Below are 72,089 nucleotides of genomic sequence, written 5' to 3'. Positions count from 1 at the left end.
TGACCAATGCGATTCTTATCTCTAGATAAATGTTTATACCAAAAGCTAGAATTTTAGTATATATCCTAACAAAAATGTCTATAAGGTTTGACTTGGACTCAACATAGTCAAGTATAATATAACCCCTAGCTACATGATCCCTTACAAAGTGGTGCTTAACTTCTATATATTTAGTTCTTGAGTGATGTATTGAGTTTTTTGTTAAATTAATTGAGCTTATGTTATCAATTGAAATTTTTATATTTTAATTGATAATCTTTTTGTTGGATTGAGAAGTGTTAGAGGGGGTGAATAGCCCTCATGGTTTTCACTTTCGTTTTAAAACTTATCGAATAACGCAGCGGAATAATAAAGAAACAATGAATAGAAAGACACCAACAAATACAGAGATTTACTTGGTTCGGAGCCTTTGGCGACTCCTACTCCAAGGCCATGCTCGTTGAGCGTTTACTTTGGGCAACAACTATAATCACACAAAAGGTTACTAGAGATTATTACAAAATTGTATTGAAAAAGCTATACCGACAACAAGGAATTGAAACTTCGTAGCTTCGAGTCGTCGGGGTCTTGTTGTAGCTTAGCCGGATCATCTCGTTAGTAGTGCGCTGAAGAAGGATTGTCAAAACTGTGTTGTCTCAAACTGCTGGTCGAGACAGGCTTATATAAGCCGTTGAGGGCGCCTTCAAGCCCCTTGAGGGTGCCTCCATTACCGGCGGATTCGCAGCATGGATGAGCTTTGACTCCTTCACAGTCTATCCACCTGAGGGTGCCTTTGATGCCCTTGAAGGCGCCTCTAAGGTCGTCCAAGACACCTCAACACTCCATGAGGGTGCCTCCAACTCTGTTGCGCGCACTCCCTAGCTCCTATACCCGAGGTGCCTCCAAGCTCCATAGAGGGTGCCTCGGGTATTGTTCATCTGAGGCAAATCATGTTATTTTGTCCCTACAAGATATGTTAGTACCAAAATACCAAGCATTTCCTGCAACACAAAGTTAGCAAATAATAATAGCATAAATATGAATATCTGACAGTCACCGGACTATCCGGTTCTGACTTTAGATTTTCGACCAAAAATCCTAGGTCGAACCGACACCTACTGTTCTCTCTTCCGGGGAACACGTCCTCACCTACTCCTCTCAGGAGAAGTTATCTTTTGCCAGTTCAGTCCTCCAGACCGACTAAACTTTTGCTCAGCATCCGATACTTCCGATTTTCATGCTGGACATCCGCTCCACCACCCGTCTAGTCTTTCACCTGGTTCGGGACACCAGGATTTTAATCTATGGTTACCACCCCCTAGGATTTTTCCTGAAGCTCTCGACCCATCAAGACTTTCTACTATTGTGCTCGACTGCTACTGAGAAGTCGTCCAACACCGAACTTGATCCGTTAAAACTACAAGTGTTGGGTAATAAAGTTTCCTTGTGTACTTAATTACTGTTTAAAGAAAAGTGTAACTTGTTACACTTTTCCTATTCTTTTTATTATACAAGATCCCCTCTTCCAAGTGTTCTGAAAGAGGTCTTTAGTGAATTACCTATCGATAGGTCTGCATGACCTAGGTCTTGGAGTAGGAGTTGCCAAAGGCTCCGAACCAAGTAAAATCGACCGAGTTCGTGTACTTATGTTTTCGTTTTTTATTTTTGTGTTTAATTCCACTACGTACTTTTGATTTCAAAAGAAAAAGATAAGTTTTCTAAAACCACGTGATTCATCCCCCCCTCTCACGTGTATAACGATCTTACAATTACTACACATTGCAACAACTAACTATCTAAGTAGCTACTACACATTATAGCAGCTGGGGTTTGTATATTGTAGCATAAATTATAATAATATATTAGGATTAGAGAGAATTACAACTTAAATTAAAATGATTTACCATCGAATCAATTGTGCGAAATTAAAATGACTTAAATTGGCAAGTTTCCTGCAAATTATATAACTAAAAAAATAAATTTTATAAAAAAAGATTATTAATATTGTAAGATTGTACGCTATAGGCTTCAAAAAATTTTTTTGCCTCCTCTTTACTCTCAAAGGACTTGTGTATATTAAAGGATTGAAAAGAATTTAGATATCTTCACAATGATATGATATTATCCACTTTGGACCTAAGCCCTCATGGTTTAACTTTTTTCCTCTACCCCAAAGGTCTCATACCAATGGAGATATCTTTTTCTTATAAACCTATGATCTTTCTGATATGTTTTCAATGTGAGAGTATGTTTGTAACCTTGCAATCCCAACAATCTCCCCCCCCCCCAAAAAAGGGCTATAGGGTCCCTCTCAAACATTGGGTCACTTTTGACCTACTCAGGGTCTCCCCTTCACTCTTGATCTGCTCAGACCTCCCTTTAAGCATCAGGTCACTGGCTTGCTCAGAGCCTCCCCTACTTCATTCAAGATTTCATCCACATGGTTTGATCTTGGATCATGGCTCTAGCTCGGGCTTCTTCCGGCGATTAGTCTGGTGAAGAGCAATCTGGCTCTGATACCAATTGAATCAAAAAGAATTTATATGTCTCCATAATAGTATGGTATTAACCACTTTGAGCCCAAGCCCTTATGACTTTACTCTTGGGCTCTATCCAAAAGGCCTCATGTCAATGAAGATATCTTTTTCTTATAAGCCTTTGATCTTTTCCATATATTTTAATTGTGGGACTATGTTTGCATACTTGCAAACCCAACATATATCACCCTTAAAATAATTAACTTGTGTAGATGTTTCTATCCGATTATCATAAACACTCGGTTGACACCCAATAAAGATAACATATATTTTTTCCTATATTAAATAGATCAGTTAGAATCACGTATAAATAATATCTTAGGATGAGAGGGAATTACAACATAAAATGAAACGACTTACCATTGGTTATGAAATGTAAGAAATGATATTTAGCAAGTTTCCTGTAAATTTTATAACTAAAAAAAATTAAAATTTATCAAAAAAAGATTATACTTCATTGTAAGAAAAGATTTTTTGACTGTCCAAGTAGATGTTATAACGTGTAGTAGCTACTATGACAATTAGCTATTATATGTTGTGTCACCTAACTGTCCAAATAGCCATTATACGTTGTAATAGCCAACTGTCAAATAGTTGCCACACGTTATAGTAGCTAATTGTCCAAGAAGCTGCTACACATTATAACAGCTAATTATTCAAGTAGTTGCTGCACATTGTAGTAGTTAACTGTCAAAGTAGCTACTACAATATGTAGCATCTAACTTTCCACGTAACTACTATACGTTGTAGCAGCTAGGGCTTGTACATTGTAGCAGCTAATTGTCCAAGTAGCTACTACACAATTAACTCTCCAAATAGTTGCTACACATTGTAATAATTACTTGGACAGTTAGCTATTACATGTTGTGGCAGCTAAGTAGCTAACTGCCCAAAGAGCTGCTACAACGTATAGCAGCTAATTGTCCAAGTAGCTACTATAATGTGTAGTAGCTAGGGCTTGTATGTTGTAGCATAAATTTTAATAAAAAATATTGTACAATTCTGAAAAACAAACAGTGGAGTGGAAAGAATTATGATTGAGAATGGAGAGGGGTGCTAAGCAACATGTAATGTCGGCTTTGTTTGCAGTGGCAGTTTAGGGAGCTTCCAACCAGCTCGAGAATAAGCATACAGCTATAAGTTGTGCTTAGATTGCCTCTCCTTTGCTTTACTTGCCGGCAAGAGCGAGAGCAATGAAAGATGACTATGAAGGAAGGAGAAAAAGTGAGATTTCGGAAAGTCGAGAGATTAAAAATTGAGAATGGAGAGGGGTGCTAAGCAATGTGTAGTGTCGGCTTTGTTTGCAGTGGCAGTTTGGGGAGCTTCTAGCCAGCACGAGAACAAGCATGCAGCTGTAAGTTGTGCTTAGATTGCCTCTCCTTTGCTTTGCTTGCCGGTAGGAGTGAGAGCAATGGAAGACGGCGGCGTAAGAAGGAACCAGAGCGAGATTTGGGAAAGTCGAGAGATTAAAAACCGAGAATGGAGAGGGGTGCTAAGCAATGTGTAGCGTTGACTTTATTTGCGGTGGTAGTTTGGGGAGCTTTTATCCAGCTCAAGAACAAGCATGCCATCATAAGTTGTGCTTAGCTTGCTTCTCCTTTGCTTTGCTTGTTGGCAGGAGCGAGAGCGATGAAAGACTGTGTCAAAGGAAGGAGTGAGAGTGAGATCGAGAGCAAGAGAGAAGAAAATTTAGATTTGGTAAGGTCGGGAGATTAAAAGTCGGAAGAAAATTTAGATTTAGATTGGTATAGTTTTGAATAGAGAGCAGAAGGGGAGAGAGAACAAAAGGAATTTAATAATATAAAGAAATAGAGCAGACAACGCAACATAAGTGCATCGCTCACAATCGCACAAGAGGCGCCGAGTATGTATATATATATCATGGGCCCTCTCATAGCGTGCGAAACTTTACTTTTTTTGTTTATTTTTTTTATTCCCGATTATGTCAATAAGCTTTTGTTTCTAGAGTTTAGGGGTTAAATTATAGTATTAAGCATAACTAAATTTCAAATTGAAAAAAAAATTTAAGTGCTCACGGGGTGTACTGGATAAAATATACACAATATCAAAACATATACCTTATCCAGCACACCTCATACACACTCAAATTTTTTTCGATTTAAAATTTTTTTGTGTTATTATCACAACTGAAAACTTAAAAAAAAAATTGATCAAGACTCGAATTGATATCACTTGATAGCCAGCGGCCAACCACAACATCTTGATGATAACTAGTCGCAAATAGATTGCGTCATTGCTCGTCGTGCCTTGAGATCGCAAGCAAGGTGCAACGATGCCACTAGGTCATGGGCGAGGAGAGACCTCACTTATGATCTTAAGACGAGGAGGGCGAAACCATGTTGATGCCTACTTGGGCTCTAGCATGGGGCCCAATGACGTTGAGGAGTTGCTCGGATTTGTGATGGGAGAAAAAAAAATATGAGAAAAAGAGAAAGGCAGACCGAGATGACGACGTTGATGTTCATAACTCACAATCCAGACTTAATCCGGGTAGATCACCCGTTCTAACTCAGTTATTGCTCGCAACTTCACCATTGAGAGTCCAACAATGAAGAAGGTCGTTGCATCTTGTCAAGTGAAGAGGAGAAAAGTTCATTCCATCCAATTTTAACAAATAAAAAATATTTAAAAATTAATTTGCACATTGATTTTTAAATTAGTCTATCTATTATTTTATAATAAATAAACAACAAAAATATTTTTCCAAAAATTGAAAAGGTCTGCAGGTGGTGAAAACATTAATGTACAGATCTAAACTTCAGCTAAAGAATATTTGCCTTCCTTTGCTTAGGAAAATGGATATTAAATTTCTAAGCTTTTTTTTATTGGTTTTATTTTATAATTTTCAAATATAAATCAAAATTCTTTTAAAAAACGTGGTCGGCAAGATTCGAACCTGCGCGGGCAAAGCCCACATGATTTCTAGTCATGCCCGATAACCACTCCGGCACAACCACTATTGTTTTTAAACTTAAAATTTATTAATATTAAGTATTTTATATGATTCAGTCTCTCTCGTCCCACCTCATTTCTCATTCAATAGCCCATTTTTATTTATATCTTTTTAGCCAAAGATTCAGACTTTCTAGTTCTCTATTTCTGTTGATATTGTTTAGATGTTAATGCCCTAATCTCCATCAACAACTTCTTGACTGGTTCAGATCACCAGCATTTCAGTTTCAAATAGTATTATTAATGATTTCTATTTTATTGAATCCAATTCCATCAGGTGATATCCTATCTTTTAATGCAGTTTTGCTCAATATTACATGGAGACAGAGATTCAAGAACATAGATAGGTACTAAGGGCCAGAATGGTTCAAGGAGGCCTTTCTGAGTTATCTTCTTCTAACTTGATTACAAGTACATAATATATGGTTGCAAACTTGCAATAGAGTTTATCAACATTGTATGAAGCTTCTTATAAACAAGATTTAAAATCCATAGCTATGTCAAAATAAAAGTGAGATCACATCCTCACAATTTAACAATGTCATCATATTTGTGAAACAAGTGACTTGTACAATTAATGCAAAGTAATTGTGCAATAGAAGAAGTATAAAGTATATCTAGTGATCACCACAAACAGAGCAGACATTTCAGATAACAATGGCAAAGGCCTATGAATCAGCAAATTGGTGTATCTGTGCCTCCTGTGTCTTTTGGACCATCTTCAGCATACAATTCCCAGTGATTCAAATGTGCTTTCCTGAAAGGTTTGATAGTGAAACCATTCTGGGTTCATCACAAAGTTCCTTGGTAGATTGTCAAGCATTATTGTATTGGTTGAGCTATAATACTGCTGAGTTGCACCAAGAAAGTTATGATTAGTCGGCCACTATTAATGCTAGAATTAATGCTCATACGATAATGATTTTTTTATTATGACAACCCTCAATCTTTTTATCTAATTGAACATATTCTTTTTTACTAGTACAAATATTCAATAGAACTAAAAGAACAAAATGATAAAACAACTTGTTCTTATTACTTAGTTATGCATCAAAGAACCTCCAATACCGACACCAAACCTAGATGAAAAAGTTTGAGGGGGCTTTCATGGTTAAAAACATAAAGCTTAATCCTACGTGCATGATTTTCCAACACTTGAACAACTAGAGACCCGATTACAATGTCGTCGACACAAGCTATGTTTCAGTCATTTAGACTTACTTACATGTATCTTATGCCATTATCGGTGTAGAATCCATGCTTGTAGAATTATTATTATTATTTTTTAAATCAAACCTCAAATCTTTTTCATCTAGGCTTGGGCCGCTTGGCAATCATATTAGAGTTTTCATATTGCATTACCAAGTAATGAGAACTAATTGTTTAAAATAAAACTCAGATTAATAAAAATAGTCCATCAAAGACTAACATAAATGGACATATTGCATTTTCTAAAGTCCAAACTAGCTTACATTCAGGCGTGTTAAAGTTTCGATAATTATCGCCTTATTGGTCAAATGATTAATGCTAACTGATGTACAATTTTCTTATTCCTGTTGATGATTTTGAATACAAATAAAATATGAACTTTGTCATCCATCCAATAAAATGTAGCATCTATGACTGGTATCGCAGACATACATATATCTTCCAAAAAAACTAACACAATACATGAATCATGGTGTTACAAAACAGATGAAATTGTCGTCCGCAAAATTACCACATAATAAATGAGCAGTAAATAGGCACGTATACAGATGCAGATGGATATTACTAATAAAAAATTAAGATTCTTTGCAAATATAACAATGTAACTTGTATAATATTTAGAAGTTGACCAAAAAAAATATACAAAAATGATAATTTGAACCTAGAACTGATAACAAAATTCAAATAAGATGCGAGTTTCTACAAAGTACATGAGAGGCAAAAGATTCATTGCTTATATAAAAGTTTCAAATTTATAAAATTTCACTAGTCGAAAAATTAAGTCTTGGGAAGGATAATCACCATTGAATTTCATCTACTCATGACATTCCTCCTCATTCGTACTATGTTGTGGAGGGATGATGCTATTATTATCTGAGATAGCTCATATTTGAATATGTGTAACTAATAAAATAAAAAATCCTTTACCTTTGTAGCATGCTTTTCCAAGTCTACAATCTCTCTCTTTTTTTTTCTCTCTATATTCTTGATTCTTTATCTTTGCATCTAATTAAAGATACTAAGCTGGCTGGAACTAACAACTAGTTTGGTCTCAAAATATGTTGTGCATTTACATCATTTTTGTACCCTAATTTTTGGAGAAAAAAATTCAAGAAATTGCACCAAACACTACAAATTGCATTCAATGCAGCAAAGGAAGGAAAATAAAATAAAAATACATTTTCAAGAGAAAAGGTCTAACTTATCTAAAACTTATCTTAGAAAAGGAAAAGGTCTAAAAGTTATCTTTAGAAAAGGAAATAAAGTTAAAAGATTTATTTGAATAGATTCATTAAAGGATCCTATCATTCCATTGTCCTTCAAAACAACCTTGTCCTCAAGGTTGTTTAATAGTAAACTCTGAAAATTTTTCTTGAATTATATCATATAACTCCCATGTTGCATTATAGATAGATAAGTTGTCCAACTGAATTAATAGTTCAATCATCGCTTAATTATTCTTTTTTACAAGTCTCCTTTCTAAAATATCATAAGGTTGAAACTTAATTTCACCATCTGAATTTACTTCAGAAATGTGTTGTTGAGGAGTAATTTTGTCGCCTAATTTCTTTTTTAGACAAGACACATGAAATACAGGGTATTTTAGAATCTTGTGGAAACTCTAAGCGATAAGAAACCGGTCCAATACGCTCTATCACTTTATAAGGGTCATAAAATTTCAGTGACAACTTCATAGAGGTTGAAGGAAGAATTGAAACTTGTTTTTATGGTTGAAGTCTTAGAAAAATCCAATCTCCTATTGCAAATTCTCTTTTCGAACGATATTTGTCGGCCAATTGCTTCATTCTTGCTTGTGCATTGCATAAGTTATTTTTCAAAAGTTGTAATATTTGGTCCCTTATACGTAGGTTTTGGTTGACTTGATGCACATTGGTTGATCTACGTGTGTATGAGCTAACTAAGGGTGGTACACATCCATAAATGGTTTCAAATGGGGTAATCTTAGTAGCTGAGTGGTAGGTTGTATTGTACCACCATTCTTCCCATTAAAGCCAACGAACCCACTCCTTGGGTCTATCACTAGTTAAGCAACTTAAATAATTCTCTAAACATCGATTAACCATCTCTGTTTGTCCATCTGACTATGGGTTGTAGATTGTGCTAAAATTAAGTTTAGTGTCTTGCAATTGGAATAATTCTCTCCAAAATTTATACGTGAATACCAGTTCCCTATCAGTGACAAAAGATCTTGGTAGCCTATGTAGTTTGATTATTGTTAGTGTAATTTTTCTAGGTCAAGGTTGACCAGTTTGACTAATCTTGAGTTGTCTCAAGCTTGAATCTTGATATTTGAGTTTTGATGTTTGATAATATATGAAGATTACAGGTGCAATTGTCCATTATGGGAAGATTGGTCAAGGTTTGACCAGTTTGATGTCAAGAAGAGTCAAGTAGGTCAAGGTTTGCTGGATACTTGATTGGGAAGCCCTAACTGGAAGTTAGCAAGGGCAAGTCCAACAGGAAGGTTGGTAGAGGTTGAAAGTCCTGGTGAATGAAGCCAAGTGAAAAACCCTAGTGAGTGAGGCTAGGCAGATGAGAAGTCCTAATGAGTGAAGCTAGACAGTTGAAAAATTCTGGTGAATGAAGCTAGGTGAAAAGCCCTAGTGATTAAAGCTAGGAAGAAGGAAAATCCTGGTGAGTGAAGTCAGGTGAAAGTCCTAGTGAGTGAAACTAGACAGTGAGAAAGTCCTGGTGAGTGAAGTCAGGCATGTGGAAATCCAGGTGGATCAATGGTTGATCGGATACCTGGTGATTGGTAAGTCCAAGTGGGTCAAAACTGATAGTACACTTGACATGAGATCGTAAGTCCAAGTGGGTCAAGGTTGACCGGAGACTTGATGATTAGAAGTCCAATTAGGTCAAAGGATTGACTGGATACTTGGCATGAGGGAAAAAGTCCAAGTGAATCAAAGGATTAACAGGACACTTAGTGACAAAATCCCAACAGGTTAAGGTTGACTAGATGCTAGGCATTGAGGAGTTTCAACATGTCATGATTAACCAGATGTTGGATGTAAACCCTAGACTTGGATGGAAGAAGTTATGGTTGGTAATCGATTACCAAGACTACAATCAATTAAGGTGATCGCTTCAGAGTCGTTTGATGAGAGGAAACAGAAGCTAGCTGAATCGCTTAGCCTATGCAATTCTGCATGGCTTAATTGCTTAGGCTAAGTGATTAAGGTTTTTTGCGAGGAAACAATAGCTACGATAGGCAATTAAGCAAGGAAGCTTAATCGTCTATGGTTGATTCTCGCGCAAATAGAAAGGTTCTTAATTGACTTGGCTAATCGATTATGAACACTTAAGCAATTAGTGTAATCGCTTAAGGTTAAAAATATAGTTGTTGTGTGTCCGTTAAAATGGTTTCAGTGACACTGTTCAACATAACTCTCCTAATTCCTCTCAAGCTGACTACCAGTGATTCTTGAAAAAATGCTGCTACATTTTCCAAGTATCAAGAGGTGTCTCCAAATAAGATGAGAGCAAGCTAGGGTTTCATTATTGTAAATCTTGTAAGATTTTATTTATATTTTCTTGTCTTTTCTTCTTGTTGTATTGAGAGCTTGTACGAGGCTTCTCCACCTTCGGATTATTTCCAAGAAGGAGTGTTTACATAATGGAGAGTGTGCTCAAGTGTAGATCCTTGGATTAGTCACCTCTTCTTGAGGTGGATACCAAGTAAATCCTATTGTTAATATTGGAGGAGCTTGCTTTGAGTTTCTTCTGATGCACATCATCATCGAAGCGAAGTGATGAGCTATTCACCTCCCCTCTAGCTCCGAAGTGTCCCAACAAGTGGTATTAAAGTAAGGATGCTCTTTACCGGACTCATCGCCAAAGGGGAAACGAGCTAAAGGAAGAAGATGTTGAAGCCCAAATTTCATCAAGTCAAAAACTTCATCAAAGGATCAACTTTAAGATGGAATTCTGAGACAGACTTGGATTTGACACAAAGGTGCCTCCACCATTCATAATGACAAGCTTTGATTCTTGAAAATCATGGATCGAATACTTCTTCATGATGGTGGAAATAGAGCAATGGTTTTCTCTAATGGAAGGTTTTCAAGATCTAACAAATAACCAAGACAAAATTCTCAAGAAGAGTAAATGGAGCAAGGAGCAAATCCAAAGAAGCGAGGCCAACGATAAGGTAATCAAATTATTGGTCAACATATTGCCAAACAACATTTTGAGACAAATTGGAGACTATGAAGATGTCAAGGAGCTTTGGAGAAAATTGGCAAGAGTCCATGAAGAACCCTCCACTGCACTGAATCAAGAATAATCCAAAGAGGGCAACTCATTGGATTAAGGAGAAGAAGAAGAGGACTCAAAAGTTGAGAGATGCTCAACATACGAAGAAGAAGAAAGGCAAGAAGGTCCATCCTCAAGAGAGCACAAGGACAAAGGCAAAGGAGTGTACTCCTTATTTGAAGTGCATGAGGATTCGAAAGTTGAGAGATTCTCAACCTCCTAGGATGAAGATGAAGAGGCCTCCATCTCTAGGATTGAGGGGGAGCGTAGAGCATTAATGCCAGATCAAGAAGAAGCCTCTACATTTGAATCAAATAGAGAAGAAAGTGCCAACCCTACAAACAATGAAGGTATAACAATTTCAATTGTTAAAAATAAAAATCATATTATATGCTTTGAGTGTAGGAAAAGAGGGTACTACAAGAGTAAGTGTCCCACATTAACTAAGAAGAAGGGCCAAGTGACACCAAAAACTAAGGAGAAGCCTACGGAAGTTGGTCTAGTGGTACGTAAAGGCAAGGAGCACATTGTGTGCTTCTCTTGCAATCAAAGAATTGAAGCCAATGTCTCAAGGGGATGAATCCAACCAAAAGCAAAGGTGGAAGCTCAATTCGAGGGGGAGATCTTAAGAGCAAACCCAAGGTATCATTTGTTAAAGATATTCCTTTAAATCATGATAAAATGCATGCTAGTTCAAATTTATATCACTTTAATGCAATTTATCATGAACATAGGCAAAATATGTAGCATATCATGCTAAGACTACCTTACCTAAGATTAGGAAGGTAGATAACAATTTAGGTAAAAATTCTAAGGATCTCAAATATTTGCCTAAAAAGAAAAATGTCCAAGAATTTAAGGAAAAATCTAAATTTAAGGACTTAAGGAGGGAAAATAAAGTCTTGAGGTCAAGACTTGATAAATTAGAGAGGACTCTTAAAAAATTGGCAAATGAAGAGTCTAAAAATAAAAACCAAGGATAGATAGACAAGAGTCATTCAATGACTATAGAGGTTTGGAGTACAAATCAAAAGGCAAGAAGGATGTGAGCTCATACCATAGGGTTCCATATAGTTCTGGAACTAATCCTAGATATAGGGGTCAAACTAAGGTAACAAGGGAGGTCATCCCTAAAATTAACCTTGCAGAGACCAATGTGACTAAGGCTTCAAAGAAGGCTAAGAAAGTCACTAGGAAGGTCACAAGGAAAGCTATCCCTATAGTTAACCTAGAGGAGTCAAGTGTGACCAAGGCTTCTAAGAAGCCTAGGAAGGTCATTAGAAAAGTAACTAGGAAAGTTATCCCTAGTGAGTACCTAGAACATCCAAGGAGCACCAATCAATTTTGGATTCCTAGGAGTGGATTCTCTATACCCTAGATAGGTCTAGAGAGTGTAAACTCCAATTGGAAGGGTAGTTAACCCAACCTTAAAGAAGTTGACACTTAAAGGACATTTTCAAGGTAGTTGTACTCCTTAAAAATGAAAAGGATTGAATGTTCACTCCTTTTAAGAGTAAAATGTGCCTAAATTTAAGGAGTTGGACTTAATTAAAATTGGCAAAAATAGAAAAAGCAAAAGAAATGTGATGTGCGTAAATTATATACACTTTTATGTATGTTTGGACGCACATCTATTTATATTTCATAAGCATAATCTATGTTTATTGCATCCTATTTCATTATAATGTCATACTTCCATTATATTTTATTTAGAGATATGCTCTTTGCATATTTTGATTGACAAGACGCATATTAGAGCGAAAATAGAGCAAAAACACACACGAGAACAACTTTGGAAGAGATCAAGCCAAGGTTGTGTGACCCATACGGCTGTGCTCCCCCACTAGAGGAAAATCAAGCCACAGTCGTATGAGCCACACAACCGTGTCAATACCCTGTGCCAAGCAGCACACGGCCATGCCAACTTTCTAGAGGCGAAGAAAGCCATGGCCGTGTGAATCCACACGGCCGTGTGACTTTAGCAGAGAAGAAGAAGGCCACAGCCATGTGACCCACACGACCGTGTGACCCACATAGTCGTGTGACCCACACGATCGTGTGACCAGAGCCGAGACCAAGAAGAAGTCGACTGTGTGGATTCACATGGTCGTGCCATGCCAAAATAGAGCTATGCTAAATTTTGGGTAGATTACAGATCAATCGTAAAATGATCATAACTTTGCTCTCGATTAGAGTTTTGGGCTGTTCTTTATACTGAAGCACAGCTAACTTCAATGTCTACAACTTTGCTTCAGATCTAACAGAGAGATAGCATTGTCTACCCGTGCTAAATGGCACAGCCGTGCCTCCTAACCGCGAGTTCATCTGGACCTCCGCCTAGACTATAGACCAAACTTTGAACCGCCATAACTTTCGGCTCGGTTGGAGCCAAGGATCGATACAAGTATCAGATTGTAGATAATTTCAAAAGATAAAACTTTGGTTCAGGGTGAATCATGAGAAAACCTGGTTTAATAGGTAAAAAATCTGGTTTATCAAACCCCTGTAATCCTAGTTTTTCTGGGCAGTTTGGCGGTATAAAAGGGTCAAGAACCTCATTCTTTGACTCATCTTTAGTTTGGGACTTCATCCCTCTCCTCAGGGAAAGGTTCTCCCCTTAGGAGGAAACTTTAGAGCTTCATTCACCTCCATCCCTTGATGATCTGTCCATCTCCAGAGTAAGGAGGCATCCCCAAGACATCGGAAACATCGGCAAACATCTCTTCTTCCCCTTCTTCTCACATCTAGAGTTGTAAGTATGCTTTACTTTATGTTTTGGGGCCGTTCTTCCTTTGTAATGGAGTAGATCTCCTTTCTAGGATTAGGGAGTATATGTGATGTGATGGAGATGTAAAAACTATATGGATTTGCCAGGTTTCTATTCAATGACTTGTTAATGCCTTGTTCATGTTTGATGAAATGTGTGTGTGAAGCTTATATATATATATATTTTACATGTTTTATCAAATGGTTATTTAGAATTGTTAATCCCGTAGGGGAGATATCCTAGATCATATGACCGAGGGGCATCGGTGACAGGCTGCCTCGCTAACGGACGTTTATGGTATCACCTTGAAAGGAGAAGCAAATCTCCACAAGGAAGTAGGGGATCGAGCATAATCACTATTTCTATTTCTATGTTATTGTGTGTTAGTGTGTTTCTGTGTTGTATGACCGAGGGGCGTTAGTAACAGGCTACCCCGCTAATGGACTTTATAGGAATCACTTTCATTTAGTAGCATAGGACATGGAGTAAGAGATCATGCCAACTTATCCACTGCAGAGGAGAGTTAGCAATGCAACTAACTTCCTACAAGAGCATGAACATAGAGGATAGGAACTAAGCAATCTATGTAACATCGTCTAGCATCACAAGGAAACCAAAATCCTATAATTGCACCTCAAACCATCTCTCACATCCTCTTAGCTCAACCCCTCTCAAGATCCACCATCTCTTTTCTCTTCTCTTTCTCTTACTCTCGTTTCCAACCAACCTTACGTTTGTCTAGATAATTACCTGTGCAAAGTTAACTAGTGCTTAATCAATAGTCCCTGTGGATTCGATATCTTTTTATTATTGACAATGAAACCATGCACTTATGGTGACGTAACAAGTTTTTGGCGCCGTTGTCGGGGACTGTTTTCGATTAACATTAGTTGATTAGCATATGAGTTACTCTAAATATTTTTCTTTTTTATTTTTACATTTTCTTTCTAGTTTTTATTATGCATTTTCTTTCTTGTCTTTAATTCTACATTTTTTATTTTTCTTATAATTTTTTTAGATATCTTGAGCACTAACATGTCAAGCAGACCTTTAAGAGAATTTTTCACACCCATGAATGCAAGAGCAAGATCTCCTATCTATAAAAATCATGACTCAGAAGATGATGAATTTGAGTTCCTTTGTGGAGTGTGTGGTAGCACATCCTCATCCAGCTACTATTTGTCACTTCTTCCAAAAATCTGCTAATACTCTGGAACTTCAATATTTGGTTCAACCTCAACATCAAGATACATATGAGTAAGTTTCTAATACTTATGGCTATGACTGGAGAGATCATTAAATTTGGAACCTTTAACCCCAGCTAATTTCAAAGCAGAATGAGCAGTCATTATTCCAGCAGTAGATCTCTGACCCGCCTCAACATTACAATCTATTTAGGATGGACCATCAAAATTTGGACTACAATTACATGCAAAATGTTGAGCATATTTCTCAAGTAAATCAGAGTCAGTTAGAGTGTCAGGATGACTCATCATTAGATGGACCACATTATTCACTACAAGATGAGTCAACTGACTGGGAGGACTCCCAAGACCTAAATGTTAGGATCTCTTCGTACGGCTAGAGAGGGGGGTGTGAATAGCCGACCCCAATTGCTCGCGTTTCTTTCTACAAACTAGGGTTAGCGCAGCGGAAACTAAATGCAGAAAGAAAACAGGAGAAGAAATCAAACCTCAACGCAAGGATGTAACGAGGTTCGGAGATGATACTCCTACTCCTCGGCGTGTCCGAAAGGTGGACGAAGCCTATTAATCCGTCGGTGGATGAGTCCCCGGGAAAACCGGCTAAATCAAACTCCTTCTGGGTGGAGAAACCTCGCCACAATGTCTTGCAACAGCAAGATAAACAGGAGTACCAGAATACAGCAAGAAACTAAGTACAATACAAGAATGTAATAACCCTAGCTTGCCTTCTTGTCGGCTGGATGAAGTAGCAACTTCAAGCGACGCCTACAACAGCAGGAACCCAGCCGGAAGCTCACGCGAAGCTTTGGAGGAGCTCAACAAAGCTCAAGCACAGCAGCACTTAGGGACAGGAAGAAGGAGAAGAAGTAGTTGCACCAAAGCCTTGATCTCCTTTTATATCCTGCGAACCTGTACAGCGAAGACAGAAGCCAGCGGAGAAGACGGAGCGACCCGTTGTGACTCAACGGTCGAATCGTGGACCGATCAGGCTCCACCCTGATCGGTCCAGAACCCTTCTGATCGGTCTGGGGACCGATCAAGCCCTGGGCTGATCGGTCCCTAGACCGATCAGATTGCTCCACAGAAAGTGCCCAACTTTTTGTTCGTTTCCTGATCGGTCTGTGGACCGATCAGGCCAGAGCTGGATCGGTTCACAGACCGATCCCACCTCTCTCGGCTGCGTCTCGAGTTGCCCAACTCTCTGTGTGGAATCTGATCGGTCCCCAGACCGATCAGTAAGCCCACAGAACCATGATCACCTTCTGTTTGTCATCTGATCGGTCACCAGATCGATCAGATACACAAACGTATCGCTGGATCGGTCTGCAGACCGATCCAGAGCTTGGTTTTTGCCCAAACCAAGTCCCAAACCTTCCAAACCAATATCCGGTCAACCTTGACCTATTGATACATCATACTTAGCATCCGGTCACTCCCTTGACCTGCTAAGACTCTCCACCAAGTGTCCGGTCAATCCCTTTGACCCACTTGGACTTTCCTCTTCGTGCCAAGTATCCGGTCACTCCTATGACCTACTTGGACTTCCCATCACCAGATGTCCGATCACCCTTGATCCATCTGGATTTTCCCTTGCCAAGCTTTACTCACCAGGACTTTCACCTAGCTTCACTCACTAGGGTTTTCACACTGCCTAACATCCCAGTTAGGACTTTCTCACTGCCTGGCTTCACTCACCAGGACTTTCCAACTGCCTAACATCCCAGTTAGGACTTTCCCACTGCCTGGCTTCACTCACCAGGACTTTCCACACTGCCTAACATCCAGCTAGGACTTTCCCTGCCTGGCTTCACTCACCAGGACTTTCCAACTGCCTAACATCCCAGTTAGGACTTTCCCACTGCCTGGCTTCACTCACCAGGACTTTCCCACTGCCTAACATCCCAGTTAGGACTTTTTCGTGCCAAGTTCCATACTTGGACTTTTCCAGTGCCAAGTCTCCATACTTGGACTTTTCCCGTGCCAAGTCTCCATACTTGGACTTTTCGCGTCCCAAGCTCCCTGCTTGGACTTTTCCAGTGCCAAGTCTCCATACTTGGACTTTTCTAGTGCCAAGCTCCCTGCTTGGACTTTTCCGTTGCCAAGTCTCCATACTTGGACTTTTTCCCGAGTCAGGTCAACCAGGTCAACCTTGACCTACGGTTGCCCCAATAATCTCCCAAAGATCTATTCTTGTCCCATATCAAGAATACAACTCTTCCACGAGTGTCAAACATCAACATGCAACTCAACTAGGTCAACCTTGACCTAAGGTTGCACCGACAATCTTCCTAAGTCAAACATCAAAATACAACTCGAGTCAGGTCAACTCGAGTCAGGTCAACTAGGTCAACCTTGACCTACGGTTGCACCAACAATCTCCCCCTTTTTGATGTTTGACAAAACCCATAATCAAGTTAGGTTAACCTGATAACCTAACTTAGGTTTTCCAACCATCTTCCAATGTCCAATGTTCTTTCCTTGAACATTCTCTGGACATTCTCCCCTTAGGTTAACCCGATAACCTAACTTGGATTCTCCAATAATTCTCCCCCTTTTTGACACACATCAAAAAGAATTCCAATGTTCTTCCTCGAACATTCCTTGACATTCTTCCCCTAGCTTAGGTTAACCCGATAACCTAACTTGGGTTCTCCAATAACTCTCCAATGAACACTCTCCCCTTTTTGACACACATCAAAAAGAAAAAGGAGGGTATCAAGGTCAAAAGTTTCTTCCTAATGAAAGTCCCATACCTTTCATTGAAACTCTTAATTTTCCCCTTGATACTAAACTCAACAATCAACTTAGTGATAATCCCATATCACTAATCCTCAAAAGTCTTAAGGAGTAAAAACTCCCCCTAAAAGTCAACTCCCCCTTGACAATTAGGTAAAACTCCCCCTAAAGGTCAACTCCCCCTTTGACCATTGCACCAACAATGTCTTTGAGAGTTCCAAACCTTTAGAAATCCAAAAACACCACTTCCATAACTGAATTTCAGACAACTGCTGAAAAATCAGAAATTCGGCACGCCCTGATCGGTCACCGGACCGATCAGGACCCCTCTGGATCGGTCCCCAGACCGATCCAGCCTTCCCTGGATCGGTCCGGTGACCGATCCAGCCTCTGAAATCAGAGATTTCTGATTTTCTCTCCGGGAGAAGTTCAGAAACTCACAGAAAATTACAGAAAATTCCAAAAATTACGAAACTTTGAGGATACATTCCTCATATCATACACTATCATGGAAAAATAGTTTTCTATGAAAACAACTTCCATTTTTCAATCTTGATACAAAGTTCAAAAACTTTAAAATAGTTCAAGTTTAACTCAACTTTGTATCACAATGTTCAATGATGAATACTATCACTAGGAAAACTTCATCAAGGTTTTTCAAATCAATTTTAAAAAGCTTTTAAAATCATTTGAATTTAGGACCATAATCTTAGGGCTAGATGTACATGACTTGTACACACGCTTTCCCTATGATCCTTAATTTCTTGAATTAGGGTCATCTAGGTACAAGGACAATGCACCTTGATCCTAACTCATGATCCTAATATCTCATACACATCTAAGGTGTATCAAACCACATTCAAGTCAATTTTGATGTGAGATATGGGTTTAGGTATCTTAGACTAAGGTCTCATGCATTTTCTAAACACAAATTTGATCTCAATATCAAAATGTGTTTTTCATCCTTAAATCACTTCAATTGATTACTAATGCAAGAGATGATGACATGGCATAAAATGGTATCATAAATGAAAACATGTGCCAATGTCATGATGTCATGGCATAAAGTTTGAAACTTAAATAAACATGACATAAAAACTAGCCTAAACATTATCATGACATTTCAAATGATGATAAAACTAAACATGATGTCATGACATGTGAGGGCAAACAATCATGGCAAGATTTAGCATAAATAAATATACCTAGATTACCTATCTAAGTATCCTTAACCACTTGGCTAACTTCAAATTTAATCCTAGATTGCCCCAAGATGCCAAAATCCTAATTTTGACACTTCTTGAACTCTAGATTAATTCATGCCACTTAAAGATCAAATTTATCCTCAAAACTTGGCATGTTTCATTTTTCCTCGAGAGTTCTCTAGATTTTCCCAAATTGTGTCAATTGAGATTAAAAATGAAATTTCCAATCTTTAGGCACATTTAACTCTTCAAAGGAGTAAATGATAATTCCATTTCATTTTCAAAAGTTCTCAAAACCTTGAAAATGCTCCTTGAGTGTCAATTTCCTCAAAGTTGGGTTAACTACCTTTTTAATCGGAGTTGACACTCTCTAACCCATCTATGGGGTAGAGAAGATGCTCCTAGGAACCCAATACCTATTTGAGCTCATTGGGTTCACTAAATATTCACTAGGGATAACTTCCCTAGCAACCCTCTTAATGACCCTCTTAGGCTTTGAAGCCTTGGTCATTTGGGACTCATCAAGATCAACTCTAGGGGTGACTCCCCTTGTGACCTTGGTGGTGGTCTTCCTAGCCCTAGGTTTTGTTCCATAATCGAATGGAACATTGTGGTAAGTGGGCTTGACCACTTGGGACTTAGATTTGTGACCCAAACCTTTCTTGTCCTGGGACTTTTGACCCTTAGGCCCTAGAGTTGACTTCTCTAAATTTTTGAGGGCCTTTTCTAGGGTATCAAGCCTTGACCTCAAGACTTGATTCTCCTTTTCTATTACCTCAAGTTTTGATTTGTCATTCTTTCTTGAGGTGTTCCTAGGCATGTGTCTAGTTGATTTAGGGTTTCTACCTAGGTTTTCCTTAACCTTAGAAGTGTTAATCCTAGGGTTAGCATTCCTAGTAGTATCCCTATCTAGGTTGACATGTTTAGCACCTAAGCACATGTATTGATTTCTAGTGTTAACATGCTTATCATTATTGACTAATGCAATAAAATTACTAGCATGTATCCTACTAGAATTGCACGAATGAGCCTTAAAAGATACCTTAGGGTTTGCCTTAGCTCCCCCTATCGATGTGCATCCCTTGTCCTTGTGAGGTTTCCTCCCCTTCGGACATTGGCTCCTATAGTGTCCCCGTTGCTTGCATTGAAAGCACACCACGTGCTTCTTGCCTTTGCGTGTTGGGACGCCGGCTTCCTTGACCTTTGGTGCCGGTGGAATCTTTCTAACCCTCTTTGGACACTTGCTCTTGTAGTGCCCAAATTCCCTACACTCGAAGCACATTATGTGTAATTTGCTAGAAATTAAAATGCTTGAGTTACCTAGGGTTGAGGATGGATGAACGCTCTCATCTTCATCCCTTCCGGAGGTAGAAGCTTCTTCTTCTTGCTCCGATCTTGAAGAGGAACTCTCCTCCTCTTCTTCTTTAGATGTTGAGTGGCCCTCAACTTCTAAATCTTCTCCTCCATGATGTGAGCTACTTGGCTCACTTAGCTCCTCTTCATGGCTTGAATTTGAGCTTCCCTCATGGAACTTGGCCAAGTTATCCCATAATTCCTTGGCATTGTTGTAACCTATCTTACACAAGATGTTAGTAGGCAATGAAAATTCAATTATTCTCGTTACCTCTTCGTTGATTTCGGATGTGTGAATTTGTTCTCTTGTCCACTCCTTCTTCTCAAGTGGTTTTCCTTCCTTATCCACCGGAGGAGTAAAACCTTCTTGTACACAAAACCAATTCATTATGTTAGTCATAAGAAAGTACTTCATCCTTACCTTCCAATACGCGAAGTCGCCGCATTCGTAGAAGGGTGGAATGGTGATGTCTTCTCCATAGAGATCCATTCTCTAGCTTTGCTCCCACGGGTGTTGATCCGACGAAGAGCGGCCTTGCTTTGATACCACTTGTTAGGATCTCTTCGTACGGCTAGAGAGGGGGGTGTGAATAGCCGACCCCAATTGCTCGCGTTTCTTTCTACAAACTAGGGTTAGCGCAGCGGAAACTAAATGCAGAAAGAAAACAGGAGAAGAAATCAAACCTCAACGCAAGGATGTAACGAGGTTCGGAGATGATACTCCTACTCCTCGGCGTGTCCGTAAGGTGGACGAAGCCTATCAATTCGTCGGTGGATGAGTCCCCGGGAAAACCGGCTAAATCAAACTCCTTCTGGGTGGAGAAACCTCGCCACAATGTCTTGCAACAGCAAGATAAACAGGAGTACCAGAATACAGCAAGAAACTAAGTACAATACAAGAATGTAATAACCCTAGCTTGCCTTCTTGTCGGCTGGATGAAGCAGCAACTTCAAGCGACGCCTACAACAGCAGGAACCCAGCCGGAAGCTCACGCGAAGCTTTGGAGGAGCTCAACAAAGCTCAAGCACAGCAGCACTTAGGGACAGGAAGAAGGAGAAGAAGTAGTTGCACCAAAGCCTTGATCTCCTTTTATATCCTGCGAACCTGCACAGCGAAGACAGAAGCCAGCGGAGAAGACGGAGCGACCCGTTGTGACTCAACGGTCGAATCGTGGACCGATCAGGCTCCACCCTGATCGGTCCAGAACCCTTCTGATCGGTCTGGGGACCGATCAGGCCCTGGGCTGATCGGTCCCTAGACCGATCAGATTGCTCCACAGAAAGTGCCCAACTTTCTGTTCGTTTCCTGATCGGTCTGTGGACCGATCAGGCCACAGCTGGATCGGTCCACAGACCGATCCCACCTCTCTCGGCTGCGTCTCTGATCGGTCGTGGAGACCGATCAGGCTTCATGCTGATCGGTCCCCAGACCGATCAGTAAGCTCACAGAACTGCCTTTGCCTTCTGTTTGTTATCTGATCGGTCACCAGATCGATCAGATACACAAACGTATCGCTGGATCGGAGCTTGGTTTTTGCCCAAACCAAGTCCCAAACCTTCCAAACCAATATCCGGTCAACCTTGACCTATTGATACATCATACTTAGCATCCGGTCACTCCCTTGACCTGCTAAGACTCTCCACCAAGTGTCCGGTCAATCCCTTTGACCCACTTGGACTTTCCTCTTCGTGCCAAGTATCCGGTCACTCCTATGACCTACTTGGACTTCCCATCACCAGATGTCCGATCACCCTTGATCCATCTGGATTTTCCCTTGCCAGGCTTTACTCACCAGGACTTTCACCTAGCTTCACTCACTAGGGTTTTCACACTGCCTAACATCCCAGTTAGGACTTTCTCACTGCCTGGCTTCACTCACCAGGACTTTCCAACTGCCTAACATCCCAGTTAGGACTTTCCCACTGCCTGGCTTCACTCACCAGGACTTTCCACACTGCCTAACATCCCAGTTAGGACTTTCCCACTGCCTGGCTTCACTCACCAGGACTTTCCAACTGCCTAACATCCCAGTTAGGACTTTCCCACTGCCTGGCTTCACTCACCAGGACTTTCCCACTGCCTAACATCCCAGTTAGGACTTTTCCGTGCCAAGTCTCCATACTTGGACTTTTCCAGTGCCAAGTCTCCATACTTGGACTTTTCCCGTGCCAAGTCTCCATACTTGGACTTTTCGCGTCCCAAGCTCCCTGCTTGGACTTTTCCAGTGCCAAGTCTCCATACTTGGACTTTTCTAGTGCCAAGCTCCCTGCTTGGACTTTTCCGTTGCCAAGTCTCCATACTTGGACTTTTTCCCGAGTCAGGTCAACCAGGTCAACCTTGACCTACGGTTGCCCCAATAATCTCCCAAAGATCTATTCTTGTCCCATATCAAGAATACAACTCTTTCACGAGTGTCAAACATCAACATGCAACTCAACTAGGTCAACCTTGACCTAAGGTTGCACCGACAATCTTCCTAAGTCAAACATCAAAATACAACTCGAGTCAGGTCAACTCGAGTCAGGTCAACTAGGTCAACCTTGACCTAAGGTTGCACCAACACTAAATACTCTTTCTCCCAATCAGATGAAGAGCACAACATAAGGTTCTGAAGAGCTAATGGTACAATGGGGGATCCTAGCTTTATGACTATTACTACAAATTTCTAATAAAGTTGTTGATCCTTCTATTAATGATATTGTTGTTAGTCGACTCTTTACCACTTATGTTGATGATGTGGATAAAGGTGTAGGGATAATTACTATGGAGGAAATGTCCTAAGGATCACCTCCTTTGATCCCACAACCAATTGATACTATGGAATTTGTAAGAATGGAATTGGTTGAGAATAATTGTGTAGGGGCTTGTGCAATGGAAGCAAAGCCCCAAGAATCACCATTTTTAGAAGCACCACCAATTGAGTCAGAGCTAGAGCCACTACATAATTCTGAAGGGGTCACGTCCACTTGTTTAGAACTTTCAAGTATCTCTCAGCAAAGCATGGTTAGTATTTCTTATGATCTTTTGGAAACCTTTATAGAGGTACCTATAATTGACTTTGTTGGATGTGATTCAGTTTTTATTACTTATTCATCTTATCTTGATATGGTTCTAGTTCTATACTATATAGCATGCTTGTGGGAGATTTGTTTTTCTTTTAGGTGTGCAGATTTCACTTGGGCTAAAAATTTGAAGCTCAATCTGAACCGTCTTCGACCACCTGAAAAAACTTCCAAGAAGATGAAGATGGAGAGAGTTATACTTTACTCTGCAGCTCCTTTGATGAAAGCTCTCTCTATAATAAGAGCCCCTAGTAGGAGGGTTCTAAAATATCTTACCCCTCTAAGAGTAAAATTTAGATGAATCTAATGAGGTGGTCGAGCTAATGACCTTAAACAAGCGCTTCTTGGGAGACAACCCAAGTTCATTTTCTTTATTTTCATTTATGTCTTTAGTTCTTTCTAGTTTTATTTCTTTCTTTATAATAAACATATATCCTCTACTTAATTTTTGTTGTCAATCTTCTTTTATGGGACTCAAAGATTAGGAGGAGTGCAATTACATGATGGAGAAGTTCATGACATGGGTATTTAGCATGCACCATTTGGTAACTTCTCTTTAAATCTCCTCCACATTGTTTTTAGTTTTCATTGGGACAATGAAAAGTTTAAGTCTGTGGGGATGCATTAAATGCATTTGGTTTAGTTTAGTTTTTGCTTATTTCTTTTTGCATAATAAAATTTTTTTTGCTAGTTGCATCATTCATCACATTATGACTTCTTGTTCCTTAATGCAAAATACTAGCATGTTTATTCTAGATTTATGTGGTTTATGGGCTACTTATGATGCTAGTATGTTTAGTAATCTATCTTTTTCTATCTATGATAGCATGAAGTGAGCAATGTTTTTATTGTAAGAGTTTAAGTATTGACCTTGTTTTAGGATCTCTTACACCTTACTTAGTTTTGATGGTAGATAACTCTAAAAATAGTCATGATTCATAGAATTTGATTAGTTTTAATGTTTCTATGGTGACTTCTCAAACTACATTTTGGTTACTGGATGAGGCTCGAATCATGTCAACTCATTTGGAAAAATCAAAATATCCCAACATTTGTATTTATTTTCATTTATGTTCAAGTATTGCATCTTGCAATCACTTAGAAAAAAAACGATGATGAAAAAAATGAATAAGGGATATAAAAAAATAATTGTCGTGCTTTGAAACTAGCAAATTACCCCTTTGAGACCGAGTTAGGTTACTGGGGAAATAACTGATATGTTTCTCTTGATATCGAGCACGCCTTTGAGACCATGGGTAGATTGTGGAGGATGAACCAAGCGTGTGGCAGGTAAGTGCCTATCGCCAGAAGCATAAGGAACATAGTTTTATGACGACTTGACTAGGCTTAGGGATTGATACTTAATAAACATAGGTCACTATCGCACTGAGAATGGAGGACTACTACTTAGGTCATACTCAAACTACTTTTATATCTTGCTCACCAATGAAATCATTTGATAGGATTAGATTTACTTGCTAGAGATTATTATGCACTATTTAACCACATGAGTTTAGATGCAGTTTTGCTTGAGGATAAACACAAATCGATTTTGGGTTCCTAGGAATGGATTCTCTATACCCTAGATAGGTCTAGAGAGTGTCAACTCCAATTGGAAGGGAAGTTAACCTAACCTTAAAGAAATTGACACTTAAAGAATATTTTTAAGGTAGTTGTACTCCTTAAAAATGAAAAGGATTGAATGTTCACTCCTTTGAAGAGTAAAATCTGCCCAAATTTAAGGAGTTGGACTTAATTAAAATTGGCAAAAATATAAAAATCAAAAGAAATGCTAATTTGAGATTTTGGTATTTTTTTAGTGAGATGAGGCAATCTAGGATTAATTTTAATTTAGCAAATACTTATAGATGCCTAGATAGAAATGTAGAAATATTTATTTATGCTAAATTGTCATGAGTGTTTGCCAATCATATGCCATGACATCATATTTCACATTCATTTTTTAATGAAAAAATAAAAATATCATGTCATGTCATATATACATCATGTAGCTAAAAGAGTTTTTCTTTTGAAAAATATTTATTTTGATGTATGTCATGAATCATCATGCATTATTTTAAATTTCTTTTAATTAAGGACAATGATATTTATTAACAAGTGACATCCTAGGTAAATGATCAATTTTAAAATGCCTAGATAGGAATGCATGATCCCTTAGTTTAGGGAAAGACCAAAATCTATATCTCACAAAGATCATAAGATGACTTGTATGTGTTTTAGAGCACATTAGAGACAAGTGAGATATTAGGAGGATGAACAAAACTCATGATATTGATTTAGTGCATCTTTTTGAGTTTTAGTTTTATCAAAACACATAGTTATGTGTTAACCAATCATGGGGAAAGTAAATATACAAGTCATGTGCAATTAGCCCAAAGATCATGGTTAGAAATTTAGTTTTGAAAATGATTTCAAATATACTTTGGAAAACATTGGTAAAGGCTATCTTTTGATAGGAATCACCATTGTATAGTTAGACACAAACTTAGAAGAAACATTGAAGTTTTTAAGAGTTGCTAACTTTGTGTCAATCTTTGAAAATAAGATGTATTTTCTTATAAAACTATTTTTCCATGATAGTATATGCCTTAAATAATGTCTATAAAAATTTTCATGATTTTTAGAAATTTGAAGAATTTTTTGTGCATTTCTGAAATTCGGACAGGATTGATTTCAAAAATAAAAAATCGTAATCGATTACAGCAATCGATTACCAACTCTAATTGATTAGGCTAATCGATTAAGTGAATTCTCATGAGCACAGTGTTGGAACCCCAAGGTTGTTTTGGTGTGATCAACAAGTTAAGTTAGGTCATGTTTATATTTAACCTTGTGTCTAAGTGTGCAGGAGCTTAGGAGCACAGGTACTCGAGCGGAAGACGTAGCTAGCGAGAAGGACGGCACGCGGTGCGTTCGAGGGACGAGGTGTTGCGGAAGAGTACACCGGTAGACGAGAAGGAAGCGCGCGGTGGTTCCGAGGGACGAAAGCCGGAGCGGAAGATTGCTCGGGGAGCAAGAGACGCAGCTAGCGAGAAGGTCGATGACCGATGGACGAAGACTGCGTATGAGTATGTTGGCGGACGAGAAGGAAACACGTGGTGATTCCGAGGGACGAGAAGTCGGAGGGAAGCACGCTCGAGAAGACCGGAAGTTGGGTTCGGGTGAGTCCTATTCCGGATGTCAGAGATCACCCAAGCAAACGGAGCCGGAGCGGAAGACCCGGACCAGAAGAGAGCTGACCGGAGCAAAGAGCCTGGACCAAAAGTCAATTGGGTTGACTTTAATGGTCCGGGCGCTTGGATCCATTCCGGGCGCCCAGACCATCCGAGCGCCCGGAACCATTCCGAGCGGCCGAAAATGGCTTTTTGACTGGATCGAGGTTTAACTCGATCCGAACGTTGGGGGATAAAATTTATCCCCCCAGGGCGCCTGGAACCCTTCCAGGCACCCCGACCAAGGCTATAAATATAGCCTTGGTCCAGAAGCTTTTCAACGAACTCCAGTAATTCATTTCCAACGCTTGTGCGCTTTAGAGTTGTATTTAAGCTTCTGTTTTCTGCGCTTCAACGTTGTAAGAGACTTCTCCGCCTGAAGGAGTATTCTAGTGCGCTTAACCTTCCTTGGATTAACAACCACATCGGTTGTAACCAAGTAAATCTTGTGCCTCGTCTTTTTAATGTTTTATTTATCTGTATTGTTTATTTTACAAGTGTTAGCTTAAAGAGTTCGAGGAAGGATTGTTCATTTTTTATTTTGCAGGATATCCAACAACCCCCCTTCCAGTCGGCCGTAACGGTCCTATAAGTGGTATCAGAGCCAAGGTGCTTCAGGAGGACTAACCGTTGATCGAAGTAACAAGGTGATGGCCGGAGCTAGCATCTACCCACCCGCATTCGAGGGGGAGCTTGCTTTTTGAAAGCAACAAATGAAGGTATATCTTAACTCTGATGTTAGTATTTATTTAATAATGAAATCTGATTATGAAGCACCAAAGAAAGCAAACGGCGAAAAGCTCGAGATATACCTTTGGAACGAGAAGCAACGTGACGAGTCTATGGCAAACGCTCGGGCAGAGTTTCACATTCTAAGCGCAATACCGAATGAAGATTTTGACAGAGTCAGAGAATATAAAAGTGCGAAAGAACTGTTTCAAAAGTTCTTGATGTTAGGATCGATGGTCACGGCTAGAGAGGGGGGTGTGAATAGCCGATCTCAAATCTTCGTTTCCTTCTACAAGTTGACGTTAGCGCAGCGGAAAATAAAACAAAGAAACAAAGACAAGAAGATCAAACCTCAACACGCAGCGATGTAACGAGGTTCGGAGATAAACTCCTACTCCTCGGCGTGTCCGTAAGGTGGACGAAGCCTACCAATCCGTCGGTGGATGAGACCCCGGAGAACCGGCTAATGAACACTCCTTCTGGGTGGAGAAACCTCGCCACAAACTTTGCAACAGCAAGCAGAAGTACAAGTACAGCAAGAAGCTAAGAACATAAATGTAACAACACTAGCTTGCCTTCTTCTCTTCGACTGGATGAAGCAGCAGCTTCACAAGACGCCTACAACAGCAGGAACCAGCCGATGAAGCTCACACGAAGCTTCAAGCAGAAGCGAGCTCAGCAAAGCTCAAATCACAGCAGCGAAGAAGAAGAAGCAGAAGCTTCGAACCAGAAGAAAAGTATTCTGTAGCAGCCCTCGATCTCCTTTATATAGCCTGAACCTGCAACTGCACCTGCAAAGCAGACAGCGAAGAAGACGGAGATACCCGTTGAATCTCAACGGATATACCTGGACCGATCAGGACATATCCTGATTGGTCCAGGAAGACCCTGATCGGTCCAGGGACCGATCAGCATGCATGTCCCTTCCTTTTCTCCCGAACTTCTGTTCGCTTTCTGATCGGTCTGCAGACCGATCAGATAACATACAGTAGCATACTGTTTGGTTACTGATCGGTCACCAGACCGATCAGATAACCCAGTGTATCACTGGATCGATCCACTGATCGATCCAGCTCTTGGTTTTTGCCCAAACCAAGTCCCACGCCTTCACTACAACAAAATCGCTCATAGACATCGGTTTTCCACCGGTGTCTATTTGATTTTCGACCGATGTCTATGAAGCCGATGTTAAAAGTCTGCCATTTTAGACATCGGGTTAAAACCGGTGTAGTATCACTTAACGACACCGGTCTTCGAATCGGTTATTAACCGGTGTAGTATCACTTAACGACACCGTTTCATCAACGGTGTAAAACCGATGTAATATTGTATGTTAATAACACCAGTTTTGGCAGCGGTAAATGACCGATGTAATATTACTTTATAACACCGGTTTTACATCGGTGGAAAACCGATGTAATATGTATATTTTTTAACAGCACAGATTTGATTTTAAAACCGACAATAACAAAAAAAAATACACAAATATTCACAAATTATACAAATATTCTTCATTCAATAATATCCATAAAATACACAAATATTCACAAATTATATAAATAATCTTCTTACAACAATATCCATAAAATACCCAAACATTCTTTTTACATCAAAAGCTAGCTAATAGATATCAAAATCAAAGTATAACATTCTGTTAACACATCAAGTTACCTGCTCAAATGTAATCTAGCATGCATTCAGCCCACTCGAACCGCACTTCATCAATTTCAACTCTGAAGTACTTGAGATTTGTAAACTGTAAAAACACATTAATAATATATTAGTAAATCAAGACCAAAAATCATAGTTGAAAAAGTAGTAAGAGCACCAGGTAACAAGATGACTAATTTGAATGCTTAAAAAGAGACCTATTCATCATTTATCTCAATCACATCAATGCTTACTTCAATGCTTGCAATAAGGATCTTCAGTGATTCACAAGGTATCAAAAAGTTGAATTTGCAGTTACAAATGAAGTAAAAGAATCATATTCAGCTGTCAAAAGATAACTAGGTCCATGCTCTTAGAGAGAACCATACAAAACAAAATGAAAGGTTTTGAACATAAAAAAAAAAAATGTTAGTCATGCCAAGACTGAGATCACTCATCTATCTATCATTTCAACCTAATAAATTAGTTACTTTGGTTTTACAAAGTCTCCCAATTGTGTAGGAAGATCACAGAAGAATATTCCTGATAAAAGTTAACTTTCTTTAGTAGAAACAACCAATAGCGCTATAACAAATCCAGGAACAGCAACCAACCATTAGTCACTAATATATGAAGAGATTGCAAATGGAAGTGAACTTAAAGAAACAAAAAGAGCAAATAAAAATCAACTAGACAACAATGGATCCAACATAAAAAATTGTGCAAAAACTAATAAATAATAATAAGGGTTACAAATCACTCCTACACAATCAGCACTACACTTGCTTCCAACTAAGAGAGCCTATAATTAAACAATCAAAAGTGTACCAATAATTCTCCTTTCTGATAAATAGCTGTAATAATAAATCAAAAGCATAGCATGTTGTGCTCATATAGCTAACAATAAAAGTGAAACAAAAAATATAGCTCTTGGGAATTAACTGACACGTATGGTAAACATGACCACCAAATCAAAGATGAAGTGTGTGAAAAATACCTTTGGTTTCTCTTCCTCCTTTGGTTTCAGTAGCTCTTCCTTTGAAATAGCTTTCCCTGCAGAAAATAATTCAGTCACTCAGTAGTCAGAAACATGCAAATATAAAACTACAAAACCAGTAGAATCTGGGCTTCCAAATGTACATGAAAAAATTTCAAATTCAATGTTGTGTCAGAGAACTCAAACCTTTTGCATCACGATATACTGGTTCTGCACTTTTACCACTCAAACTAGGATCCAAGGATGCAAATCTGGGACAAAAAAACAAAGAATAGTGAACATATATATACCAGTCATGAAGGCATACTCAGCCGATGTCGTATCCTTTTCCCAATCCTTCCATCTGTGTATCCGCCCAAGAGAAGATTATCAATGCAAAGTGGATACTGCAACAGCTAAACTAAATCATCCTCAGGCAATGCTATGGAATTATTCAGAATGATACATAATGTAATCCACTACTCTGTCACTGCAGATTCACCTTTGCTCTTCCAAGGACCATTATAAGAGCACTATTTACCACATGAAACTCAGCCAAAAAGAAGATCAGAATGTGCAACTGGTGCAAGCCTGTGGCAGTAATCAGTTGCTCCTTTTCCTACAAGTGATCGCAACTGAACATTTTAGTGAAAGCTTCTTAGATTTTGTTTACAATAGATTATTTTCAACCAAACAATCAGAGAATTGGAAGTTGCTGTGCACTACTCACTGGGGGGCATTCAACCACTGAATCACCAGCAGCTAAAATCCTGCGCTTCAGGTGTGACTCCGTCAGCACCAGTGCGAGTAGCCGCCTTTTATTTCTGCCAGTTGACTCTGCATCAGGGCGACATGGCAGCATAGAATCTGCAACTGCCTTTGGCACGCAGATTTTCGCGATCTGGTGAAAATTTCTCACTTGCAGCCCCATACATTCCAAAGATATAAACTCCCCATACAATTTCTCACTTGCAGCCCCATACATTCCAGAAACTGAAAAATGATTAATCTTTAAGATATAAACTGAGAATTTATAAAACCATGCTTCCTCGTGAAACATGACTGATAACTCGTAAAGAAACCTCTTTCGCTTCATTTAATTTCTTGATGTTACTGATAACTCCCAAAGAAACAACAAAGCAAAATAACTTTTTGTATTCGCAAACCAAGTTCATCCTGATCAAGATAGTTTAGATTTTTTTTTCCCAATACATACATACATAGATCAAGATTGAGACAAACGCCTCATAATTTTCCTTTAAAAATTATAGTAAAAAAAATAAATTCCTGAGCAACTTTCCTGTCAAGAAAAATACCCAAACACATATCAGACAAAGCGAAGCTCTGACTCACCTCCCAGACATGATGAAGTCCCTTCTCCAGCAACAAGGAGATGATGATGATGGCCAACTCAAAAATCGAGCAATCGACCTGCCTATCCGTGAGCTACGCCATAGGACTCAAAAATCGGCCCGGCGTCGAAGATAGAACCCTCAAACGCCATGCCTTTCTTAGGGTTAAATCGGCCGCCCATGTTCCTCGAGAGTAACAAGAAATGGAAATTCAAGCTAACATCTTTGCTTTTGGAGTAGTTTTACTGGAAATAATCAGTGGAAGACCTCCATATTGCAAGGAAAGAGGGTGTCTGATAAATTGGGTAAGATGCATATTTGAAAATATTTGATACTCAAAAACAGCATCAGCTTCTTGTAACAGATACTGAGGGCATAAACCCAAATTTGTTCTTATTTCCTACAAACTTCCGATAATCATTTGTTCCATGTAGTTTAGAAGCTTAATTCTCAACAAGCCCTCTAATCAGTTCATACAATAGTCAGGGTAAGTTAAAGGTTGTATTACCTCTATTTAGCTACCTTATCACATCCCAACTGAGGAAACCATAGCCTCGCTGCAAATCACAAGTTTCTTTCAACATTATCTTCCCTTTGGAGATTCATTAGTTGGAAAAGACATAACATTGTTTGCCCTTTGGGTTCGCTAGTCTCAAGATATATCCTTCTTGATCCAACAGTTTGTGATTCATATTAGTAGATTCATGCTATATATCCACGGCTCATTGTTCTTCTATGTTATACAGGCCACAAAGTATCTTCAAAACCCAGAAGAGATAAGTAAACTAGTAGACCCTGAATTGAAAAACACAAAGTCAGAAGACCTCGCGGGTTACAGTTAGCCATGTGCATGAAGATGGGGATCTAAAAGTGTATATCTGGTTAAGTAGGGTGTTATAAGAAATTCCTCGAACCATGAGTATTAACAAACAGAGAAATGCCATAAGATATAATTTAATGATATTAAGAAGAAGATAAATTACAAAAATTAGAATATTTTTGCATTTATCCGGGTGTTATACTTGTATCAACAGCAGATGCTGATATACATGTTGGCAGTAAAAGATTTTCAACAGGCTCTGACGTATTCTTGTATGCATATAGTCAGATATAGACAAAGTGGAAGATTCTTGGATTTCACATAATCATTGTCTGGTTTAAAAATAACCAGTAGCAATGAGCCCCAAATTCATGAAATATTTGAGAATTTCCCTAACTTTCATTTGTAATAGTTTTCTGATAAATCTGATTAACCACTTTAAAGAGTGAGGAGTTAGTCCAATTATGTTCTTCAATGTATAATTGTTCTCTGTCTTGCAAATCTACATCTGGTGGTTCTGCAGTATCAACACTTTTCAAGAAATAAAAAATGCCTGCAAGACATCAGTAACTGTCAAGAATTCCTAAAAAAAATATAATTTAAATTCATATTTTTCATCTTCACTACATATAGTTTCTATTTTCTAGAGTACCTAGTATTCTGTGTTAAATTCAAATTCTGCAACTTGCCAAGACAGCATGAATTTTTAACTAATCCTTTCTTATTCTTGAAGTATTGCAATCTTGCTTACCAAGCAGAATAACAATAATTGAAGATTAAGTATTTATTGGTATCGTACCTTTATTGTAACATCTTCAATCCCATCAGCGACAATAATTCTAACAGGAGGGGCATTCTTATCAGAATTCATAAAACATTCTTGAACCGCACGCAGAGAGTTTTTTACCAACTCAAAGACCATAAGGTGCAAATGAGAAGGAACATACCTGGTCCACAGTAGCAAGTTGAAAGAAATAATCAGATAAGTCATAAATATACAATATCATCAAAAAATTATTTATACAGTAAGGATGTGAACCTCAAACAAAAAGAAAGTTATAATCATATTACTCTGAAACGAGAGGATTGGTTATACTAATTCCTCCTCCTCGCGCTCTCCCCTGCCTTGTGTCTCTTGGGGAAGCACGAGTTTGGGATGAGGATCATGGCCTTCGTGACCTTCTGCGGGCTGAGGACGGGGGACCTGAGGCTGATCGCTAGGACTGTGCTGCCGAAAATTTTCTTGGAGAACCTCCATCTGCATGCATGCGAGGTGCTGAAAGGGAGGCGAGCTGTTGTGCTCACCACCTTGCCGAGGCTCATGGTGGAGGGATTCTTGAAGGAGTACTTAGAGGTGGGGGAGGTGGTGGGGGCGGAGCTGCAGGTGGTGAAGGGCTGCTACTTCACGGGGGTCATCTCTTGGCCTGACAAACAGAGAGCTCTCAGGGACATGGTCAAGGCCGGTGTGGCCATACATAAAGAAAGCAACAGTTAAACAAGGCCGGTGTGGCCATACATAAAGAAAGCAACAGTTAAACAAAAAACAATTGACTAATCAACTTAACAACAATCAAATAAAACCTAACTATGCATAAAAGCTAAACATGTATCACATTGTCACCCTATGATACAAGATTAACAATCATACATAAATAAAACTAAACAAAGTAAAGCTAAATACTCCACATGTATCATAAGGAAATAACACATAGATTAAACACAAAAGTAAACTAACAACTAAACATGAAACATTCAATAGGAAAATAAACTAACTATCCAAACCACTATTCCGCGATCAACTCCAATCGACTACCTCCTTTGTCACAAGGGGGCCCGGAGATGGAACCAGCAACGCCGGTGGACAGCAATACAGATGACTAAACTGATCCCGGACAATGATACATAATGGCTGGTTCTTCCCGCAGTTAAACACTTCAGTGAAGAGCAACAGATTACACAAAAATTACTGTCCTCACCCTCTGATCTACTGATTCCACCAACACAAACTACGCGAAGTTGAATAGCAGAGAGATGAAATGAAGCTTGCTGCCACAATTGAAGATTGAAGTTGCTGGGATCATGCCAGCATTCGCAACCACGTTCGTGGAAGTCCACAACAGCCTCAGTGTTGGATTTCAGTAAGGCTTCACCAGAGAAGATGTTCAAGGCCAGCTCCGTCCTCCTTTGAGTTTCCCTGCTCTCGCTACCACGTCGGCAAGGGATTTCAGACTTGGTCAAATCAGAGATGAGGGAATCCTCCGGCGCAACCACGCCGGTGAAAACCCTAATTAAATCCGCCGCCTGTTGATGGATAATTCGGGGAAAATGGAGAAGAGGGATCCTCACCGGAGTAAATGCTGAAGGCCAGCTTCGTCCTCCTCTGAGTTGCCCTTCTCAAACGCCGTCGGAGTTGCTGTTGTCGCCGCTTGGAGCAGATCACGAGAAGGCGGATTTGGGGGTGTCGGTCATGCGAGAGAGGAAAAAAAAGAAAAAAAAATGAAGAGGAGAGACAAAGCCCGTGCCAATTTTTGCTCCGATTAAAGGCATTGTAGCTTCTCAATGCCGATTAGGGACATGGTCAAGGCCGGTGTGGCCATACATAGCCGGGTGTCGGAGGCGTTGGCGCCGATGCGGACTGTGCGGCTGACCCGGGACAGGGGACGAGACGCGGCGACGATGCAGCGGCTGCTAGCGGTGGAGGGGGGCCTGGCGGTGTGCCCGGAGGGGACGACGTGTCGGGAGTCGTACCTGCTACGGTTCAGCCCGCTGTTCGCGGAGGTGGCGGAGGAGGTGGTGCCGGTGGCTCTGGACGCCCGGGTGGGAATGATGTATGCTACCAAGGCCTCCTCTTCTCAACCAAATGGAGGAGTTGGAGGAGATGCAGTGTGGTTGGACGGAGAAGCAAGTTCGTCGTGTCTTGATCCTGATCGGGAGAGGATCTAGGAAGGGGGGAAGAGGGAGATGAGGTTGAGAGAGATGGTCGGAGGTTTAGGTTTAGGCTGAGAGAGATGGTCGGATGGTTGGATGGTCGGAGGTTTAGGTTATCGCGAGAGAGATGTCGCGCGGAGGAAGGGCGGGATAAAGATTTAGGTTTGGAGGGAATTCACAGTGTGCATATTTTGGCTTGTGGGGAAAAATTAAAATATTATTTGGGTTCATTAACATCGGATTTTAAAAACTGATGTTAAAATCGGTGTCTATTAACCAAAAAAAGGGCGCTCATAGACATCGCCTAAAAAACCGATGTCTATGAGCTAAAATCTGCGCTCATAGACACCGGTTTTTAAAAAAACCGGTGTAAAATACTCAAAGACATCGGTTTTAGCCTAAAACCGTTGTTGTTCCACTGATGTCTATGAGCGATTTTGTTGTAGTGCTTCCAAACCAATATCCGGTCAACCTTGACCTATTGGTATCTCATGCTTAGCATCTGGTCACTCCCTTGACCTGCTAAGACTCCCTACCAAGTGTCTAGTCAATCCCTTTGACCCACTTAGACTTTTCTCTTCGTGCCAAGTATCCGGTCACTCCCTTGACCTACTTGACCTTCACAACACCAGATGTCTGATCAGCCTTGATCCATCTGGATTTTTCCTTACCCGGCTTTACTCACCAGGACTTCCCAACTGCCTAGCTTCACTCACCAGGACTTTCCCTTGCCTGACTTCACTCACCAGGACTTTCACCAACTGCCTGGCTTCACTCACCAGGACTTTCACTTTCACCTAGCTTCACTCACTAGGGTTTTCACCTAGCTTTACTCACCAGGATTTCCCAACTGCCTGGCTTCACTCACTAGGACTTTCCATCTGCCTGGCTTCACTCACCAGGACTTTCACCTGGCTTCACTCACCAGGATTTTCACTTCCGGTCCAGAGAATGAGCTACCGAGCCCTCTCTGACCTAGTCCGGAGAACGAGCTACCGAGCCCTCTCCGACTTCCACTTGCCAAGTTCCCATACTTGGACTTCTCCGTGTCAAGTCTCCATACTTGGACTTTCTCCCGTGCCAAGCTCCCTGCTTGGACTTTTCCCGTGCCAAGCTCACTGCTTGGACTTTTCCGTGCCAAGTCAACTCACCTCGGGTCAACCAGGTCAACCTTGACCAAGGGTTGCACCCACAACCTCCCAAGTTTCTGTTCTTGTCAAACATCAAGATACAACTTGAGTCAGGTCAACTCAAGTCAGGTCAACCAGGTCAACCTTGACCTAAGGTTGTACCAATAATCTCCCATCAAAATACAACTCTTCTGTTCTCGTCAAACATCAAAATACAACTCGAGTCAGGTCAACTCGAGTTGGGTCAACCAGGTCAACCTTGACCAAGGTTGCACCAACAATCTCCCCCTTTTTGATGTTTGACAAAACCATAACCTAACTTAGGTTTTCTAATGTTCTTCCTTGAACATTCTCCCCAAACCTACACTCTCCCCCTTTTTGACACACATCAAAAAGAGTGAATCAAGGTCAAGAGTTTCTTTCTAATGAAGGTCCCATACCTTTCATTGAAACCCTTAATTTCCCCCTTGATACTAAGGTCAACAATTAACTTAGTGATAATCCCATATCACTCAAGTCTTTAGGAGTAAAAACTCCCCCTAAAAGTCAACTCCCCCTTGACTAATAGGTAAAACTCCCCCTAAAGGTCAACTCCCCCTTGACCATTGTACCAACAATGTCTTGGAGAGTTTCAAGCCTTTAGAAATCTAAAACACCAACTCCCAGCTGAAATTTCAGACAAAACAGTCGAAAATCAGCAAGTTGGCACGCGCTGATCGGTCACCTGACCGATCAGACCTTCCCTGGATCGGTCACTAGACCGATCCACACTTCCCTAGATCGGTCCAGTGACCGATCCAGAGTGCCCTGGACCGATCAGAATCCCCTCTGATCGGTCCCCAACTCTGATATCAGAAGTTTCTGATTTTTCTACTTCCGAAATTCAGAAACCTCTCAAAAATCACATAAAATTTTAAAAATTGTAAAATTTTGAGGATACATTCCTCATAACATATATTATCACGGAAAAATAATTTTCGATGAAAATAACTTCCATTTTCAAAACTTGATACAAAGTTCGAAAAACTTTGAAATAGTTCAAGTTTAACTCAACTTTGTTTCAACTTGCTCAATGATGAATGCTATCACTATAAAAGTTTCATCAAGGTTTTTCAAATCAATTTTAAAATGATTTTAAACCCTTTAATTTAGGACCATAATCTCAGGACTATATGTACATGACTTGTACACAAGTTTTCCCTATGATCCTCCAATTTCGAATTAGGCTCATCTAGGTACAAGAACTATGCACCTTGATCCTAACTCATCATCCTAATATCTCACACATATCTAAGGTGTATCAAACACATCCAAGTCAATTTTGATGTGAGATATGGATTTAGGTCATCTTAACTAGGTTCTCATGCATTTTCTAAACAACAATTTGATCTCCATATCAAATTGTGTTTTAGTCCTTAAATCAATTTCATTGATTATAAATGCAAGAGATGATGACATGGCATAAAATAGTATCATAAATGGAACATGTGCCAATGTCATGATGTCATGGCATAAAGTGTGAAACTCTAACTAAGGCATGACATATAAATAACCTAAGCATTATCATGACATTTCAAATGATACTAAATTAAATATGATGTCATGACATGACATATGACAAACAATATATGGCAAATAACATGTAAAGGTATAGGAAATACCTAATTCTAGCCTTAGTTGCCATTTTTGATAATTTTGATCATTTTACCATAGGTTCTATATTCCTAAGAGTAATAGACCTAAAATCATATACCAAGGATGTTTAGATCACTATGTGCCAATTAAACTGACATAAGAGAACTCCTCAAATGTAGTTGGCACATTCTAATCACCTTAGGAATAATTCTTAATTTCATTTTCAAGGCTTGATCACACCTTGAAAATTCCTAAAGTGCCACCTTTTGCCATGATTAGGTTAACTACCTATTCAAGTAAGGTTGGCACACCCTAACTCATCTAGCATGATGAAATCACGCTCCTAGGAACCCAATACCTATTTGAGCTCATTGGGTTCACTAAATATTCACTAGGAATGACTTCCCTAGCAACCCTCCTAATGACCCTCCTAGGCTTTGAAGCCTTGGTCATTTGGAACTCATCAAGATCAACTCTAGGGGTGACTCTCCTTGTGACCTTGGTGATGGTCTTCCTAGTCCTAGATTTTGTTCCATAATCGAATGGAACATTGTGATAAGTGGGCTTGACCACTTGGGACTTAGGTTTGTGACCCAAACCTTTCATGTCCTTGGACTTGGGTTTTTGACCCTTAGACCCTAGAGTTGACTTCTCTAAATTTTTAAGGGTCTTTTCTAAAGTGTCAAGTCTTGACCTCAAGACTTGATTCTCCTTTTCTAATACCTCAAGTTTTAATTTGTCATTGTTCTTTGAGGTACTCCTAGGCATATGTCTAGTAGTTTTGGGATTCCTATCTAGGTTTCCCTTAACCTTAGATGAGTTAATCCTAGGGTTGACATTTCTAGAGTTGTCCTTATTCAAGCTAACATGTTTAGCACCTAAGCACATATATTGATTCATATAATTAACATGCTTATCATTATTAGCAATTGCAATAAAACTACTAGCATGTGTCTTATTAGAATTGTAATAATGTGCCTTAAAAGGTACCTTAGGGTTTGCCTTAGCTCCCCCTATCAATGTGCTCGGTCTCTTGTCCTTGTGAGGTTGCCTCCCCCTCGGACATTGACTCCTATAGTGTCCCCTTTGCTTGCATTGGAAGCACACCACGTGCTCCTTGCCCTTGCGTATCGGGACTCCGGCTTCCTTGACCTTTGGCGCCGGTGGAGTCTTCCTTATCCTCTTTGGACATTTACTCTTGTAATGTCCATATTCCCTACACTCAAAGCACATTATGTGTAATTTATTCGAAATTAAAATGCTTGAATTACCTAGGGTTGAGGATGGATATAAGCTCTCTCCTTCATCCCTTCCAGAGGTAGAGGCTTCTTCTTCTTGCTCCAATCTTGAAGAAGAACTCTCCTCCTCTTCTTCCTTAGATGTTGAGTAGCCCTCAACTTCTAATTCCATACCTCCATGATGTGAGCTACTTGGCTCACTTGACTCCTCTTCATGACTTGAATTGGAGCTCTCCTCATGGAACTTAGCCAAGTTGTTCCACAACTCCTTGGCATTATTGTATCCACCTATCTTACACAAGATATCATTAGGTAATGAAAATTCAAAGAGTTTCGTTACCTCGTCGTTGATTATGAATTGGTGGATTTGTTCCTTCGTCCACTTCTTCTTCTCAAGAGGTTCTCCTTCTTTATCCACCAGAGGATTAAAACCTACTTGTACACAATTCCAATTTACTAGGTTAGTCATAAGAAAATACTTCATTCTTACCTTCCAATACGCGAAGTCGTCGCGATCGTAGAAGGGTGGAATCGTGATATCTTCTCCAAGTTGATCTATTCTCTAGCTCGTGCTCCCCCGGGTATTAATCCGACGAAGAGCGGCCTCGCTCTGATACCACTTGTTAGGATCGATGGTCGCGACTAGAGAGGGGGGTGTGAATAACCGACCCCAAATCTTCGTTTCTTTCTACAAGTTGACGTTAGCGCAGCGGAAAATAAAACAAAGAAACAAAGACAAGAAGATCAAACCTCAACACGCAGCGATGTAACGAGGTTCGGAGATAAACTCCTACTCCTCGGCGTGTCCGTAAGGTGGACGAAGCCTACCAATCCGTCGGTGGATGAGACCCCGGAGAACCGGCTAATGAACACTCCTTCTGGGTGGAGAAATCTCGCCACAAACTTTGCAACAGCAAGCAGAAGTACAAGTACAGCAAGAAGCTAAGAACATAAATGTAACAATACTAGCTTGTCTTCTTCTGTTCGACTGGATGAAGCAGCAGCTTCACAAGACGCCTACAACAGCAGGAACCAGCCGATGAAGCTCACACGAAGCTTCAAGCAGAAGCGAGCTCAGCAAAGCTCAAATCACAGCAGCGAAGAAGAAGAAGCAGAAGCTTCAAACCAGAAGAAAAGTAAATATATCATAGCAGCCCTCGATCTCCTTTATATAGCCTGAACCTGCAACTGCACCTGCAAAGCAGACAGCGAAGAAGACAGAGATACCCGTTGAATCTCAACGGATATACCTGGACCAATTAGGACATATCCTGATCGGTCCAGGAAGACCCTGATCGGTCCTGGGGACCGATCAGAGCTTCCTCTAATCGGTCCAGGGACCGATCAGCATGCATGTCCCTTCCTTTTCTCCCGAACTTCTGTTCGCTTTCTGATCGGTCTGCAGACCGATTAGATAACATACAGTACCATACTGTTTGGTTACTGATCGGTCACCAGACTGATCAGATAACCCAGTGTATCACTGGATCGATCCATTGATCGATCCAGCTCTTGGTTTTTGCCCAAACCAAGTCCCACGCCTTCCAAACCAAGATCCGGTCAACCTTGACCTATTGGTATCTCATGCTTAGTATCTGGTCACTCCCTTGACCTGCTAAGACTCCCTATCAAGTGTCCGGTCAATCCCTTTGACCCACTTAGACTTTTCTCTTCGTGCCAAGTATCCGGTCACTCCCTTGACCTACTTGACCTTCACAACACCAGATGTCCGATCAGCCTTGATCCATCTGGATTTTCCCTCGTGCCTAGCTTCACTCACCAGGACTTTCCCTTGCCTGACTTCACTCACCAGGACTTTCACCAACTGCCTGGCTTCACTCACCAGGACTTTCACTTTCACCTAGCTTCACTCACTAGGGTTTTCACCTGGCTTCACTCACCAGGATTTTCCAATTGCCTGGCTTCACTCACCAGGACTTTCCATCTGCCTGGCTTCACTCACCAGGACTTTCACCTGGCTTCACTCACCAGGATTTTCACTTCCGGTCCAGAGAACGAGCTATCGAGCCCTCTCTGACCTAGTCCGGAGAACGAGCTACCGAGCCCTCTCCGACTTCCACTTGCCAAGTTCCCATACTTGGACTTCTCCGTGTCAAGTCTCCATACTTGGACTTTCTCCCGTACCAAGCTCCCTGCTTGGACTTTTCCCGTGCCAAGCTCCCTGCTTGGACTTTTCCGTGCCAAGTCAACTCACCTCGGGTCAACCAGGTCAACCTTGACCAAGGGTTGCACCCACAACCTCCCAAGTTTCTGTTCTTGTCAAACATCAAGATACAACTTGAGTCAGGTCAACTCGAGTCAGGTCAACCAGGTCAACCTTGACCTAAGGTTGTACCAACAATCTCCCATCAAAATACAACTCTTCTGTTCTCGTTAAACATCAAAATACAACTCGAGTCAGGTCAACTCGAGTCGGGTCAACCAGGTCAACCTTGACCAAGGTTGCACCAACACTTGAAACTCTACAAAGAACAAGTCGAGGCTGAATCCAACGCTGATCCATCATCTGAAGAGTCCGAAATCGAGATAAGTGCCGCAATAGCCCCAACAAACTCAATGGTCGAATTCCATCCCGAAGCCACAGAAAGCCCATTCCAGATTAGCAACGATGAAGGGGGAGAGACTTCGGAAGAAAGCAACTCGATAGGGAGAGAATCAACTATCGAAAAGGTAAGTCAGGTATGGACTCGAACTTCTGATCAATTGGTTCAATCAATCAAAAAATTGCCTGAAAATTTTTTCGAATCAGAAATTGCGGAAGAAAGCAACTCAACAGGGGGAGAATCAACTATCGAAAAGGTAAGTCAGGTATGGACTCGAACTTCTGATCAATTGGTTCAATCAATCGAAAAATTGCCTGAAAATTTTTTCGAATCAGAAATTGAATCTTCGGAAAAGTTTTATAGATTAAGAAATCTATTATTAATAGACACCTGCAAATTAGAATTTTTGTCGTTAAAAAATTCCTACAAACTACAAAATATTTTTTCGAACGAATCTTGCACATTGTCGAAAGAATTTTTTATATTATCGAAAAATTTTATCAAGTTAGAATTTATGCTATTGAAATTTTTTTGTGAAGTTGAAATTAAAAAAATAATAGAAATTAACATGATACAAATTTTTGCATGCTTAATATTTGTGACTTTAAATCTGAAAAAGTGTGATTTAAGAAGTTATGAAAAATCAAAATGGGAATTTAAAACTTTTTGATAAAAGCATTAGAACTAAAAAATAAATAAATAAAATGCATAGAAATTTTTTTTAAAATTTTCTTGCATAAAGTTTTGGGCTTAGAAAGTTTTTTCTTGATGATGAAAACTTGAAAATTTTTCAAAAATTATTTTTAACTTAGAAATTTTCTTTGACTTGGAAAATTTTTTTAGAAAATCATTGAAATAAATTTTCATAATTTTTCTAAGTGTCTACCCTTAGATTTTTTTCTTAGAACCCCATGTTTTTTATGTGATCAAAGGGGGAGAAGAAAAAGTATAAGTCTAGGGGGAGGTAGAAATTGAAAATTTAAATTTTTTGTTAAAATTTAATTTTTTTGTTAAAATTTATTTTTTTTTCTCTCTTGTTGCACGTGATTGCAATATAAATTGTTTATTTTTATATCTATTTTAACCCTACCTTAACTTGGGTTGATCACATCAAAAAGGAGGAGATTGTTGGAACCCCAAGGTTGTTTTGGTGTGATCAACAAGTTAGGTTAGGTCCTGTTTGTATTTAACCTTGTGTCTAAGTGTGCAGGAGCTTAGGAGCACAGGTACTCGAACAGAAGATGTAGCTAGTGAGAAGGACGACACACAGTGCGTCCGAGGGACGAGGCACTGCGGAAGAGTACATCGGCGGACGAGAAGGAAGCATGCGGTGGTTCCGAGGGATGAAAGCCGGAGCGGAAGATTGCTTGGGGAGCAAGAGACGCAGCTAGCGAGAAGGTCGACGACCGAGGGACGAAGACTACGGATGAGTACGCTGGCGGATGAGAAGGAAACACGCGGCGATTCCGAGGGACGAGAAGCCGGAGGGAAGCAAGCTCGAGAAGACCGGAAGTTGGGTTCGGGTGAGCCCTATTTCGGATGTCAGAGATCACCCAAACAAACGGAGCCGGCGTGGAAGACCCGGACCAGAAGCGAGCTGAACCGGAGCAAAGAGCCCGAACCAAAAGTCAACTAGGTTGACTTTAATGGTCCGGGTGCTCGGACTATCCGAGCGCCCGGAACCATTCCGGGCGCCCGAAAATGGCTTTTTGACTGGATCGAAATTTGACACGAGCCGAACGTTGGGAGATAAAATTTATCCCCCTAGGGCACCCGGAACCCTTCCAGGCGCCCCGACCAAGGCTATACATATAGCCTTGGTCCAGAAGCTTTTCAACGAACTCCAGTAATTCATTTCCAACGCTTGTGTGCTTTAGAGTTGCATTTAAGCTTCTGTTTTCAGCGCTTCAACGTTGTAAGAGGCTTCTCCGCCTGAAGGAGTATTCTAGTGCGCTTAACCTTCCTTGGATTAACAACCACATCGGTTGTAACCAAGTAAATCTTGTGCCTCGTCTTTTTAATGTTTTATTTATCTACTTTATTTATTTTACAAGTGTTAGCTTAAAGAGTTCGAGGAAGGGTTGTTCGTTTTTGATTTTGTAGGATATCCAACAACCCTCTTCCAACCGACCACAACGGTCCTACACACAGTAGCTCACAGAATCGATTATAACAATCGATTAAAGGTCTTAATCGATTACAACAATCGATTAACACTCATGAATCGATTGAATCCCAACTTCAATTGATTATGGCTGGTCTTAAGTGATTAAGAGTTTTGTTTAAGCGCTTAAGATCTAGATTTCAGCTTAAATAAATTTATTTAAGTTGAATAAGCCATGTTTAATCATGTTAACCACCTTAACCCTAAGAAATTCATTTGTGAACATTTAAGGGTAGTTTTCATGATGAAAACAAGATTGGAATGGTTAAGAGAGACTAAGTTGAAGTTTAGGATAGGGTTTGCATTCAATTTGATTATTGAACCTTGACACTTCAAAATTTTGGATTTCCTAAAGGTTTAGGAACTCCAAGTCATTGTTGGTGCAATGACAGAAGTTTGGAGTATGTTTTGAGGGGGAGCTACTCCTTAAAGACATGATTTTTTTTAACAACAAAATGGAAGGTTTTTAAACCTTCGTTGTTATGTATGCTCTAGGATGAGCTTTTGGGCACAATGAAGGGTATGAGACATTTATTGTGATGTTGTAAATAACAAGTGAGCTTGTGAACAACATATAGGTAATTCTTTAGGGGGAGAGATTTTGATGTATACCAAAGGGGGAGAATGTAAGGTTTAAGTTAAGAAACCTTCATTATCTAAAGGGGGAGGCTACCCTCTTTGAAAAGGGGAGAATGAAGGAAACCCTCATTCATGCTTTGACATGATGAAGCAATTGAAGCTACGAGATTATCCTAACTTAAATGTATTGTCAAACATCAAAAATGAAGAGATTGTTGGTGTAATTTTCCTAGGTTAAGTTTAACTAATTTGACTAAACTTGAGTTGGCTCAAGCTTTAGTCTTGATGTTTGAGTTTTGATGTTTGATAATATATGGAGATTACAGGTATAATTATCCATTATGGGAAGATTGGTCAAGGTTTGACCAGTTTGATATGAAGAAGAGTCAAGTAAGTCAAGATTGACCGAATACATGATTGGAAAGTCCTAACAAAAAGTTAGGCAAGGGCAAGTCCAACGGGATGGTTGGCAGAAGTTGAAAATCCTAGTAAACCAGATGAAAAATCCTATTGAGTGAAACTAGGCAGATGAGAAGTCCTGATGAGTGAAGCCAGACAATTGAAAAATCCTGATGAGTGAAAGCAGGTGAAAAGTCCTAGTGAGTGAAGCTAGACAAAAGGAAAATCCTGATAAGTGAAGTTAGGTGAAAGTCCTAGTTAGTGAAGCTAGGCAGTGAGAAAGTCCTGGACAGTGAAGCCAGACATGTGGAAATCTAGGTGGGTCAATGGTTGACCAGACACCTGGTGATTGGTAAGTTCAAGTGGGTCAAGACTGACCATACACTTGGCATGAGATAGTAAGTCCAAGTGGGTCAAGGTTGACCGGATACTTGGTGATTGGAAGTCCAAGTAGATCAAAGGATTGACTAGATACTTGACATCAGGAGAAAAGTCTAAGCGAGTCAAAGGATTGACCAGACACTTGGTGATGAAATCCCAACAGGTTAAGGTTGACCAGATACTAGGCATTGAGGAGTTTCAATAGGTCATGGTTGAACGGATGTTGGACGTGAACCCTAGACTTGGATGGAAGAAGTTAGGGTTGATAATCAATTAGGGTAATAGATTACCAAGACTACAATTGATTAAGGTGATCGCTTAAGAGCCATTTGACGCGAGGAAACAGAAGCTAGCTGAATTGCTTAGCCTAAGCGATTTAGTATGACTTAATCGCTTAGGCTGAGCGATTAAGGTTTTTTGTGAGGAAACAGTAGCTACGATAGGCAATTAAGCAGGGAAACTTAATCACCTATGGTTAATTCTTGAGTAAATAGAAAGTCCTTAATCGACTCGGCTAATCGATTAAGAACACTTAAGCAATTAGAATAATCACTTAAAGTTGAAAATATAGTTGTTATGCGTCCGTTAAAAGAGTTTCAGTGACACTATTCAACATAACTCTCTCGATTCCTCTCAAGCTGATTGTCGGCGATTCTTGAAGGCTCTTGGAGCAAAAGAGCTACTGCATTTTCCAAGTATCAAGAGGTATCTCCAAATAAGAAGAGAGCAAGTTAGGGTTTCATTATTGTAAATCTTGTAAGATTTTATTTGTATTTGCTTTTTATTTCTTCTTGTTGTATTGAGAGCTAGTAAAGGCTTTTCCACCTCCGAATTATTTCCGAAAAGGAGTGTTTACATAGTGGAGATTGTGCTCAAGTGTGGATCCTTGGATTAGTCATCTGTTCTTAAGGTGGACACCAAGTAAATCTTATTGTTAGCATTAGAGAAGCTTGCTTCGAGTTTATTCCGTTGCACATCATCATCGAAGTGAAGCGACGAGCTATCACCCCCCCTCTAGCTCTGAAGTGTCTCAATAATTATATGGTCAACAAATGCTTAAGCAACAAGGGCAGTTGTATAAGGATGTGATAATGAACAAAAATGAGCATATTTTGTTAAATGATTAATGACCACCATGATAGTAGTTTGTCTTTGTGAAGTGGGTAACTCATCTATGAAATCCATGGAAATGTCAGTCCATATTAATTTAGGTATGGGAAGGGGTTGAAGAAGACATGTTCTTACTACATTTTATCCTTTGTTTCTTTTACATTCATCACATTCAGCAACAAAGTTTTGGAGTCTTTCTTCATTCCTTTCCAATAGAATGCTTTTGGAGTCCGTTTATACATGCGTAGGAAGCCAGAATGCTCTGCAGTCAACATAGATAAACAGAGTTCCTCCAATTCCTCCAATTCCTCTAATAGACCGAAAAGATTGTTTGGTCTTCCATAGTCAACATAGATAAACAGAGTTCTAAAATAATTTACAATGTCTCAATCCAAGAAAGGTTTCATACCTATAAGACATGGAATTCACCTTTCAAAGTCTATATACCCATGCATAAAAGTTGAGAGGATTTGAATGGATAAGGTACCTTATGCATCATATATGCTATGTTATGTTATGAGAGGATATATCATGTATGTTATGTTATGTTCAAGGCCTGATATATCATATGCTCTAAGTGTTATGAGAAGATACCAGTCAGATTTAGGAATGGATCATTGGACAGCTGTCAAGACAATCCTTAAGTACTTAAGAAAACTAAGGATATGTTCTTGATATATGGAGATATTGATATGATCATACGCAGTATACTGATGTTAGTTTCCAGATGGACAATGATGAATCCAATTTTTAGTTTGGATTTATATTCATATTAAATGGAGGCACAATTAGTTGGAAGAGTTCCAAGCAAGACACTGTTGCAGATTCTATCTGTGAGGCGGAATACATTGTAGTTTCAGAAGCAACAAAGAAAATAGTTTGGATCAAGAATTTTGTTACCAAACTTGTGATGTTCCTAGTTTTTTTTTTGAATAATGCGGGTGCCACGACTCATATTTACACTTACAACCATTTCATATTCTCAAATTAAATAAGTACTAAATCCATAAACAAATAACTACTAGTGACTTTTAGTATTGGTCATATAGTCCCAGAACTTATTCTAGAAAAAGAACATGTGGTTAATGCGGAAATTAAACTGGAGGGTCTTCGAGTTGTACTACCATTTTCCCGAGCTGGCTCACTAGTTGTTGCCTCCTGCCTCATTCATCTCACTACTTGTAATAGTTAAAATCTGTGAGTCGAGAGACTCAGCATATTCCAAACCTTGTTGTGCAATAGTTATTGTCTATAACCTAATGTTCTAAGGGATACCCAGGTTAGGTAACTTAGGACTTACCTATTGGCATATTACGGACATGAGCATAGGCATACGAGCATAAACATACACATAAACATGTAAATAAATTAATCATGGAATAGATATAATTATGAGCATGTACATAATCATAGGAATGAGCACACTTGCATGATATAAACGTACACACTATGGATGAGTAGAAACATAAGTATAAGCATGTAAATAAACTAAGCATGAATTGATATAATCATGAGCATGTACATAAGCATAGGCATAAGCGTGTAAATATGCTAAACATGGAAAAAATCATAATCACATAGAGTTAGTGAGCTCTGGAGCTAAGGTCACCGGTCACACTCAAATACATAGTTTGGTGAGCTCCCGGGCTAAGGACACTGGTCACACTCAACCACTTAGAATTTTGGTGAGCTCCCAAGCTAAGGACACCGGCCACACTCTACTACATAGAGTTTTGGTGAGCTCCTGGACTAAGAACACCAGTTACACTCTACCACATAGAGTTTTGGCGAGCTCCCGGGCTAAGGACACCGGTCACACTCGACTACGTAGATTTGGTGAGCTCCCGGACTGAGGAAACTGGTTACACTCAATCACGTAGATTTGGTGAGCTCCCGGGTGGAGGATACCGATCACACTCAACCACGTTCATTACATAAACACGGACAAATCATGGATCTTAACATAAACATGCAAATTCATATCATAAACTTAAACATAAACTTGTGAATTAACATAGTATGAGTATACATAGCAACTTAGATATGACATAATCATAATCCTAAATATAAACATGCAAATCATGTCATACATATCAGAAAAACAAGTATAAAAACAGAAAGCATTCCTAGATACATGCAACATTACAAGATGTTTAAGATTACCATAAAACCAAGAAGGCTATGGGAGTTTGTCGAAGCTACGGTGCTGGATGACACTAGTTGAACGTGGATAACCTAGGGCATATGGTGTGCTTGCATTGTGGTGATATGTTCCCACACGAGTGACTATTATTTATGATGGATCAGACTCCATTTATGTCTTCAAGAGGGTATTAGAGACAAAGAGTGACATATGTATTTTAAGTGAGTATGAGGGCAATAGTTGAAGTGGCAAGCTCCACGTCGATGGTCTCAAACGGATAAGCATGGTGGTTTATAATGTGAGTCAAGCATATATGTATGAATCATGACGAACACGTAAGTGATTGAAATGGTGAAGAATCTTTGCGTAACATTATAATGTACAAACTCCTAAAACAATGCTATCAACTAATCATGTTGAATCCGAAACTTAATTGTTCTAAAATCAATGGGAGCACAACAAATACTTTGACATCTAAAGGAAGACAAATGGAACCGTACAGCCATTGTAACTGACTTCAAAATTCATCATGGTCGCAACTAAAACAGAACATGCAACTAGGACGCTTATTAAGAAATCCGGATCTAAACCATGATGATTGCACTCATCGACGTAGCCTTAAAATTATGATACTCGTACAAAATAAAAAAAAAAACTGAATTAATACTCGTGGATCATGATCGACATAAAAGTACTTACATCCCATGTTTCCACACATAAACATTATTATACGAATTGACTAATGCCCAAAAAGTATAGAACGTGCATATAAGTATACAAAATCATGTTTCCACACATAAACATTATTATACGAATTGACTAATGCCCAAAAGTATAGAACGTGCATATAGATTTCCAACAATTTTGTATAAGTGTCACCCTTGGCATGCAACCATATTGCTTCATGGAAATCAAAAGTTACTGCATGACACCTTTGCATGAACACGGAAACAATAACAATAATTGTCATATCATTACTTGCTTAATTAATTTTGGTTAATAAAATTCTCTAACTTCTTAGGATAAATAAATAGTAAATCATGAAACAAAATATGGAGCAACCTTAATATGAATAACTCTAAACCAGCAATTAAAAACCTAACCCAGAATCCAATTCCACCCAATTATAAAATCAACTAATGTATGTATAAAATAGAGAACATGCTTTTGATTTCTTACTTTTTTTTAATTTTCCCTTGGAGCTCTAAAATTGATGAAGAATGATGGAGAAAATGGAGCTTATTAGGACCGGCCAATCCAAAAAAAAAAAATCCTTTAGAATTTTTAAAGATAAAATTTTAAAAAGATAGAAGCTTATGACTTTCTAAATTATATCATTATGTTATATAAATTTTATTATACTATATATTTAGAAAAATCCATATCCATATATATCATATATAATTCATATGTTATAATTTCTTAATTATTATCCATACGTTACCTTGAGCTATATAAATTATATTATATGTAATATATTATCTATATTTTATCCTACACGTTATCTTCTTCCTATTTTTTTGTTTTCTTATTTTTATTTAACTATATAAATTATATTATATGTAATATATTATTTATATTTTATCCCACACGTTATCTTGTTCCTATTTTTTTTCTTATATTAATTTAACGAATAGCCAATATAACAATACTAAGCCCTTATAAATTTTATTTATATTCTACTATTTTCTTAATTAAATTAAATGAACCCCTTCGAATTAAATCATTAGGTTTTGAATACTACAAAATTTGGTGTGATTCCATCCACTATTGAAGCACTACTTATTTACTATGACAATATTATAGAGTCATTGCACAAGTAAAGGAACCTAGGTCTCATCAGCGATCCAAACATATACTTCGTCACTATCATCTGATCAGGAAGATCATTAGTATGAAAGAAATACAACTCAAAAAAATTTCCACTAAAAGGAATTTAACGGATCCTTTGACAAAGGTTCTACTACAAAGTAAATTTGAGAGTCACGTCCATACGTATGCTTTAGAACACCGTGGCGATTAGTATTAGGCTAAGTGGGAAAGTTAGATTTTGAGAGATATTCTAAGACAATCTTCTTATGATTTTACTATTTATTTGATAAATATATATTTACTATTTGAGTACATATTATATGTTTGAATAGTCTTAAGCTCATTTACTGAATGTCCGCAACACAATTTATAGCATGAGAGAATTTTTGATTTGATCACAACTTGTGATTATCTCTACATGTCCAATTATAAACAGATTAGAATTTTCTTAGTCGTCGAATTAGTGCATTTGGACATCATTAATCCTGTAAGACTAGCACGGGTTATACTCCTTGGTTCAGTCAAGCAGTTGTTTTTCACTAGTTAGAGACATTGGGATGTCGAGAGTTAAACGTGAATACTAGTTATGGTAACTTGTTCATTGGAGTGACTTGCTATAAGACTTCATATGATTCTCTACATATATGGATATGTCTATGAAGTTCTTACTATAACTCGAGTGCAAGTTTCCTTTCATTAGAGATATACAAGTTATCTTAGTCATGGAGACTTATACTTTGAAATCTTAAGCAAACATCTCTTAGAGGTGTGAAACCGAGATGATTGGGTATAAGTCGATATACCTGAAAGTGTTTGGATAGGCCACAGAGGATTCATCGCTCCTTGTGAGGAGACGTATACCCTATAGCCACTCGCTAGGATTATTACTCGAAGTTTTGGCCAAAACATTACATATTAAGAGTATGAGACTATTGTACATGAAACAACCCTAAGTTTTTTTTTCCATCCTACTCACCATATAACATTCCAATGAAATAAAGTCAAGTCGATTGCAAATAATAAACAACACCTCTACATTCAACCCATCACTGATACCAAAGAGAAAGGAAAGTTTAAACTAGTCAAATATCCCGAAAGTCTGAATATAATACTATTTTATTCTCTCTAAATCATAAATGCTATTTATTTGCATAATTGTAAGGTCTTCGGCAGTGTACTCTCTAGCCCAGTCTGGTCAAGGATCTAAGTCTCCAACGTCATCAGTTCCTTCACCTGCCACAGACCTAACCTAGTGAGTCTAACTTGGCACCTCTGAACCACCATAGCAAAAATTACATAAATAGTCACATGCATAGTTAAATCTACCTCTACATGAAATTTATTATCAAAGAACAAATAAACAAGAGGGTAAGCATTTATAAAACATTATAGCTTGAGCATCACATGACATTTCATGTGTTCTTTAAATCCATCATATTATTTAGTAATATCCTTTTGCATTTATCCTATTTCATTCATGGGTGGAGGTACATCATATATCTTTTATCCTTTATTCTATTGATCAATCTATATAACCATGGTAATAGGTAGTGGGGCATCAACAACTCTCGTTACTGAGCCATAGTCAAATATAAAAATCTAGTATTGGGGTCCCTCTAGGGCTTTGTCCCGTAAACGGGGTTCCTTTGGGGCCTTGACCCTCACATAATTTCCACTAATCCTCATCATTCAGTACAAGAAAAACCCTCATAGACATTGGTTTTCCACCGCTGTCTATTACATTTTCGACCGATGTCTATGAAGACGATATAAAAGGTCTGTCATTTTAGACATTGGGTTATAACTGGTGTAGTATCACTTAACGACATCAGTTTTTGAACAGGTTATTAACCGGCGTAGTATCACTTAACGACACTGTTTCATCAATCGTGTAAAACCAATATAATATTATATGTTAATAACACTAGTTTTGGCAGTGGTATATGACCGATGTAATATTAGTTAATGACACCGATTTTGCAGCGATGGAAAACCGATGTAATATCAGTATTGTTTAACGACACAAATTCGATTTCCGAAACAGTGAAAAATCGATAATATACAAACAAATCAATATTCAGGTAACCAACACATAAATATTATTCTTACAACAGTATCCATAAAATACACAAATATTCGCAAATTACACAAATATTCTTCTTCCAATAGTATCCATAAAATGCACAAATATTCATAAATTACATAAATATTCTTCTTACAACAATATCCATAAAATACACAAATATTATTTTTACAACATCAAAAGGTAATAGATATTGTACACATCAAGATAATATCCACAATTTACATTCCATGCAAATGCATGCATCATCCAAAGTTATCAGAAATCAAATATCTTTCCTACTCAAATGTAATCTAGCATGCATTCAACCCACTTGAACCACACTTCATCAATTTCAACTCTGGAGTACTTGAAATTTGTAAACTGTAAAAACACATAAATAATATATTAGTAAACCAAGACCAAAAATCCTAGTTGAAAAAGTAGTAAGAGCACCAGGTAACAAGATGACTAATTTGAGTACTTAAAAAGAGACACATTCATCATTTATTTCAACCACATCATATAATGATAGATCTATCATTCTTGGGAACTTAATATATTCCAAACCAGAAATTATTTCAACAAAGTTTTCTGATAGTTGCAATTTAATTAATCAGTACTTGATGGAGGTTCAATCTTTTCATATTCAGAATATCATTCAAACGTCCTGGTGTAGCAACAATGATATCAGCTCCACGATCCAACTCTCTTAATTGGGGTCCTTTCTGAGCACCTCCATACAAGCATTAGACAAACATAATAACATAAGAAACATAACTAGACATCAAGATATATCACATTGATAAACTACATATTTCTCCTCTTATTCTTGAAAATATAATTAAATTCTGCTTGTTATCTTGAATTTCCCATGACGGGTACTCAGCATAACCATCTCATTCCACTGTAAAACAATGACATTTTCTAAAGCATAATGGCTGCACATGGTTAGTCCCAAGACATCTTTCCATGGTCTCATGGCATAAAATGCTAACTAGTCAACACGAATTTCAAACTTTATCCTCTTCAAGCTAAGCTTATGAAATCATTTCTAAGAACAAACTCGACAAATTCAAGATTGTTCTTTCAACTAGATATAAACTTTATAGAACTAGAGGAAATCTAATGAAATATCAGATCATAAACCCCAAGCGCAACAACTGGAGCAACGAATATCTAAAAGGGATTTATCTACTTGTTCATCTCACATAAGAGAAGTTCAAAGACTACATAAAACACATCAAGCACCACGGGAAAAGCACAGCAGCTGTAAGATCTGATATAATGAGGGAAAAGCTAAGAGAAGTTCATAATCAATCAAATCAAATATGAGTTTGTATTATTACCATTGCTAGAAGTGAATCCTTGTGGTTAACTCTAAAATTTTCAATTATATCTTTCATATATCGCATGATATAAAAACCACATTGCTCCGCATCCGATTATTGAGGAGCCTATGTTAGAAAAGAAATATTGGAATAACTTCTTCAAGGATAGTGAAACAGTTGCTAATTAAAAGGGCATACCTTGACAACTACCCATGTTGGTTGTTTTTTCTCTTTCCTTCCCGCCTCTGCATTATACATTTTCAAGGCCCTTCATGCATATAACCTGTGGGAATTGTATTGCCATATCAAAATACATACATGTTTCAACAAAGGTAAGAAAAGAAGCCAAACAACTTACATGTTGACAACATATTTTCAATCTTGATCACGAATGCGGTGACTAAGAGGATCCAACAAAAAAAATAATCTCCTTCTCAACATTGATGATAGTCAAAATCCAGTGAAAACTACACAAAGAAATATAATTAGTGTATATATGCATCTTGCAAGTTCTCAAAATATGCAAGTGAGAGTGATATATAATGTTATTTTACTCACCCACAATCTCTTTTACACGACGTGCAAGTTCTCAAAATAAACACAATCATAGGATTTAAAAGATGACTGTTTATCACAGTCCACACTACTATAAAGTCAAATGAAACAAAATGACAAAGTCGAGAGATGACTCAACCACAAAGAAATCACATATATTGATATGTACATATAAATCTACATGCATACTAAGTAGGAATAACCATGTACGACAAGATATTAAACTCATCTGATAAAGTTATAATATTAATTAACAGAAATTTGAGTCTTAGAACAAAACATGATGAGAAATAACCAACATTATTATTTGTGGTGGTTTAATGTCAGAGCAAAAAACTAGTACTTAAAACAATAAATAAAAATATATCATCAGATTTTTTTTAGTTTTTCTTTCTAGAATCTTTTATGATATTTCTCTTATTTCTAGGTAAACCTCAACTCATTACATGACTATTGACACAACTTGAATAGTACCCACAATAAACACTCATTTTCAGGTCAAAAAGAAGGTCATTACCATCGAGAAGCAATGTTATTAAGAAATGGAGAATTAAAAGTATCATCAAGAAAATGGTTTCATTAATTTATAGCATCTCAAATGTAGAAATGTCAATGATACCTTTCTAATTAAGAGGATGATCATTGGGTAGGAAGCTTCCTATCATTTTCCCATACACTTATATGTTGAGAAGTGAATGACGCGCTTGTTGTTTTCTGAGCAATGCCTAACTTGCACATACCACAATAAACTAAATCAATACCAAAGAAGAGTACAAAAAAAAATCCAACTGGAAATGAACAAGCCCAGGGGTCTCAAAACTAACAACTGGGAGAGCATCAATGAAATTACTGAAGATGGTGTCTAGTGGGCGGGTGTGATAATCAGCAGGAGTACAGATTGCCACCAGATTATTTGTCTACAAAGAAAACAAAAAGTTGTATTGCATATACATTAGGATCCCTTGCGATGATGACGAAAAAAAGATTCGCTCAAATGATCACAGCCAAGGAAAAGTTGCTAAGAAGTAAAGCGACAGTAAAAAAATGTAGAACCGCACAGATCATACTGAAAAAAAAATACAAGAAGAGATCCAGGGTTAGATCTGTTCTACAAGACAAGGGAACTAACCAAATCTGACATCTTGATGAGGCCCTCGAGCCTGGAGTCATGCTTGATATTGAGGCGGTGGAACTAGATTTGGCCACCCCAAGGGCGGCGCGCGACTTCTTACCCCTCCGCCGTATCGAATAGGTGCTTGATCTTGTCACTGTAGACGTCCACTGCCAACACCGTGTGTAGACTAACATAATGGATAATATTAATTTGAGATTTTGAGAGAAAGCCCACATTTAGTATAAATCACAAAGGTATTTATACGGATCAATTTGAACGCTCGATGGTTTATAGAATGCAGGTAGTTTCTCCACCTCATAACCATATAAAGTATAAACCTTTGCAGCCAAAAGAAAGCATAACATAAGGATTGAAGGTAAACAAGTGAAGAAGAAGAATGAGAAGGGAACAAAGGGATGAGAAGTTTTTTCTTCCCATTTTTTGTTTGTCTCTGAAAGGAGTTATTACTTTTGAACTAATGATGTCGATCCACATGTTAAAACTTCTGCTACAATGGCTCTGAAAAGAGCAATAAAAAAATACAATGTTTTTTAATAACGAAGTAGTTTCATAGATAATTAAGAAGAAAGCATAAACGAGCTGTTTGCAAATTGTGACTAACTAGACATTTCTTCAAAATGTTGGGCGTTACACTTGGCAGACGAAAGGGTTCGCCCCTTTCGCTGCTGCAAACGCCAGGGAGACGAAGGGGCGTCCTTTCCCCTTCGTCTTCCTCAGCCTTCTTATAAGAGGCGTCCAAGGCAATCAGAGGGGAGAGAGGATAGCTTCTGGCGATCAGAGGTGCGCAGAAGAGCAGTGGAGGTGATCGTGTGAGCAAAGGGAGAACATCCGTAGGGACGGGATTTGGTTTGTGGAAGAGTTTGAGAAGGTTCTGTGTGGTGATCTTCTCGGCGACAGCAGCAGCGACTTCTCCGGCGGTTCATCGGCGACTTCATCGACCGGCGTCTTCGGTTGCGGTTCTTCGGGAGATCAATGTGAGTGTTTATGGTTTCCGCATTATTATTTTAATTACTTCGTTTTAGTTTTTCATGCTCTCAAAACTACCAACAATGGTATCAGAGCATGCATAGTTTTGAAAGCATGGAAATCGACGCGAAAAAGCTCGCGTTTTTCTTCTTCTGTCGCTAAGAAGACGATACTGTTCATCAATTGAATCGATTGATCAATCAATTCAATTGGGATGAATCGATTGAAATTGTATTCCAATCGATTCAAAATCGCAACAGAGAAAAAAAATTCGCAGAATCGATTCAACACTATGGATGAATCGATTAAAAGATACTGTGCATGTGCTGAATCGATTCATTAATCGATTGAAAATTTCAATCGATTGAAGAGAAATTAAAATCATGTACAGTGCTGTTTGACGAAGAAAAAAAATGAACTCAATCGATTCATGAATCGATTAAATGCATGAATAGTTTTTTTTTTCTCGAAGCATAGTATATCATGCACATGAATCGATTCAAGAGAAGGTATGAATCGATTCCAGAGTGAAAATAAAAAAAAAAGGCATGAACAGTATGTTTAATGAAGCACTGTGAAAAAAAAACAAAATCGTGTAAGAAAGAAAAAAAAATGTATGCATGTTGATTTTAATTTTCCTTCTTCATGACATGAACAGTAGCTAAATTTAATTAAATATTTTTATTAATTAAATACATATAGATATGTATTATTAATTAATAAATATATTTAATTAATTTATGGTTCAATTTATCAAAAATAGAACCCTACCAACTTGATCGATCAAACCCCGGTCTGGTTTAAATTATTAGTTAATTTAAGCAGACCAATTTGATTCAATAATATCTAAAGCTGGTTCAAATTATTTGTTGGTTTAACCAGCTCAGTTTATTATTGAATTAATAAGGATGATCTTAACTAAAGAAGTTGGGTATTCTTGATTCCATAAGTTGGGCTGATCGAATATGACTGGATTAGTTCCGTTGTGTCAAAATTTGATCAGAAACATTGGATTTGTTCTAATGAGTCAGACTTAATCCAATGGGCAATTGGACGAGTCAAACGAACCTAAGTTTGATTAATAAGTCTGTGATTGACTCAAATGGGCTTAAATAAGAACAGAACATAGGTCCAATTAGATTAGTTCTAATGAGGACAATAGACTAAGTTTAACATCCAAACTCCTGATTGACCGGTCTAATGGGTCAGTCGACTTAAACTCCTGAAAATCGAGAAGATTTGTTTTTCTTGATTTATAATGATGGTATGCCTGTATAAATTGAATTAAACTGGTTTTGTACTGGTTAGTCGGTTTTGTACTGACTTATTTAAATTCAATTTTTTAGATGGCACGGACGATTACCACATTGACTCGTCGCGAAGTGCGGCCCAACCAGCTCCGAGAGGAGATTCAGGAGATAGAGTATAAGTCTGCTTATGGAGTTGACGGACATGTTAGACGGCTGGATAGACTATTTTGGAAACTTGAGCAAGAAGAGTTTCCAGTCCTGGACAGTTATAGGATCTGGGCATTGATGCATTCATTGCCAGAGTATCCCAGGATAATAGCAGACTATGTATGGGGGCGTCATCAAGGGCGTGTCACATATTCAGTACTGTGTGAGGAACTACTTCACCATATGGGTGAAGAAGAGCCTGAAGAGTCTGAAGAGGACCAGGAGATGCTCGAGGAAGATCCAGAAATGGATCTAATGGAGAATCCTGAAGCTACCCCATATGAGATTATCCCAAATGAGTCCAGGTTAATAGGGATAGTGTTGGCTGCTATACTAGTGTTTGTCCTAGTGGGAGCAATGCTGGCCTATCTAGTTTATTAGTGTTCTGTTTGCTGTCATTATGTACGAGCAGTGTTAGCTCATCTAGTTTTTGAGTCATGTAATAATTTCTGTTGTTTTGTACAAACAGAATTATATAATAAAAGTTATGTTATATGTTAACTAACTTGGAAATGATTAGTTCATTTCATGATATGATTAGTTCATATAAATATGATTCGTTCATATAAAATGATTTGTTCATTAGTTGGGATATGTGTAATATAATTGATCAGTATTGATTAGATTAGAACATACAAATGATGAGTGGAAACAATGTTATCACTTGATTTTGTAAACGAATTCTAATTTACACTGAGTCAATAAATAGTTGCACATATATGAATTACACTGAAATAATAAATAATTTGTTTATTTATGTAGATTATGGCAACTAAAAACATCATAGCTGAACTCAATAAGGGTGAGAAATTATATGGGGATAACTACAAAATCTGGCACCTCAAGATACAATATGTTCTTGGGGAACAAGAAGTTCTGGAGGCTGTAAACCAAATCATGGAGGAACCGGTTGATGGTTCCACAGCACAGCACAGACGTGACCTTGATGCCTATAAGGCATGGAAAAGGAAGGACTCCATTACTAAGGGTATATTGATTAGTTCAATGGTGGATGACCTGGTATTTGAGTATGAGCCATTACCATCGGCTCATGCTGTCTGGGTAGCCCTTAGAGAGAAGTACAGTCTGAGTAAGCTCCGTCAGCTAACTATCAAGTTTGATAGTTGTAAGAAGCGCTCGAATGTTACCATGGCCCAACATCTCAGGGAGATGGGTAACATGATTCGAGAGCTGAAGACTGCAGGTTATACGTTGACCGATGAACAACAGGTTCATGCAGTTATCCGTTCCCTTCCTGATTCTTGGGAAACGATGAAACAGAACCTGACCCATAGTGAGAGTATCAAGACTTTCACTGATGTCTCACGCCATGTGGAACTTGAGGCAGAGAGGATTGAATCCGCAAGGATTTCGGGTCAAGCTTTTGTAGCTGAAGGTTCTGGTTCCAAGAATAAGAACAAGTGGTTCAAGAAAGGAAAGGGGAAAGGAAAGGAGGCTAATGCTGTTACTGCGAAAAACCAAATCAAGAAGAAAGGAAAGAAATGTGGACAAAAACCTAAGAGCAGGTTGACTTGCTTCAACTGTGGCAAGAAGGGCCATTTTGCTCGGGATTGTTCTGAGCCTAAAAAGGTAAATCTATTTTTGTCTTCTTTCCATGAGCAATATGTGGCAAGTACAGTGTTGTTAGCTGATTCATATCCTTTGTGGATTGTAGATTCAGGAGCAACGAACCACGTAGCTCGTGATCAAGCTACATATGTGGAGTACCGTCGGGTACCAGCTGGCAACAAATGGATATATGTAGGAAACAATGCAAGAATTGAAGTCAAAGGAATTGGCACTTGCAAGCTCAACCTACGTGGTGGAGGCACCTTATTTCTACATGATGTCATTCGACGGAATCTGGTTTCCGTTATTTGTCTTCTTGATTTAGGTTACAATGTAAATTTTTATAGCCGTTGTGTGGAACTTCGAATTAACGTTAATTGGATATGGTTATGTAACAAATGGTTTTATGGTTCTTGATGTAGAACCATATAATAATAGTTGTTTTTCAAACATTGCTCTTACTAGTAATGCTGATGTTAATGATGAAATTTGGCATGCTAGATTGGGACATATAGGACAAGAACGAATGAATAGATTAGCTAAGGAGGGCCTCTTAGGCACTTATGCTAAGATTAACTTGTCTATATGTGAGCATTGTCTTGCTGGAAAGATGATTAGGAAACCATTTGGTAAGGCTATTAGGGCTGAATCACCATTGCAATTAATTCATTCGGATATTTGTGGTCCAATGAATGTGAAGGCTAGAAATGGGAGTTCTTATTTCATTACATTTATCGATGACTTCACACGTTTTGGTCATGTGTATTTGATTTCTCATAAATCTGAAGCATTGGATTGCTTTATTCGTTACTTGAACGAAGTTAAGAATCAATTGGAACGTAAGGTTAAAACCTTGCGCACTGACCGTGGAGGAGAATATTTGTCTGATCAGTTCAAGACAATGTGTAATGAGAAAGGGATTATTAGACAGCTAACTATCCCTGGAACTCCACAGCAAAATGGGGTTGCTGAAAGAAGAAATAGGACTCTTCTTGAAATGGTTAGGTCTATGATGGCGCAGGCTAATTTGCCAATCTCCTATTGGGGAGATGCATTATTAGTTGCGGCCTATATACTTAACAAAGTGCCTTCAAAGTCAGTTCCATCTACCCCACATGAACGTTGGACAGGCAGAAAGCCGGATTTGAGTAATCTGAGACCTTGGGGGTCAGCTGCCTATGTTCATGATAAGACTCACGAATATGGAAAATTAGGACCCAGAGGTAAGAAGTGTATCTTTATAAGGTACTCTGAGACTTCTAAAGGTTATGTTTTTATTGGTGAGCGACAAGATGGAACCATCTCTGAGATAGAGTCAAGAGATGCTACTTTTCTAGAAACTGAGTTCCCAACACGAGGTGAAGTTGATAAGACAATTCCTCTATATGAGATAGAGGAGGAGGATAATGTTCCTTTATCAACAAATCAGGAGATGCCTGAATCTAGTCAACCGAGTGGGAGTAATTTGCCACTGAATGAGTCAGTTTCTCAACAGTCTAACCTTCGAAGAAGTAGTCGTCAGATTATTCCTCGGAGAAGGTTTGATATTGAGAATGAGGCATTAATGGTTCTCCCAGTTGACGATGAGGAACCTCGAACAGTTGAGGAAGCTTTGAGCAGCTCAGTTAGAAAAGAATGGAAAGTTGCAATGGATGAAGAAATGGAGTCAATGAGAAAGAATCAAGTTTGGGATTTAGTCAATCTTCCTCCGGACCGAAGGGCTATTGGGAATAAGTGGATTCTCAAAATAAAGAGGAAAGCAGATGGATCGATTAATCGATACAAAGCTCGATTAGTTGTAAAAGGATATACCTAAATGAAGGGTATTGACTTTGAAGAGACATTCTCCCCAGTTGTAAAGTTTGTATCAATACGTGTCATCCTAGCTATAGTAGCACACTATGACATGAAATTACATCAGATGGATGTAAAAATAGCTTTCCTTAATGATAATCTTGACGAAGAAATCTATATGGTACAACCAGAAGGTTATGTTGCTGAAGGCCAAGAGAAAAGAGTATGTAGACTTCGGAAGTCTATATATGGGCTAAAGCAAGCGTCAAGACAATGGAACATAAGATTTAATGAAGTAATATTATCTTATGGTTTCGAAATGATCAATGAGGATCATTGTGTTTACCTAAGAAAGGAAAAAGGAAAGCTTGTCATTTTATCATTATATGTTGATGATATGCTAATAGCTGGAAGTGACATAAAGAGTGTGATAGAAGTCAAAAGTTTGCTTTCATCACAATTTGACATAATAGATATGGGAGAAGCAGAGTACATCTTAGGAGTGAAGATTGTTAGAGACCGATCAAAGAGACTTTTGGGTTTGTCTCAAGAAGCTTATATCACTAAGATGCTACAACACTTCAATATGTCAGATTGCAACATTGAACAGACGCCTATTGCGAAAGGTACTGTCTTGAGCAAAAGTATGTATCCCAAGACTCCTGAGGAAATAGCCGAAATGAAGAAGAAACCATATGCCAGTGCTATTGGTAGTTTGATGTACACTATGTTGTGTACTCGTCCCGATATAAGCTATGCTGTTGGCTTAGTTAGTCATTTCCAGTCAAGCCCAGGATCGAGACACTGGAAAGCAGTGAAGAGAATATTCAGATATCTTAAAGGAACAGCTGATTATTGCCTCTGTTTCCAAGGATCAGATATGAGCCTAAGTGGCTACTCAGATGCAGATTGGGCAGAGGACCTTGATGACAGAAAATCCACATCTGGCTATGTCTTCTTGCTGAATGATGGCGCCATCTCATGGAACAGCAAGAAGCAGGCTTGTGTAGCCTTGTCGACAATGGAAGCTGAGTATGTGGCTTGTGCAGCGGCTGTCTGGCTAAGAAGGTTCCTGAAGCATCTGAGGATTACTGAGGATAGTGGGAGTCCTGTTACTGTGTACTGTGACAGTCAAGCTGCGATAGCTTTTTCCAAGGATCCCAAATATCACAGCAAAGGCAAGCATATAGAAATTAAGTATAATTTTGTAAGGGATATTGTTGATAAGAAAAAGATTATTCTTGAGTACATCCCTACACGAAATATGCTTGCTGATCCTTTTACTAAGCCATTGACTAAAGAGTCATTTCATGGGCATATGAAGTCTTTGGGACTTCGGAGAATGTAACAATTGTAAAGACATTTTGATAAATGAAAAATTCCATGATCTATTCAGTGTATATGTCTTGGTTACATTCGAATAAAAGTCTCAATAAGCATGTTGGCAGATTGGGATTAGTCCACTCACATGGACAATCATCTCTATTTGTTAAGTATGAATAGAGGTAAGACCGTTGCTTATGGGACAACTTTTGTAGCTGTGAATAGAGACATACCCATAAGTTAAGGTCGCCTTGATATTTGTGTCAAGATGAGATCATTTGTGTAATGATTGGAGTAAATGCACCCACCATTTACTGAATCTGCTTGAAGTCATATTAGAATTCATATGTTGAATTCAGGATTAGACATTGGGAATGTCTAGATCGAAATCTGTACGATGTTAAAATTGGGAAAAACATGCGCTCTTTTTGGTAAAGAGAATAACATCGTAGCATGTGATTCATACCACATGTGCTATGGCGACAAGAAGGGTTGTAAGAGAATGGATCCCTGCTTCTCTACTATGTGAGACCCTTGAGATTATAAGTTAATCTCGATTTTACCCTAAGTGACTATTTAGCTGTCTACTTGAAGTTCTGATCAGTGTCTGCTACTTTAGCATGTTTCCTATTGGCTATGGATGATTCGGTCTATGGAGCATAACTAGGAAAGCAACTGATTAGAGTGAATGGATTCTAGCTAAAAAGGAAGATTAAGATTGATTTACATCTGCGACATTTATTCACTGGTACCGGTTACATTTTTAGTTCAGTACATAAAATGTAATTGTGAATAATTTGTTTGATTGGATGTGTTGAACATGCTCTTGACATATGGTCAATATGAGGGATTAAAGATGTTCATGATGATGTAAATAATTTAATCTGGGGTAAAGGCAAGCCATTTATGTCTATGATTTGTTCTATGGACATTTATGTCTCTGATTTGTTCTATGGAGCAGCTAAGTAAGGTGTGACAATCTTCTTAGCAATTGAATGCTCACTGTGCTTGCTGTCGCACGAACTATTTTCCCTAATGTATGGAATGGATGTTCTGATCTAGTCTTTGTGACTTGATTCTTATAAAGTCTGTGTGACTTATTTGGTCTTTGTGACTAAATTTTGCTCTGGTCTTCGTGACTTGATCCTCATAAAGTCTTCGTGACTTATTTGGTCTTTGTGACTAAATTTTGCTCTGGTCCTCGTGACTTAATCCTCATAAAGTCTTCGTGACTTATTTGGTCTTTGTGACTAATTTCGCTCCGGTCTTCGTGACTTGATCACCTTGTAGTCTATGTGACTAACATGGTCTATGTGACCATATGGATTGACTTGGACGAGTGGGAGATGTTGGGCGTTACACTTGGCAGACGAAAGGGTTCGTCCCTTTCGCTGCTGCAAACGCCAGTGAGACGAAGGGGCGTCCTTTCCCCTTCGTCTTCCTCAGCCTTCTTATAAGAGGCGTCCAAGGCAATCAGAGGGGAGAGAGGATAGCTTCTGGCGATCAGAGGTGCGCAGAAGAGCAGTGGAGGTGATCGTGTGAGCAAAGGGAGAACATCTGTAGGGACGAGATTTGGTTTGTGGAAGAGTTCGAGAAGGTTCCGGGTGGTGATCTTCTCGGCGACAGCAGCAGCGACTTCTCCGGCGGTTCATCGGCGACTTCATCGACCGGCGTCTTCGGTTGCGGTTCTTTGGGAGATCAATGTGAGTGTTTATGGTTTCCGCATTATTATTTTAATTACTTCGTTTTATTTTTTCATGCTCTCAAAACTACTAACACAAAAGACTTCAGCTTTTACTTTTGTATCATTTTCAAAACTATCTTCTAGCAAAACTCCACAACAAAAAGAAAAACTTTTATCCTTCGACTGCCAATCCCAAAAAAAAAACATAACCAATGAAAAATCATAAAACAACTCCAAAAGAATAGAATTCATAACCATTAGCAAGAAGTATCATATAATTAACCAAACGTTCGAGAAATAAATTTAAAGAGTAAGACTAGATCCAGAAAAACCTAATAAGCAATATTTGGATCACATTTGCATCAACTAAAAGCAAAATGGAAACTGATTAACGATTCAAACACAAACATGCATATACTCTAATAAATTATTAGATTCTTACATAGCATCTAATCGAACTGAGGGCCTAGGTGCAACCTATAGCTATTTTTCATAGAATTATACTATGCCTTTTAGAGAACACGTTGATATCAGAATGGACATTTATAAAACGAAATGCTTAATGAGACGTGGTTACATTCTGAATTTTTTATATTCATCAATTCAATCAAACTACTTCTCTGTCTCCTGGACATTTATAAAACAAATTGATAGTCTAATTACTTATCCAAAAATTCAGTTGTTAGGAAAGAGATCAATTTTATATATATATATAGAGAGAGAGAGAGCCTTGATCACACAACAATGTTAAGCAAGGGTCTAAAATAGTAAGGTTTATGATCTAAGATATAATTTTTTAGACACAAAAATTGGATGTTTCTTTATTCGAGACAATGCTTAACATATTAATGAGCTCAAGAATTTACCACTAGAGAGAGTCTAAGTAGTACTAATAAACACATGTAAATCATTCTATCCAAAGCGAGTGATAACCATGCTCTTATTAGTGTGGGGCTAGTCTTAGAGCAAATAAATGCTTACAAGGTTGTAGGTTCCACAAATGTATGGAATAGACTAATAAAAGTTACAAGTATTATTCTATTTCCCTATGAAAGGTAGTGAAATTCATTGTACTCCACCAATTGTCCATGTTAGTTGAACCTTTAGTGAAGAGTGACAATAACAATGCAATGAGACAAGTCATAAAAGTAAAATCGATCCCATTATATCACATTTTAATTAGATGAGGAAATAATCTCGAAGGTGCATGCTACCAAGTTGGTAAAGACTAATGACTTTGAGGGCGTGTTTGGTTCGGGGTTATCGTTGATAACCTTGTTATCAACGATAACCTTGTTTGATTTAAGTAATTGGTGATTCCTGGTAATGCAACATTCCAGCCACATCAGCAATTAGGGAATAGAACCAGGAATCAGAAAACCTTGGAAATCTTAGGTTTTCTACGATTCTGGGTGTCACGCCCCGAGGGAGTCTCTGTCCGAAGAAATTTCGGCAGCACCTCCCCTGTACGGGTGACAATCTGAAACTTTTCTACATCCTCATAATATACCTCAGCCACATCCGGCTGGAATCATAACAATAAAAGAAGACAAACACCACGCAGTTAATATCAAATTCAGCCTCTGGCTGACACAACCACGCAGTTAAAAGTAAAGCAGCCCACTCGGCTGTACCAAAACCAAAACACAACAAAAACTGACAGAAACCAAACACAAAACTGCTAGCCGGCTAGGCTTACACAACCAACAACATAACACCCGGAAACAAAATCAGAACACAAATCGAAATACAGAAATTTCATATACCAAGATAAAACAACAGAAAGGCAGCGATATGTCTTCTGATGTGACGCGAGGACCAGCAGACAGGATGCTCCAAGCGACAATATAAATAACCTGGTACCTGAAAAGATAGTGTCCACGGGGGTGAGTTCAACAACTCAGCGAATACCAATAGACATGCCTAGTAAGATATATCTAACAGCAATAAACATGGAATACAGCTTCCGAATAATATATAGGAAATATACAAAACTGATAAGTAACCAAGGAAGCTGTACTCACCAGGAACTCCTATCCTGATCTAAAGGGTCATCAAACCGATACGTAGTATGTCTCCTGTATGCATGTCAAACAAATGCATCCACCAAAATGCAGCATATAAGTGCAGCAAACACAAACAAATAAAGGCAATCAATGCATGTGATGACCGTGCACTCTAACATCACTGCTCCTGACAGTGACTGAGTGGACGGAATTCTGTCGGAGTACTCCTGTCCTGTGACCCCAAATCATAAATGGGGGAGCTCAATGCTCTCATCTCCCGGTACACGATGACGAGGAGGAAATCTCTGCCGGCTACCACGCTGAGTCACCTGACCAACGGAGCCAAACAGAGTCCACCATCTGCCGGCTACCACGCTGCTACACTAAATGCCAGTGGAGCCAAACAGAGCGGAACTGACTGCCGGCTACCACGCTGAGTCATATGACCAACGGAGCCAAACAGCAGAACCGCCACACACCTGCCTGAAATACCACTAAACCATGAGTGGGGGTGTGTGCAGTACATGTAACTAGCGATGGGCTCAACCATAGTGGAGCCGACAATCACACAGCATGCAATCATGATGCATGTCACTATGTATAGCAAAAACTGATCAACATAACGATATCCATATATACAAAATGGGTACTGTAAAAGCGATGGTCACATACCAAAATCTAGAGTACACAGGTCAGATAGAATATCAAAACATATGTCCCGAACATAACAAGTACGGTATATCCTGATCAGCATAGAAAAATCCATATATATATAATATGGGTACCACAGTATCAGTAGGTCAAATCCACGGATCCAGGATATACAGGTCCTCTCAGGTATAACAACCTAGATCCTAAACATATCCCCCTTCCATAACCTATGTACCAACAATATGCACAGATCAAAGAACAAGGTCTAGGTACACGAACCATATATGACAAACAAACAGAGGTACACAAGCCAGTCATGGCATAAAAACCTAAGTATCAGATAATCTAGATACACATGACTAAAACCAAAAATCCAGAACCTAGTCCTAACCTCAGTAAAACATGGTATGTCACTTACTCTAGAAACTAAGATACATAAGGTAATAAAGTACTCATGGCAACAAATCATGTGATATAAGCACGAATACATCACAGGCGACAAACCTAACATGCTATGGATATCAAACAGTGACATACCAAAGACAAACATGTTCATTGCTTGTAGTTATAAAGTACTATGCATATCCAAAGACAGTATCATAAATGATAAGTCAAGAGGTACCCGCCTCCAATCGCAAGTTCAATCCAATCCAATCCAACGTCGAGATGCTCGTCTCGCATTAGAGTCCTGTATCACCAATATAGATATACATTTTTATTTAGCTACATCTCCAATGCATAACCAAATAAAAATCCTTGAGACTCAATTAGGGTAAAACCCTAATAAATCTAACCATCTAGTAATCCAATTTATCAATAATTCGATACATAAACCATACCTTAAACTCACAGTCCCTAATAATGATCCACTGCTAGAGATATCGCTGCTGGAATAGGATTAACTTCTGGAACCCAATAAATCACCAGTACTTCACTGTCCGTATCAAAATGAAACTTAAGACATCATTTTCAATTCGGTAACCAAATTCCCAAAATAACTCGAGCACCTTACCTTCTTTTCACCAAACTACTACTGGGATACACAGCCGAAGAAGTAAGAGCAGCACATCCCTCTCTTGATCAGCACAGAACCATAACTTGATTGCTTAGAAGAACCACCCAATCAATAACGTTCAACTTGGAGGACCAACAATTGTTCTCCAACATGTTGATGCTTGGTCGACAACATGATCATCAATGTTGCATCAGTTTCTTGTGTTAGCTACACGTTCCAATCAGCAACTCTCAAATCAGCAATGCTCTTAATGGTCAGAAATCCAACATGAATTACTTCACGTTGCTGTTCACTGGCAATTGAACAACAAATTCCCAAAACTCGCAAATTGAAAATCCTTACAGTAGCATACCAAAATCTACATCTCTGTTGTAATTAACAAGACCATTACCTGACTTTCTCCGGCGATGGTAGCAAGCAACAGTGGCCGGAATGCTCTTCTATCAGCCTACTGTCAGAACTCTCGGTCAATGTTGCGGCTGAGCCCGTGGTATCCATCTAAAGCTAGGGCACAGAGGGCAACGATCTGTGGTGGTTCGGTCCTGGTGGTCGGCGACGGTGCTAGGGCACAGCCGACGGGGTGGAGAAGGCCGGCGGTGCAACGGTGAAGAGGCTAGGGTAGAGGTGGCTAATTGGTGATCTAGGGCATGGCTTGGAAGTGGCTTCCGGCCGAAAGGGGCGGTGGCGCGTCCCGATCCCAGTGGCGAAGACAGGGAAAAAGAAAGGAAGAGGGAGAGAGGAGATGCTCTGCCGCCGGCTCTCTATTCCCTGGCGTTGTCGGCGTCGGGCAGAGGAGAAAAGAAGAGGCGGCGCCGGCGCTAGGGCAGCGGCTAAGAGGAAGAGGGAAAGGAGGAATCAGCGTGAAGTAGGGCACGACTCGCGGGGGAAAAAGGAAGAAGGAAACGGCACAGTAGCGGAGGGAAAAGAAAAATAAGAAAAAGAAATAGGAAAAGGAAAATAAAACTTTTCCTCACTAAAACAGGGTAGCCTAAACAGGCTTTCCCGGAGACCCGTTTTATCCCCGTAACCTAAGTCATACGGGCTCCGAAAAATTCCCAGAAAATTTCTAAAAATTCCGAAAAATTTCCTTATCGTTATTCGCCATTTTTTCCGGTATTTTACATTCTCCCCCACTAATAAAAATTTGGTCCCCAAATTTCGTTATCTACCATCAGCAAATACTAACAACAGGTAAAGAGTATAAATGCTGAACGGTAAATTAAATCACATATCTCAAGCGAAAAGATGGGAGTATCGAGCTCGGATAGTATCCTCGAGCCCCCAGTTAGTCTCCTCGTCCGTATGATGATGTCATCCGACTTAAACCAGCCGAATAGTCTTGTTCCGCAACTAATGCTCTTTCCGGTCCAGAATCCATACCGGAATCTCCTCATAAGTGACGTCAGGCTGAACTGGAACTGAGATATCTATCAAAACATATGTCGAGTCGGACATATACCTCCTCAGCATAGTCACATGGAATTCGTCGTGAACGCCCGTCAGGGACGGTGATAATGCCAGACGGTAAACTATGGCTCCAATCCTCTCCAAGATCTGGTAAGGTCCAATGTATCGCGAAGCTAGCTTACCTCTGAGGTCAAATCTCTTCACCCCTTTCATGGGAGAAACTCGCAGAAAAGCATGGTCGCCAATAGAGAACTCCAAGGGTCTGCGTCTCCAATCAGCATAACACTTCTGGTGACCCTGCACCTCTAACATCCTCCGTCTGATAGTATAGACTAACTCTGCCTCATGCTGAGCTCTATGAGGTCCCAACAGCTGGGCCTCCCCAATCTCATCCCAGAGGGTGGGTGTCCGACAAGACCTATCACATACAACGCCTAAAACGGTGCCACTTGGACAGGCGAATGTAAGCTGTTGTTGTAGGCGAACTCTACCAATGGCAGATAATCCTCCCAACTGCCTCCGAAATCCAATACACACGATCTCAGCAAATCCTCTAGAGTCTGAATGGTCCACTCTGACTGTCCATCTGTCTGCGGATGGGAAATTGTACTGAAACAGAGCTGCGTGCCAAGGTCTGCTGCAGACTCTGTCAAAAACGAGACGTGAATCGGGGTCTCTATCCGAAATAATAATCAACGGGACACCACGTGATCTAATGATCTCCCGGAAAAACAGATCTACCAATTGATCCAGGAAATCTGTCCTCCGAATAGCTAAGAAGTGCGCGGATTTGGTTAATTGATCAACGATTACTCAAATCGCGTCTTGGTCTCGTCATGTCCTCGACAAACTCACCACAAAGTCCATAATAATATGTTCTCATTTCCACTCAGGAATAGAAATCTGCTGAAGTAAGTCAGCAGATCTCTAATGCTCGGCTTTCACTTGCTGACAGCCAAAACATCTAGCTACAAAATCCGCGATGTCATTCTTCATGTCATTCCACCAATAGGAACGCCTCAAATCTCGGTACATATGGGTACCGCCTGGGTGGATAGCCAATCGGGAGTGATGAGCCTCCTCAAGTAACTCCTCCCTGACCGGTGAACTGGAGGCACTCATAATCGGCCTTGGTAATATATAATACCCACATCAACGCGGGTGAACTCTGGTTGCTGCTCAGAACCTAGCTGGTTGCCAATGAACTGTAAATACTGATCACTAGCCTGGGCCTCTCGGATCCTCGTCCTGATCGACGATTGAGCAACCATGGTAACAAGAATACCCTGCTCTATCTGTAGCCACAACTCGGTGGCAAGCCAAAGTCACTCTAGACTTCCGGCTAAGTACATCGACAACCACATTAGCTTTTTCCTGGGTGATAGCTAATGGTACAATCAAGATCCTTCAGGAATTCCATCCATCTTCCCTGTCGGAGATTAGATTCCTTTCTAAGTGAACAAATATTTGAGACTCTTATGGTCCGTGAGAATCTCAAATGTAACACCGTATAGATAAGGCTGCCAAATCTTCAAGGCACAAATAATGACGGCCAGCCACAAGTTATGTACTGGGTAGTTCTACTCATGCTCCTACAACTGTTGAAAAACATAGAAGACTACCGTGTCGTGCTGCATCAGAACAGCGCCAAATCCTGTAGAGATGCGTCAGTATAAAGCACGAATCCGTCCTCTCCAAATGTTAAAACCAAAATCGGAGCCGACACTGGTCTCCGCTTTAGCTCCTAGAAGCTGGTCTTGTAGTCCTCGAACCACGTAAACTTCACTCTTTTCCTGGTCAAGTGTGTCAATAGCATAACAATCCGTGAGAAATCCTCAACGCATCTCCGGAAATATCAGCCAAACAAAGGAAGTTGCGAGCCTCTTCTATAGACTCCGTCTACTCCCAACAGTAACACCCTCTATCTCCTGTGTAACCACGGTATACTCCTACTGGTGACCGTGTGTCTCAAATATCTCACAGAAGACAACCAAAATACACACTACTGATCTTCACATATAGATGTTCTCGTCGAAACATCTCTAGAACTATGCGAAGGTGGTGTACTTGACTCACCTCAGATCCGTAATAAATCACAATATCGTCAACAAAGACAATGGAAACCGATCCAAACATTCTAGGGATACCCAAATCATCGAGTCCATGACAACATCTAGGGCACCGCAAGCACTAATGGTAAAACCAAGACACATAATGTCCGTATCGCAGACATTCCTAACAATAAGATCCTCAACAATAAACAGATCTAATCACCAACGATATATAATCACCAAAGAATAGAACTTCCAGTGTGAGAGCAATGCTCTATCACACGAAATACCACATATGTGGGAGCAACGCTCTACCACAAGAAATCCTCCATATGTGGGAGCAACGCTCCACCACAAATAATCCAAAATATGTATCCACAATAAATATGGGAGCAATGCTCCGCTACAAACAATCCGCAATATGTAGGAGCAATGCTCCACTACAAAACAATCCCTAAATATGTGGGAATTCAGAATATGTGGAAGCTACGCTCTACCACAAACGATCCATAACATGTGGGAGCTACGCTCTACCACAACAATACAAAAGTGCCCAAAGTACCTAACTATCTAGCTAGAGACTGCACAAGATCTCTCTACCACAGATCACTGTGGGTAGCCTAGGGTATAACCACCCAGTAAGCAAATCAAATCCATAGTCAACTCTATCATCCTCCTAGTGGGTCGGTCACCCACTAATGGGAGAATTAGTTGACAGCGTAAAACAACCAATAACATAATGTAGACATTTAACATTCTACATTTAACATAGGTAGAATCATCATGATGCTACCAACCATACATCTGACACACGTGCACACACAACATATGTATGATCGACATAATCCTCCAATTAGTACATACCAAAAATACTCACATCATAGGTATAATTCACCATGATACCTCCAACAATGTATACCGAACCCGTGTGCATA

At 39.2% G+C, this 72,089-nt stretch overlaps 2 long non-coding RNA genes and 1 other non-coding gene across 3 annotated transcripts; 1 reads left to right on the top strand and 2 right to left on the bottom strand.

Moving 5' to 3' along the window:
* Positions 1 to 5,412: 5,412 nt before the first annotated feature.
* TRNAS-AGA lies at positions 5,413 to 5,494 on the bottom strand. Its single transcript has one exon. It is a non-coding gene; the product is annotated as a tRNA-Ser (tRNA).
* Positions 5,495 to 28,977: 23,483 nt separating this feature from the next.
* LOC122040989 lies at positions 28,978 to 30,259 on the bottom strand. The gene is made up of 3 exons (XR_006128762.1): positions 30,101 to 30,259; positions 29,915 to 29,970; positions 28,978 to 29,023 (listed from the first exon to the last, which is right to left on the bottom strand). It is a non-coding gene; the product is annotated as an uncharacterized LOC122040989 (long non-coding RNA).
* Positions 30,260 to 31,426: 1,167 nt separating this feature from the next.
* Positions 31,427 to 32,038, top strand: LOC122040988. The gene is made up of 2 exons (XR_006128761.1): positions 31,427 to 31,550; positions 31,992 to 32,038. It is a non-coding gene; the product is annotated as an uncharacterized LOC122040988 (long non-coding RNA).
* The last annotated feature ends 40,051 nt before the right edge of the window (positions 32,039 to 72,089 follow it).

The sequence above is a fragment of the Zingiber officinale genome, chromosome 2A (genome assembly GCF_018446385.1).
Source record: "Zingiber officinale cultivar Zhangliang chromosome 2A, Zo_v1.1, whole genome shotgun sequence".
Lineage (NCBI taxonomy): Eukaryota > Viridiplantae > Streptophyta > Magnoliopsida > Zingiberales > Zingiberaceae > Zingiber > Zingiber officinale.
This window is presented reverse-complemented; position numbering and strand designations above follow the sequence as displayed.